Raw genomic sequence first — 72,089 nt, forward strand, 5'->3', positions numbered from 1 at the left:
ACCGTATAGTTCTTTATTCTGCAATGTCTTTGGCTCTTGAATTGGACTCCAAACGCCTCTAATCTAGCCACAAATAATTCGATTCAGTCAATCAAATTTATTGAAATTAATTCCATAAGAAAATATTAATTTTTCATCAAAATCCGAAATTTAGCTCAAAATTCGCTCGTGGGGCCCACGTTTCAGAACCTGAGAAAAGTTACAAAATCCAAAAACTCATTCAACCACGAGTCTAACCATACCAATTTTATCAAAATCCGACCTCAACTCGACCCTCAAATCTTCAAATTAAACCAAGAGGGTTTTCTAAATTTTTCAATTTAATTCACCCATTAAATGATGGATTCAAAGGCATAATCATGGAAATTAACTAAAACTGGATAAGAATCAATTATCCCAAATACCCACGCAAGAATCTCTCGAAAAATCTCATTCTACCGAGCCCCCAATTCGATTTTTATGTTATGAACTCAAAACCCCCGTTTTGGAACTTTTAATTCTGCCAGAAATGCCTTCATCGCGTTCGCGACCATAGCTTTGCGTTCGCGGAGCACAAAAAATGTGCTGCCAAGGTTCCTTCTTCGTGTTTGCGACCTCTTTATCGCGTTTGCGATGCCTTCCTACCTCTGCCCTTCGCATTCGCGATACACGAGGTGCGTTCGTGAAGGCTTAACGCCAGGCAGGCCCCCAGCTCTATTTCCTCTTCGTGTTCGCGTCCGCCCACTCGCGTTTGCGTAGGCTTCCCCAGTCTCTTCTTCGCGTTCGTGTCTCTTTCATCGCGTTCGCGATGGGTAAATCCCAGCAGCCCAAAATCCTTCTTCGCGAACGCGTGAGACCCTTCGTGCTCGTGAAGAACAGTACTAGACACCAGTTCCAGCAGTTGCAAAACAAGGAAAAATGATTTGAAACCATCCCGGAACTCACCCGGGCCCTCGGGACCCCAACCAAATACACCAACAAGTCCTAAAACATCATACGAACTTAGTGGAGTCTTCAAATCACCTCAAACAATGCTAAAACCACGAATCATACCCCATTTCAAGCCTAATGAACTTTGAACTTTCACGTTTCCACCAACGACGGCGGAACCTATCAAATCAAGTCCGATTAACCTCAAATTTTGCACATAAGACATAAATGACATAACGAACCTATTATAATTTTCAGAAACCAATTCCGACCCCGATATAAAAAAGGCAACCCCCCGATCAAACTTCCCACAAATTCGACTTTCGTCATTTCAAGCCTAATTCCACTACGAACCTCCAAATAATTTTTCAGACACACTCCTAAGTCCAAAATCACCATACGGAGCCTATTGGAATCGTCAAAATTCAATTCCGAGGTCGTTTATACATAAGTCAATAACTGATCAACTTTTCTAACTTAAGTTTTCAATTATGAGACTAAGTGTCTCATTTCACTCCGAACTCCTTCCTGACCCTAACCAACTAACCCGGTAAGTCATAAAACAACTGTAAAGCTTAAGTTGAGCAGTAAATGGAGGAACGGGGTTATAATACTTAAAACGACCGGTTGGGTCATTATCTTCTCCCCCTCTTAACAAATGTTCATCCTCGAACGAGTTTAGAATCATACCTGGAGTCTCAAATAGGTGTGGATATTTTCTCCGCATCTCCTGCTCAATCTCCCAAGTAGCTTATCCGACTGGCTGACCTCTCCACTGTACCTTTACTGATGCTATGTTCTTTGATCTCAGCTTTCGAACCTGCTGGTTTAAAATAGCCACCGGCTCCACATCATAAGTCAAAATACCATCCAGCTGCACTGTGCTGAAATCCAAAATATGAGACGGACCGCCGACATACTTTCGGAGCATGGATACACGGAACACTGGATGAACACCTGATAGACTAAGTGGCAAAGCAAGTGCATAAGCCACCTCTCCAATCTTCTTAAGTATCTCAAAAGGCCCAATATATTGTGGGCTCAACTTGCCCTTCTTTCCGAACCTCAACACACCCTTCACGGGTGAAATCTTGAGCAGAACCTTTTCCCCAACCATGTAAGCAACATCATGGACCTTCCGGTCAGCATAACTCTTCTGTCTAGACTGTGGCATGCGAAGCCGCTCCTGAATTAATTTAACCTTAGCCCAAAAACTTTGGAGCCTCATTTCTAACATCCAAAATTATTTTCAAGACCCAAATCTCACATCCACACACTGTATAAGTCCGAACAAACTGTATCAAGCCATAGCCATAACTCACGATGTAATCACATGATATATCACACAACTCGCATACTCGCAACACCATTTACGATCTCAGTAACTACTCCAAACCAACCAAGTACTATATTAAACCCCACATCCCACAAAACCTCGTTCCAAAACTTTCCTACACTGGTGATAATGAAAGAAACATGTGAAATCTCATAACCCCTTATCAGATCAACAAGTCATGGAGTTATCTTGCCCCAACCAGAACCATAATCACTTTCTAAGCCGACTTTCAATGTCATCCTCCCAAATATACCATAATCAAACTTGAGTACCCATTCTAGGTCCAATGATCATATATTATTAAACATAACTACCCCACAAACATGCCCCACCAATCTAATTCAAGTCATAAACTGCGCAATCCGTGTACCCAAAAATGGAAAATGTGTCAAAGAAGAGAACTGTTTCGCAAGTTCAACAAGCACTTCTACAACCGACATGCTATGAGCTAACCATACATGGCAAAACCAAGACACACAAATAAAATAACGGTAACCAGCTCTCCTAGAGCTCACATTAAGATCAACCTGCACGGACAACTCACGTGATATCGTATCAATATCTGAACCCACACGGATAACTCACGTGCCAATAATATCAGTATATGAATCTGCACGGACAACTCGCGCGCCAATAACATAATCCGTATGGCACGGTCACAGGCCTCCGGTCCAAACATATCATATAGGAGCAATCAAATAAGTACACATGTTTATGATAAATGAAATAAATTCACATGCTCCTGGACTGGTATAAATAACATGCCATAGAGTAGGCATGTGCAAAGTGTGTTATCGCAACTCAAATCGGCAAGTGAACGCAGAAATAGTAACTACCCAGTTATTCAGGAAATTAGCCTCTTTGTAACCTCAAGTATAGCCCGAATAATTCTCAACAAAGGTACGAATACGAGAACCGTCAAAACTTTATGCTTAACCATCAACTCTAGGCATATCATAGTCTAAACATTTTCCCGAGTCTGAATACTTGCCCCGATGCCCGTACATGGGCTCAAACCTCACACACACACACACACACACACACACACACACACACACACACACACACACACACACACAGAACACACACACACACACACACATATATATATATATATATATATATATATATATATATATATATATATATATATGCGCACCCGTAGCGCATAGTCATCACCAAGGCAACTAGTGCCTCCACTGAGTTAAAATAAAATACTCACCTCAAACAGGCCACAACCCTGAAACAATATGCTTCTGATAACCCCCAGTCTCCACATTCATAGAACACAGGAATCACCGTGAATGGTCCCAACTCCAGCACTCGAATGACTAACACATCTTTCACGCACAATCATCCCATGAGGAATACTTACACATTTCCTCCCGTGCCACATAGCAATAATTGGAATATCATCAGTCTATTAACCAGGTGAGTATCATAATACCGATGACATCCGAAAGTCAAAACACAATGCCCCTTTTGAAATGCACACCCTTCTCAGAGATTACCGAGTTGTTATAATATCCGTCTAAACATCTGAAATTGACCATTCTGTCTATAATTCATGGTCTTGCTTTCCACAATAAACTGCCACCTTGTATATGTAAGTTTTAATCCCGCATATTACACCACATCTATTATGCCATCATGTGACAAGCACGAGAATCTCCTTATTAACTCTGAGTTACCAGCATATTACATACCCGATCAATTAGAAACCTTCCATTTGCTCTCGTCCATGAGGAATTCAAAATGCACAACATGTGTCCCACACCGGTAGAAAATATCTAGTTCAAACCATGGTAGAAACCATCAAGAACACTTTCAAATCCATTTGCACATAACCAAGCTATCAAAACTGAATTCCTCTAACTCGACCAAGCCACGCAGGTCACTAAACCCAAGAATATTTCCACCAAAACATCTGTAAAGTCTCACCACATCATAATTATCCTAAAAGAACCGAACATACCATTACCATACTGGTCTAGCTACTACCCAGTTGTCCTATTTTCTTCGAGTTTCTTCTGAATTACCCTCAAGTTGAAACTTCTCCTTGTCAGAACACTACGATCCATACCCAAAGCTCACTACAAGACATCCCAACATAAAACTACACTGCCCTAAGTCCCATAAGCCACTGTATTCTTCTTAGGCACCTCCATAAATACCACAACCGAGACACCCACTCTTAAGGACCTTATGTGAATTTAAAATTGTTCCTCTTTCCTTTCTTATATTGAGATATAGAATCCATAGTCAAACAGAATTATCGCACATCCCGATACTATCCAGTGTAAGTAACTGATTCTAGTGATATACAAATTCGAAAAATTTTCAATTGCCACATATACATTTTGAATCCATTAGAACCCTCTCGAGAGTCATCCACTCTGCTCAAATCTACTTTGCTCCGCCCAAATGGGCCGAAAGACACGTGCTTCTTTAGCACAATCAATACTCAAAGAAGTAACCTTGCCTTAACACGAAAAATCAAATTCATACTTCGTGCACACTACATCCTTTAAAATAACAACTTAATCATTCCATAATTTATATATTTTCATAAAGTGCGATGTAAACCGTATCCAGGAATTTCCTTACCCGAGTCATCCTCGATCTCCACCTCTGCAAGTCATAACTAACCCACAAGTATGCCTCAGACCAAAACTAAAATTTAACATATATCCATGAAATTGAATTGCCAATAGCAGGCTCCCCCAATTGGCTTAAAACCATACAACAAAACACTCCATAACTCACAATATCATACTTTATTACTGCCATAATACTACAGTTAGTTCAACGAAAATTCTTCTCAAGCTTACGCAACACTCACCATAAAATACATCAATCATCCGCAAGTTCGCATTTATTCTCGTGACAGTCAAATCAACTTTCTCAACAGGATTCAAATTCAAATCTCAACACATATGCCTAGCTGGTAGAAAAAAAACTCTCCACTCAACATTATAAGGAACACACCTATGTAGATTACTCCGCAGGAGATAACCTACCTACTTAGCCTCAGATTGGCATATTGCTATACCCTTTCATAGCCACAATTACTATGGAATCACTTAATATTTCTGAGTTTGAACTCATTAACACGACATGAAAATCTACTTCGCCCTACAATTAAATAGCATGACAGATCCCTCAATGCACTCACAACTCAAGACTGTACGTCACATCAAAACAGGAATCAAGTACCCAATAGCAAACTCTTGAGTCACAAGTAAATTTTATTTGTCTCATTCAACCCATCTGAACACATCCTGCATTCACATCATACTTATCATATAGTTATTCAACCGCTCATCGAGCCACAAATTCCACTCATAGGAATACTACCTAACGCATAAGTCCAATTACACAGATTCTCACAACCGAAACTTCTGAGCTTAAGTTGCGGTCTAACTCTAGCCTCAAGTCCTCCAGACTGGCCCATCAAAAAATCACAGAATACTCATCTCGAACCTCGTTCATCGAATCACAAGCCAGTGATACACAGCTGATACTGAGCGCTCATATGCGCACACGAATGTGTGGAAGGAATTCAAAGAATTATGTTCCAAGATGAATCAATTATGCACGATAGAATACAAGAAACTGAAATTTTCCTAAAGGTTCGGTAGCCTCTCGAGGATAAGTACAGACGTCTCCATACTGATCCGCAAGACTCTACTAAACCTGCCCATGACTCGTGAGGCCTATGTAACCTAGGCTCTGATACCAACTTGTCACGACCCAAAATCTCACCCGTCGTGATGGCGTCTCGATACTAGGCAAGCCGACAACATCAATAACCCACAATTTATTTTAAATACTGAAAACATAATAATTAATCTAAGGGGAAAACTCCCACCAATACTTAATATAAATTTACTCCCAAAACTCGGTGTCACTTAGTACATGATCATCTATACATTACAAGTCTGGAAAACCCGGTCTATAATAATCTGAGACCAAATACAATAAACAAAAAGATAGGGAAGGAGAGAAAAGATCTGCGAAACATAGCAGCTACCTCTGAATCTCCGAAAAAATCAAGTGTGCGAAAGAATCAACACCCACTGTGTCCGGGATCACCAGGATCTGCATACGAAGTGCAGGGTGTAGTATGAGTACAACCAACTCAGTAAGTAACAATAATAAATAAAGAACTGAAAGTAGTGACGAGCTTCTCAGCTAAGTCCAAATATAGTACTTTCCAACAAAAAAGGATAGGCATGCTCTCAAGTTCAACATTTAAGATTTCACAGAAATTTTATATCAACTTTGACTGAAACAGAAAATAATGTTTTTTCCAAAATTTCCAAAATAGTGAGATATGACAGCTGAAATGTAGCAAATAATGAAATCAATGCATCATCTCAGAGTAGCAGTCACCCAATCCTCCCATTCAATCCAACCTCACAGTCTCTATTTCCTCACAGTCACTTTTTCCTCACAGTCACTCATCACTAGCACTCAGCACTTGCACACAGTAGGTACCTGCGCTCACTAGGATATGTACAGACTCCGGAGGGGCTCCTTCAGCCCAAGCGCTATATCAAGCCAATCATGGCATAAATCAATGAAACATGATACGGCGTGCAGCCCGATCCCATAATATCCTCACAATTAGGCCCTCGGCCTCACTCAGTCATCAACCTCACCAGTCTCTCAGGCTCTTGGAAATCATGATAATCAGCCCAAAATGAGAATATGATGTTTTAATAAATAGAAATAGAGACTGAGATATGATATGAAATGAATAAACATGACTGAGTGTGAAATTACAATTTGAACATATTATTCAACCACAGAAATGACCCCAGTGGGCACCAATAATAACAACATATGTCTAAGCATGTTTTATAATACGAGTCTCATGTCAATTTTCCCTAACACATAGAGAATGTACCTTGTATCAACAAATTATACAACTATAATGTTCCATCAAATTTGAACAAGTCACAATTCCTACGGTGCACGCCCACACGCCCGTCACCTAGCATGTGCGTCACCTCAAAACAAATCACGTAACACATAATCCGGTGTTTCATACCCTCATGACCAAATTTAGAACCGTTACTTACCTCACTTCTTGAATTTGCCTCCAAACGCCTCGAATCTAGCCACAAATAATTCGATTCAGTCAATCAAATTTATTGGAATTAATTCCATAAGAAAATATTAATTTTTCATCAAAAACCGAAATTTAGCTCAAAAGTCGCCCGTGGGGCCCACGTCTCGAAACCCGACAAAAGTTACAAAATCCAAAAACCCATTCAACCAAGAGTCTAACCATACCAATTTTACTAAAATTCGATCTCAACTCGACCCTCATATCTTTAAATTAAACCAAGAGGGTTTTCTAAATTGTTCAACTTAATTCACCCATTAAATGATGGATTCAAAGGCATAATCATGGAAATTAATCAAAACTAGATAAGAATCACTTACCCCAAATACCCATGCAAGAATCTCTCCAACAATCGCCTTCTACCGAGCTCCCAATTCAATTTTTGTGTTATGGACTCAAAACCCCCAGTTTGGAACTTTTAATTCTGCCCAGAAATGCCTTCATCATGTTCGCGACCATAGCTTCGCGTTCGCGAAGCACAAGAAATTTGTTGTCAAGGTTACTTCTTCGTATTCGAGACCTCTTCATCGCATTCGCAATGCCTTCCTACCTCTGCCCTTCGCGGTCGTGATACACGTGGCACATTCGCGAAGGCTTAAAGCCAGGCAGGCCCCCAACTCCATTTCCTCTTTGCGTTTGCGTTTGCGTTCGTGTTCGTGTCTGCCCACTCGCGTTGGCGTAGGCTTCCCCAGTCTCTTCTTCGCATTCGCGTCTCCTTCATAGCGTTCGCGATGGGTAAATCCTAGCAGCCCAGAATCCTTCTTCGCGAGTGCATGAGACCCTTCGCGTTCACAAAGAACAGTACCTGACACCAGTTCCAGTAGTTGCAAAACAAGGAAAAATAATCTCAAACCATCTTGGAACTCACCCGGTGCGCCCGGGACCCCAACCAAATACACCAATAAGTCCTAAAACATCATATAAACTTAGTCGAGTCTTCAAATCACCTCAAACAATGCTAAAATCATGAATCATACCCCAATTCAAGCCTAATGAACTTTGAGATTTCAAGTTTCCATAAACGACGCCGAAACCTATCAAATCAAGTCTGATTGACCTCAAATTTTGCACACAAGTCATAAATGACATAACAGACCTATTAAAATTTTTAAAATTGGATTCCGACCCCAATATCAAAATGTCACCCCCCCCCCCCCCCCGGTCAAACTTTCCAAAAATTTGACTTTCGCCATTTCAAGCCTAATTCCACTACGGACCTCCAAATAATTTTTCGGACACACTCCTAAGTACAAAATCACCATACGGAGCTATTGGAATCATCATAATTCAATTCCGCAGTCGTTTACACATAAGTCAATATCCGGTCAACTTTTCTAACTTAAGTTTTCAATTTTGAGACTAAGTATCTCATTTCACTCTGAACTCCTTCCGGACCTGAACCAACTAACCCGGTAAGTCCTAAAATAACTGTAAAGCTTAACTTGAACAGTAAATGGGGGAACAGTGTTATAATACTCAAAATGATCGATTGGGTCGTTACACAGGTTTAATAGAGTGTTGAACATTTAAATTAGCATTTGACACAGACACAATGTACATGGTGGCACGTGGGTTTGCCGTGTGAAAGCGGTTTGAAAAATAAATATAGGCACGAAGTTCCATACGTGCAAGATTTGAAAGTTGTGACTTATGATTTGAGATTATGAGGAATGGTACCTCGCGTAGTTCTTGTTGTAAATTGTGCATTTGGAATGATTTGATTGATCGAGTTGTCATCCGTCTCTTTAATGTAACGATCAGGCCTGTCGTTTTGAGTATTACAACCTCGTTCCCCCATTTACTGCTAAATTTTGCTTTACAGTTATTATCTGACTTGCCGAGGTGATAGGTTCAGGTTCGGTGAGGTTTTGGAATGAATTGAAACACTTAGTTCCAAGGTTTAAAGCTTAAGTTGAAATAGTGACTGGATATCGACTTATGTGTAAATGACCCCAAAATAGAGTTTTGATGATTTCAGTAGCTCCGTAAGGTAATTTTGGACTTAGGAGCGTGTTCGGTAAATCATTTGAAAGTCCGTAATTAAATTAGGCTTGAAATGGCTAGAATAGAAATTTAAGTTTGGAAGCTTGACTGAGGAGTTGACCTTTGGTATCAGGCTGGAATCCGATTCTGAAAAATTTGAATAGGTTTGTTATGTCATTTATGACTTATGTGCAAACTTTGAGGTCAATCGGACTTGATTTGATAGGTTTCGGCGTTGAATGTAGAAGTTGAAAATTCTAGTTTCATTAGGCTTGAATTGGGTATGATTCGTGGTTTTAGCGTTGTTAGATGTTATTTGAGGTTTCGACTAAGTTCGTATGATGTTTTAGGACGTATTGGAGTATTTGGTTGAGGACCCGGGGGCCTCGGGTGAGTTTCGGATGGTTAATGGATAAAGTTTTGGACTTGGAATACTGCTAGAAGTTTTCTGATGTCTGCACCTGGTTTCCATCTTTACGTTCTCGAGAGGGGTCTCACGTTCATGAAGAGGAATTGGAGGCAGGCGAGGTTGTTCATCGCATTCGCGACTTGGGTCTCGTGTTCGCATAAGGCAAGGAGGTGAGGCTACGCGTTCGCGATTGGGCATCGCGTTCGCGAAGGGGAAACTGGCTGGTGAGGATTTTTAACTTCGCGTTCACGCGATGTAGGCCACGTTCGTGAAGGTTCTCCTGGTAAAGCATCGCGTTCACGAGCTGTGACTCGCGTTCGCGAAGGGAAATTTTTGGACAACACAATTTTGTTCTTCGCGAACGCGGGGCACCGGTCACGTTCGCGAAGAAGAAAGGTCTAGACATAAAGTTTAAATTCTGTCCCATTTTCCATTTTTGACGAATTGGAGGTCAGGAAGAGGCAATATTTGAGAGATTTTCAAGGAAAACAGCGGGGTGAGTGTCCTTAACTCAATATTGGTCAAATTACCAAAATCCATGGTGATTTTTAACATTTAATTGGTCAATTAAGTTAGAAAATTTAGAAAATCCTTTTGGTTTAATTTGAAGATATGAGGGTCGAGTTGAGGTCGGAATTTGGTAAAATTTATATGGCTGGACTCGTGATTGAATGAGCGTTCATATTTTATAACTTTTGTTAGGTTTTGAGATGTGGACCCCACAGATAAAATTTGGGTGCAATTTCGGATTTTTGTTGGAAAATTTATATTTTCATATGGAATTAATTCCTATAATTTGTATTGACTTAATCAAATTATTGGTGGCTAGATTCAAGGTGTTTGGAGGCTGATTCGCGAGGCAAAGGCATTGCAGAACAAAGAATTACACGGTTTGAGGTAAGTAACAATTCTAAATTTGGTCCTGAGGGTATGAAACCCCGGATTTTTTGATGTATGATTGGTTTTGAGGTGACACACTTGCTAGTGATGGGCGTGCACTATAAAAATTATGACTTGGTCAATTCCATGGAACTGTGTAGTTGAATAATCTAATGATATTCGTACATTTTCCGCGTATTAGAGAAATCGAACTATAAATCATGTTTAAACCATGTGTTTACACTGTTGGGACCCACATAGGTCGTGTACATGTTGAATTATCTGCTAAATGTCTGTTTACTTAGTCACAATGTTTACTTGCATATTACATCTCAGTCTCTATTTTCCATTATTGATGCATCATATCATTACTGTTTGGGCTGCTTATCATGATTTTTGAGAGCCCAAAAGACTGGAGAGGTTGATGACTGAGTGACGTCGAGGGCTTAATTGTGAGGATATTTATGGGATCGGGTTGCATGTCGCAATATGTTTCATTGATTTATGCCATGATTGTCTTGTTATAACGCTTGGGCTGCAGGAGTCCCTCCAAAGTCTGTACATACCCCAGTGAGCGCAGGTACCTACTGAGTGAGAGTGCTGAGTGATTGAGAGGAATGAGTGACTATGAGGAAAGAGTGATTGTGAGGTTGCAGTGAATGGGATGATTGAGTGACTGTTGCTCTAAGAGGATCTATTGATTTCATTATTGTTGTACTTCAACTATCATATATCATTATTTTGGAAATTTCAGAAAGACATTATCTTCTGTTTCAGCCGAATTTGATATGAAATTATTGTTTGAGTTTTAAATGTTGAACTTGAAAGCATGCCTACCTTCTTATGTTGGAAGTTACTGTAATTGGACTTAGCTATGAAGCTCTTCACTATCTTCAGCTCTTTATTTAGTATTGTTACTTGCTGAGTTGGTTGTACTCATACTACACCCTGCACCTCGTGTGCAGATCCAGGTACTTTCGGACATGACGATTGCTAGTTTTATGAAACTTTATCCGTTGGAGACTATCGAGGTAGCTGCTTGACGTCCGCAGACCTTGACTCTCTTTCCTTTTAGTTTTTGAAAGACATTATTATCATTTAGATGCTCATGTACTCAGTGACACCCAGTTTTGGGAGTGTTTGTATCAGTATTTACGAGATTTTATTATTGTATTTAAATATTATATTTTCAAACTTAAAGGAAATTGTGATTTATTGAGGTTGTTGGCTTGCCTAGTATTAATATAGGCACCATCACGACAGGTGTGATTTTGGGTCGTGACAAGTTGGTATCAGAGCCTAGGTTACATAGGTCTCATGAGTCATTAGCAGGTTTAGTAGAGTCTTTCAGATCAGTACGGAGACGTATGTACTTATCTTCGAGAGGATGCCGAACCCTTTGGAAAATTTCAGTCTCTTGTATTTTGTTGTGCGAATTTGTTGGTTTCGAAAACTAAATTTCTGTTATTCTATTCTCTCACAGATGGTGAGGACACGTACTATCGGATCGGATGGTCAGCCACTAGTACCATCAGTTAGTGCCACGAGAGTTCGGGGTCAAGGTAGAGGTCGAGGTATAGCTCATACAAAAGTTGGAGCAGCACCTATAGCACCACCAGTTGCTCCAGCTCAGGAGAAGATTCCAGATATAGCTGAGCCGGCATGACCAACTCAGGCACCAGCTGTGCCTATTGTGATTCCAGGCCTTCAAGAGGCTTTAACACAGATATTGACTGTTTGCACTGGCCTTGCTCAGGTGGTTTCAGCTCAGGCCAGGGGAGGTACTCATACCCCTATTACCCATACTCCAGAGCAAGTAGTGCAGGGACTTCAGATACCGGGGGCACTACCAGCCTAGCCGACTGCAGCTGCTCAGGCTCCGGTAGTCCCCGTTATGGTAGATGATGAGCAGAGGAGACTTGAGAGATTTGGGAGGCTTCTACCTCCATCATTTAGCGGTGCTGAGTCAGAGGATGCTCAAAGTTTTCTGGATAAATGCTAGTAGATGCTTCGGACAATGTGTATTCTGGAGACTAGTAGGGTCTCATTCACTACTTTTTAGTTTTCCTGGGCTGCCTTCGGATGGTGGGAGGCTTATGAGAGGTGCAGGCCAGTCGATGCAGTACCACTTACATGGCATAAGTTCAAACCCTTAAAACATTGGGAAAATAATAAAGTTATATGTAAATTAGATATAATAAACCCAGAATATATAATTAAAATAGCCTCAATAGAAGCCACAAACCAAGATCTAGAAGACTTTAAAATCCAAATAAAAGAACTTACGAATTTAGGTGTAATTAGACGATCTATATCTAAATATAGGTCAGCCGCTTTTATGGTAAGAAATCATAGCGAAATAGTAAGAGGAAAAGCAAGAATGGTAATACATTATAAAAGACTTAATGATAATACCAAAACAGATGGATATAAATTACCCGATAAAACAGAACTAATAAATAGAATACAAGGAAAAAAGATATTTAGTAAATTTGATTGTAAATCAAGATATTGGCAAGTAAAAATGCATGAAGAGAGTATAGAATAGACAGCATTCACTTGCCCTGAAGGGCATTTTGAATGGCTAGTAATGCCATTTGGACTAAAGACAGCACCACCTATTTTTCAAAGAAAAATGGATAGTATATTTAGTAGAGTTTGATTTACGGATGATTCAGAGAGATTTGGGATACTTAGTCCCTGAGATGGAAGCTTAAGTCTTAAGATTTTTACCATAGTCGGAACTATGTGAAGACGACTCCGGAATGGAATTTTGATGATGTCAATAGCTCTGTATGGTGATTATGGACTTAGGAGCATGTCCGGAAAATTATTTGGAGGTCCGTAGAGGAATTTGGCTTGAAATGGCGAAAAATGAATTTTTGAAAAGTTTGACCAGGGGTTGACTTTTTGATATCGGGCTCTTTAATCTAAGGTCTGATGGAACCTATTGGAGGATGATTCTCTACTGCGTTTAATATAGATTTGCCTTTGATTTTTCTCTACTTGTTCAACTATATTTTCATTGTTGTTAATTGAAGAGCTCTCAATTAACTATGCCTATTTAGTGTGTATATTGCTCGAGAGAGAGTGCACATTTACGTAGTTGTTGAGCAACACCACTCCTAACGTAGTTGAGAGATCAATACGAAGGGTTTAAAGGCAGGATTAGAGATAATGAAGCCTTGGTGCGATTGTCGTGAGCGGTAAATTAGTGTCAGCTAGCGTAGTTCGAGAGAATATGTCTAGTAAATTATAGTAGTTACTAGAGAGAGAGCTACAACACTTAAAGTACTCACGATCAGTAGAAAATATTTAGGCGAATTTATAGGAAATGTAGCGGGGAAGATTCCGACTTTGATGATTCCTTCCGGTGTTCCTACACCTAAAACAACACAATTTAGCTCAAATATCGCACAATAACTCATTAGACCAACAAAATATAGGGCAAGTAATGTGCTAAAAGTAAAGTATTTTGGCATCACATCACCACCCCACATTTAAACGTTACTCGTCCTCGAGTCAACCGCCAATTCCTAGAGCACTTTTTTTTTCTTTTAGCACATCCGAAGCACACCATACCTATGACTATGGTTGATAGCAACAATTAAACTTTAGCATATGTCTTCGACACACATTTTCCTTTACTTTATTCCATACTTCAAATCTTTATTCAACAAAAGGACAACATGTTTCTAACAATCCTAACCTCACAAATCGACTCAATATTACAATGCATTCATGGCTTGAACACTTAACATCATAGACAAATCTAATAATGTCACCTATCCCTTGCAAAATCATGTGCCCTCATAACAAGAACAAGAGACTAAATTGAATCCACACATTCGAATCAAATGCTCAAATATATTTTAAGGATTCTCATATATCAAAGAAATTCCTCACTCTCACAAAGAAGTCACATGCATGCACAAAGTACCATAGGCTTGCCCATTATGTAAACCTCTACTAATGTAGGCTTGCTTGATTTAGGACTTTTTATGGTTGTAATGTTGGCTTAAGGACGGGTATGATAAATTTAGGAATAATGACTAACCCTCCTTAACACTTTAACAAATCACATAATTAACTTTACGCTCAAATTCTTCAATCCATTTCAATTTCACAAACATTATCACCTCCAAAAATATTTCCTATTTATTTAAGCACCACATTAATTCATAACACTAGCAAGGACAAGATATGTTTATTTTCCTTTGCTACATACTTTTTTTCTTTTTTTTTTTCTTGTCAACAATACATTTTTCTACCCTTCCTGCTAGTGGTGTATTCCTTACAATACAAGTGCACCTTTCTTTCTTTCATTGGTTCCACTCAAAAGCCACCAAAGTTTCATCCTTACTTCTTTTACTGCTCATTTTACAATTAAAGTGCTTTAAGAGGTAAAAGGATCAAAATAATGATAATTAAGAATAAAAGGGTATAGGCTTGTAATGTGATTACCAAATAAAATATTTATAGGCTCAAAAAGGTTGACTAGGGATAATTTTTATTGTGGTAAGCATTAAGCTCAAACAAATCAAAGAAAGACTAATATCATTTTTCAAATCGAGCAAAACCTAAAATTTCGCTTCAACTCACATGCCGGGCAAGTTCTGAACTCTAATGCAGTGACAGAGACTATACAATTTCTCACCACACATGGCACATGACTTACTAAGGATGATTCCATATATATTCTCCAACAATTGTACGTATTCACAGAGCCACAAAATATTAAGCATCAAACACAAAGTGACACAAGCCAAGAAAATGAGATATAGGCGTCAATAAACATGTTATTACTCAACAAGCCATAATAAACATTTTTAAACCATAGGGAAAGTACTACACATGCTAGAGCCTAAATATGCTACTATCAAATTAGTTAAAGGCGCCTAGCATTTCTCATTTTTTTTTCTTTTCTTTTATTCCCTAAATTCTATTCTAATCTAAAGACAAAACAAAAACTACTACCCGGTTCAACTACATCCCGTGGAAAAGAACCGATGCACAAAGAAAAACCACGAGGGATTATTACTATCTATAATAATAAAAGACCTATATATATATTGTTAGACTTAAGTCCCTCAAGAAAACTGCCTAAGAGATCCATCGTCGGGAGAAGTCCAGTCATTTTATTTTATTTTATTTTAATTTTATTTTAAAAAAAATAAAATATGGGGAAATACGAAAATAAAATAAACATTAAACTCACAAACTAATTAGTTCATCTAATTTTTACAAATGTCAGAGAATACCTTCCACCCCACACTTAGAGCATGCATTGTACTCAATGCATATATAAATTCATAAATACAAAAACATGTAAGGTGGTTGGAAAAACTCCCTGATCAGTCATCGTCCTCGCCCTCATCGTCGAAGGCTCCATCTGTACCTGTCCAGTCCTCATCCTCTGCTCCCTCAGCATCATCACCATCATCCTCGTCAGGCTGCTCTAGTTCAGCCTCGGAACATACTGGTGTGTTGACATCCACTTTATCTGGGAGTCGCTGCCCATCGCCAAGCCTAACTAGCTATTGTGCATGAGGATTGAGCGGATAACGCTCCTCCAAGGTGGCCCTCTCCTCAGTAGTGGCCGGCCTTCCCCCAATCCTAAGCTGTAAATCCATCATCCCATATAGATGTGCTATAAAGTTGTCATCTCGAGCATTGCGCTCGACACCTGTCATTGTGGCCATGACATTCTCCTATTTAACCCGTATGCTTGTTATGTTCGTTAGTCTGAGGGGTGGAGGGTTTACTATATCAAAATCTCGCTCCTCCTCTACCTCTTCTTTGCGTAGGTATTGAGTCAACATTTTGGCGTAGCATAATTTGTCAATGCGCTTGCTTGTTCTCACCTGGGACATCTAGTAGCATATTAAGTGGCCCACATTCACTTTATGGCTAGTCACGAGGAAGTACAACACGCATATCCTTTCACGACTTATAAAAGTCTTATGATTGCATGGTAATAGTCGTGTGTTGATCAATTTTAGCCACACATGAGCTTCCGGCTTCATTTTTTTCTTTGGAAATTTCCTATGGCGTTGGGTCTTCTTGTCACGAACCCATGCAGCCACAAAATTGACACCACAGAGAGTGTGTCTCAATGCCAGATATGTAGGACGGGTGATAAAGTTGTCCAAGGGTTGTTGTGGAACATCCGGAGCTCCCACAAAATTGCATATAGTTGTTACCAAAAAATCGATCAACCTACCTATAATAGGCACCAGTTGCTAAGGATCATTTGGATCAAAACCGGCATAAAATTCCCGAACAAGGTTGACATTTATATCCCCGGTGTTTCTGAACACGTAGCTTAAGACAAGGTCGTGAATACCTTTCCAATTTGATTGGTACTTAGCTTGTAGGTTCCGCTCATGAATAACTGACTCAGAATGTATATGTCTCGACCAACAAAGCTTATAAAAAGCCTTGGCAGACTGAGGTATGCTCTTCAGTCCAAATTCTCGTTATCCCTCAGGTTGTGGGCGTGTGGCTGCTATAGATGCAACTGCTTGCAACCCTTCAACTTGGCTTGAAGTGGCCTCCCCACCTTTTCTCTTTTTCTGTGGAGGTCTAGAAGAAGCCCTGGCCTTAGTCGGAACAGTAGCCTTGCCCTTGCCTTTACCATTGTCATTTTTAGGAGGCATACTTGTACCTTAGATACTTAGGAGGATTGGAGTGTTCTTCAATTGATGTCCCAAGTGATTGAAAGACATGATGAGCGAAGGTCTTCAATGAAATTTGTGTGTGAGGGGAAGGGTGTGTTTAGTGAGGTATGTGTGTTTGTGTAGTATTTTAATATAAAGAAGTTGGTAAACAAAGCTTAAAAAAATTAGAAGGGAAAAGAGACAAGGAGTGAGGTGAGATTAATAGAAAAAAGTCAAGTGTTAAGTTACGTGTATGTGTGTTTGTATAGTTGTTTAATAGAAGTAAGTTATAAAACAAAGTTTAAAAAATTATAACACACATTACCTGGCGACGTGAACTCCCAGCGAGAAATTTACCTGGTGAAGCGAGCTAATTAGCGAGCTTACAAGTAGGCGACGCGGGAGCGGAGAAGCAGGCGACGCGAGGGCTGCCGCGAGGTGGACCTCGCTACAACCCATGCGATGCGAAGTTCATAGCGAGCTGGTGGTCTGGCTGGGCGAGGTTCGATGCGTGGTATTAAAAAGCAAAGAAAACTAACCTCACGATAACCCGTGCGATGTGAGGCAAAAGCGAGCTCTATCTCACTGTAATCATTTGTGAGGCGAGGCTTAACACCAGGTTTTGCTCACTGTATCTCTTGCGACACTAGCTTAAACGTGAAGTAATTACCTAGCAACGCAAGCTGGAAAGCACGCTGGGCAGCAGGCGATGCAAGCAGTGCCACGAGATTGACCTCGCTTAATCCCTCGCTGGGAGACCTGGCGACGCATGGTGTTTACCAAGAAAGGGAGTGGTTCGTTGTTCTTAGGCTGGTCAAGCTTCCAAGCGAGCAATGGATAGTAGGTTTACAACAATGGACAATAGGTGATCTCTGAAGCGTGCATGGGGGCTGGCCAACTGAGTTTTTACAACGAAAATGGGAGATGGCTAGGCGAAACCAATAGCGAGCTAAACACATGGCTGGTGAGGATTTCAGCGAGCAAAGGACTATGTGAGGCGAACCTGGCGACGCAAGCTCCCAACGAGAAACTTACCTGGCTAGGCAAGCTGCGAAGTAGGCGGCGTGAGTCATAACGCGAAGTTATTTCCTAGCTATGCGAGGTTTGCTACCAAGTTTTGCTCGCTGTTTCCCTTGCGACGTGAGGCTGCCGCGAGATTGGTTTGGCTATAACCCTTGCTAGGCCAGCTCTATAGCGTGCTGAAGACTGGGTGACGCTAGCTGGAAATCACGAAGGGCAGCAGGCGATGCAAGTTGTGCCACGAGGTGAAATATTTGCAATGCGAGGTTTGCTTCCAGGTGGGTTTTGCATTTAAACTAGGTGACGCGCGGTATGAAGCGTTGTTTGGAGCGTACGCATGTAATTTTGTATTTCGTTTTGTGAACGACACCAAGCGTCATGACTTTCCATCGTGCTCCATTACATGTTCAGACACCAAGATTTAGCTAAAAATTTGTTAGTGCATAAAACAAACGAAAAGTTATAGTTAAGCTAAAATAAACTACAAATTGGGTTTCCTCCCAACGAGGGCCTGATTTAATGTCACGACACGACTCATGCAATCAAACTTCAGGTTCACTCAACAATTGAGGGTCCTTTAAATGAATCACCGATACAACATTTTCCGCATTTATGCCAAGGTAATGTTTCAACCTTTGCCCATTAACTCTAAACCCGTTGGTTCCATCCTCGGATTCAATTTATACAGCTCCACTTGAGAGTACTTGCACCACTCTAAATAGTCCCGACCATCTAGATTTTAGCTTACCCAGAAATAGTTTCAATCTTGAATTATACAACAACACGACATCTCCAGGTTTGAAAATCCTCTCTTGAATATGCTTGTCGTTCATGATCTTCATTCTTTCCTCGTACAACCTGGTTCTTTCAAAAGCATGGTAACGGAACTCATCGAGTTCATGAAGTTATGTGACTCTACTCGTACCAGCGGCCTCCAAGTCAAGATTTAATTGCCTTAATGCCCAAAAAGCTCTATGCTCTAGCTCCATCGGTAAGTGACACGCTTTTCCAAACACCAAATTGTACGGTAACATACCAATTGGAGTTCTGAATGCAGTGCGGTAGGCCCATAGTGCATCATCCAATTTTTTTGCCCAATCAGTCCGAGTAGCATTTACAGTTTTGGTAAAAATACTCTTGATTTCTCTATTTGACACCTCAACCTGACCACCTATTTGTGGGTGATACGGAGTGGAAACCTTATGGCCACGCCATATGTTTCCATCAACTTTGCGAAGGCTCGGTTGCAGAAGTGAGTTACTCCATCACTAATGATCGCTCTTGAAGTTCCAAATCGGGTGAAGATATTTTTTCTTAGAAAACCAATAACTCCCTTTGCATCATTTGTTCGGAGTGTTACAGCTTCTACCCATTTCAAGACATAGTCTACTGCTACTAGTATATATTTGTTGCTGTATGAGCTAACAAATGGTCCCATAAAGTCGATTTCCCATACATCAAATACTTCCACTTCATGGATTGGGTTCATGGGCATCTCATGTCGACGGGAATATTCCTCGTACTTTGACACTCATCACAACTCTTTACCTAAAAGTGTGCATCTTTAAACAACATCGGCCAATAGAAGCCCGACTCCAAAACTTTAGCAGCTGTCCTTACTCCTCCAAAATGATCTCCATAAGGCAAAGCATGACATGCCTGCAAAACAAAAGCTTAGTCTATCTCGGGAATACATCTCTGAATCATGTTATCAATACAAATCCGAAATAAATATGGTTCATCCTAGAAATACATGCGACAATCACGAAAGAACTTTTTTTTCTGCATAGAAGACAATTCATATGGAACAATACCGCTTGCCAGGTAGTTTGCAATGTCGGCATACCATGGCACTTCCTTAAGTCTCATGGCTAACAATTATTCATCTAGGAAAGTCTCCATGATCTCTTTCACATCAACCTTCATTTCAAATCCTTCAAGCCTGGACAAGTGATCGACAACTTGGTTTTCCGTTCCTTTTTGGTCATGAATTTCCAAGTCAAACTCTTGTAGCAGTAGAACCCATCAAACCAGGTGCGACTTTGCTTCCTTTTTATCAATTAGGTACTTGAGAGTAGCATGGTCAGTATAAATAATTACCTTCGAGCCTATCAAGTAGGACCAGAATTTGTCAAATGCGAACACCACTGCTAGAATCTCTTTTTCTGTCACTGTGTAATTTAGTTGGGCGCCATTCAATGTTCTACTATCATAGTAGATTGGATGCACGTTTTGGTCTTTTCTCTGTCCAAGTAGTGCTCCCATGACATCGTCACTTGCATCACACATCAGCTCAAACGGTTGCTCCCAGTCGTGTGCAACTATGATAGGTGCAGACACTAGCCTCTTCTTCAATCCTTCAAAAACTACCCTGCGGTCATCAAAAAACACAAAAGGGTGATTTATTCCAAGCAATTTACACAAAGGGTTAGCAATCTTGGAAACATCTTTTATAAACCGCTTGTAAAAACCGGCGTGACCAAGGAAACTTCTTATTGTCTTGACAGAAGTGAGTGGTGGAAGCTTCTCTATTACATCAATCTTGGTACGGTCCACCTCAATGCCCTTACTTGACACTAGGTGTTCCAAGAATATACCTTCATGTACCATAAAATGGCATTTTTCCCAGTTCAGCACCAGATTAGTCTCCATACATCTTCGCAACACTCTTTTTAGATTTCTAAGACAATCATCAAAAGAATTTCCCACCACTAAGAAATCATCCATGAAAACCTCCATTATATCCCCATATCTGTGAAGGTGGCCATCATGCACCTTTGGAATGTGGCGGGTGCATTGCATAGGCCAAACGACATTCTCCGAAAAGCGCAAATGCCATATGGACAGGTGAATGACGTTTTCTCTCTATCCTCCGGGGCAATAGATATCTGGTTGTACCCCGAGTATCGATCCAAGAAGCAAAAATGGGACCTCCATGCTATCTAGCATCTGATCAATGAACGACAAGGGGAAATGATCTTTTCGGGTGGCCTTGTTCAATCTTCTGTAGTCTATGCAAATTCACCATCCTATGACTATTTTTGTTGAGATTAATTCATTGTTCTCATTTTGCACAACAGGTATCCCACCATTCTTTGGTACCCACTGAACTGGGCTAACCCAGTTGCTATCTGAGATGGAAAAAATAATTCCCGCATCTAACCACTTGATCACTTCTTTACAATTTCCTTCATGTTAGGGTTCAACCTTCTTTGATGTTCTCTAAAAGATTTGTGCCCTTCTTCCAGTAGAATTTTATGCATGCAAAAGGCCAGGATGATACCCTTAATGTCTGCAATAGTCCAACCAACTGCATTATTGCACTCTTTCAACACTTGCAAATGTTGTTCTACCTGCACATCTAACAAACCAGATGAGATAATAACAGGTAAAGTCGAATTAGGTCCCAAGAAAGCATACCTGAGGTGAGATGGTAGCGGTTTCAGCTCCAATTGCGGTGGTGCTTCGATCGATGGCTTGGCTGGAGGGTTCTTTCTTTCTTCCAAGTGTAAAGGCTCAAATTCGTGCTCTCTTTCCCAGTACCCTTGCCCTTGAAGATTTAACACCCATTCCGCCAAGTCCTCACCATTTACTTCTTCTAAGTTCATAAGGCAGGCTGTTAGAGGCTCTTTTGCATTAAGTGTCTCATCATCTTCCTCCATGATTACATCCACCGTGTTTAACAAAGAGCAATTTGGAAACTCACCGGGTTACCGCATAGACTTTTGCACATTAAATGTTATTTCTCCATTATTCAGCCTCATTTTTAGCTCCCCCATTTCACAATCAATCAGAGCTCTCCCTGTGGCAAAGAACGACCTTCCCAAAATTATGGGAATCTCCTCATCAACCTTGCAGTCCAAAATGACAAAATCTGTTGGAAATACGAATTTTCCAACTTGCACAAGTACATCGTCAAGTATACCTGATGGCCTTTTCACCATTCGGTCAGCTAGCTGCAGTAACATGGATATGGGCCTTGCTCTTCCAATGCCTAACTTTTTATAGATAGACAATGGCATCATATTTATACTTGCTCCCAAATCACACTATGCTTTGGCAAATGCATAGCTACCTATGGTGCATGGAATTGTAAAGCTTCCAGGGTCGGATAACTTCTTAGCTATAGGTCTTGATACAACAACACTATAAGTCTGTGTCAACGTGATAGTTGCCAAGTCTTGGAAGTCGAACTTACGAGATATCAAGTCCTTTATCATTTTTTCATAAACGGGCATCTCCCTCAGAGAATCAATTAAAGGAATGTTTACCTAAATTTTCTTAAACATTTCCATAAATGTTTGTACTGTTCACCCTTCTGATATTTGGCCAACCTCTGCGGGAAGGATGCCAGAGGTCGCTTCTTTGCTCTAGCTTGAGTTAGATCCTGCTCAGGCACTTTGTCTAATGCCTTCTCCTACACTTTCTCAGTCTCCTCCGCAACCTCTTTTTCCTTGTTTATTTACTCTTGGGCTGGTTGCACTCTTACTTCTGTTAGTTCAGTTGACTCATCTAACTCAATTGGCACTGTCACATGTGTTTCATATGACCAGCTCTCACGAGCAATTTCTTGCTCTAAATCAAGATCCATTTCTCAAGCTCACCGCCATAAGCTGATTCGGGCCCTGCTCCTTCAGATTGACATGTGTGTATGCAGGTAAAGTCCCTTAGGGATGATTATTCAGAGCCATATTTATATGCCCTAATTGAATCTCAATGCCTTTTATCGCTGACTCATGTGCTTCCACCTTCTCTTGCTTTTTTTCATTAGACCCAATCAGTTGCTGCAACATTCCTTTAATTTCAGAAAACCCATCATCTTGTCTCACTAGTTGTTGTTGCTGAGGTTGTTGATAAGCTAGTTGCTGATTTTGCTGATTGTACCCCTGTTGCCTTTGGTAAGGTACTACTTGACCCTGTGGTCGCATAGCTCCAGTATTGTTAGTGTTATTGTATTGTTGATGTGCTAGTGTATATTGCTGATATTGATGCCTCCAATTCTGACCACCTTGCCTTTGGCCTCCATAGTTGCCCACATAGTTCATGTTCTCTTGATAATTCTGGTTGTCACTTTCACCACTCTACGAATACACGTATGGTTGGTTAATGCATGGTGTACATAATCCCCCATTAGCCGTGTCAACTATGTGTAACTTTTTCTGGTCTGATTCATTAATCTTATTGGTGGGGATACTCATTTGTGTCATCAGAGTAGCCATATTCTCGGCTATGGAGTTGTTCGGGTCCAATGCTACTGAGTGAACTATAGGGGTGATTGTAGAGTCTCTTGTCATCCAGCCTGAGTTTTGAGCCAATTTATCTAGCAAGACTTTACATTCTCTAAATGACTTGCTCAAAAATGCTCCACCTGCTGAAGCATCAACATTGGCCTTGAAATTATAAGCCAATCCCATGTAAAACCGTTGTCTCAACATCTGATCTGGAATGACATGATGTGGACACTTGACCAGCATACCTTTGAATCTCTCCCACGTTTCTTGTAACGTTTCACCTGGTTTCTGCCTGAAGCTCAATATCTCATCAACCTACTTGACAGTCTTATTGGGCGGGTAGAACTTATTCAAAAACTGTTTGACTAATACCTCCCAAGTTTTGATGGAATTTATTGGGAGCAAATTAAGCCAAGTTTGGGCTTCTCCTGTCACTCAGAATGAAAACAACATCAGTCTTATTGCTTCCGGTATCACATTTGGTTGCCTTTGTGTGACACAAATTGACAAAATTCTTTTCAAATGCTGCTGTGGATCTTCAATGTAAGACTCGGAGAATAGTCCCTTGTTTTGCAGCAAATGTAGCATGTTATTTGTGATTTGAAATGATTCCGCTTGTATATGAGGGACTGCAATTGCAGTTGCCAAATATTTAGCAGTGGGTTGTGCCCAATCATACAAAGCTGCTTCTGGCACAAGAGGTGCCACACCCTGATTATTCGGGTCATTCACATTGTTTCGATTGTTTTGATTATCCAAAGCGTCACCCATGTACGGTTCAATTTTCTCTCTTGGGGTGATATTGTTGTTTGTCCTTCTTGTTTGCACGATTTAATTCCTTGAAAGCTTTCTCAGGATCCGGTTATGCTTCAAATAATTCACAAGTTCTTGAAGAGTTTCTAGGCATACACCTATAACACACAAGACCACAAACGTTAGAATTTCAATGTAATGAATAAAAATGGGGAAAATTAACTAAACTAAAAATTCTAGCAATTCTTATAGTTGTAATTAGTATCAATGTTGCTTCCCCGACAACATCACCAAAATTTGATCACGCCCAACTATGCTTTATAAAAAGGACTAACCGGTCGTTGCAAATATAATCCGGTTTACAAGTCCGAAGTCGAATCCTACAGGGAAATGATGTGTTAATTACAACTAATAGTTTTGCACGAATTCAAGCAATCAACCTTCAGAAATATTATATAACAATTCGAGAGTTTACTAACTAAGATCAAGGTATCAAAGGCAAATCTATATTAAACGCAGTAGAGAATCATCCTCCAATAGGTTCCATCAAACCTTAGATTAAAGAGTTTAGCTACTCATAAATACAACCACACTCCACATAATGTTCAAAGACATAAACTACAAAATAAAGAGATAAATTAAGAGAAAGCTCGTTTTGATCCTTGCTTCCAAGTGTTCTGCAACCTTTTTCTTCTCCAAAATAATGTCCAACGCTAGAATAACTCATTTGGAGAGTATTTATGTCAATTCCCCGGTCCAATTTCGGGTTTGGGTCTTTTAACCCACGACTTTTAATTACCATGCTACAAACCTCGCGAAGCTTGGTCTATAGCACGGTCAACCTGGCTATAGACCTCGCGAAGCCTGGTCTATAACGCGGTAGACCTGGCTATAGACCCCGCGAAGCTTGATCTATTGCGCGGTCGACCTGGCTATAGACGTCGCAAAGCCTGGTCTATAGCACGGTCAACCTGGCTATAGACCTTGCAAAGCCTGGTCTGTAGCACGGTTTGGATACTTGATGCTTTTGTGCTCTTTACTTGTATTTTTGTCCTATTTTTGTGCAATTTTCATTTGATGATTCCTTTCGATGTTCCTACACATAAAACAACACAATTTAGCTCAAATATCACATAATAACCCATTAGACCAACAAAATATAGGGCGAGTAATATGCTAAAAGTAAAGCATTTTGGCATCACATCACCTACCATTATATAAATAATATTAAAGATCATATTTGCATATGTTTAGTCAATGGAAATATTTTCTACAAAAGGTAGATCTTAAGCCTATTACAGGTAAGTTTTATCATTTTTACTTTTTTATTATTCAGCTAGGCTACTTGGACTCTATATTTATTCTACTCGAACTTATTTGTAGAATTAAGACCTCGTTTACCATAGGAATGAAGTATTACCTCAGTTTTTAGCATATTCATCTTCCTAATTGATCTCTGATCCGCTCTTCCTCTCAATTGCTGAATGATTTTTCCTTATTTTCTCATAACAATTTATCTTCCTCTCGTAGCATATATCCCGTTAAATTAGTCAAAGTACACCACAGTTATCCAAAAAATAATTCGGGCAAACACACTTGTTTTACACTAATACTAGTATTAGTGTAACAATCCGACAGATCGTTTTGAGATCTAGAGTGTCATTCAGCAGTTTGAGGCCTTGAGTAGGTTCACTTCAGGTATTACGACTTGTACGTGTGGTCGGAATTGAATTTCGAAAGTTCAGAGTTAATTTGGAAAGAAAATTCTCATTTCGAAAGCTTTAAGTTGGAAGAATTGACTAAGGTTAGACTTTTGAGTAAACGATCTCGAAATTGGGATTTGAAAGTTCTAACAGGTTCGTATGATGATTTTGGACCTGGACATATGTCCGGATCGGGTTTTGGATGACCCGGGAGCATTTCAACGCATGTTGTGGAAAGTTGGCATTTAAGGAGGATTCTCATAAATTTGGGTTGAAGTGTATTTTATTGCTATCGATGTCCATTTGGAATTCCGACCCTTGGAATTGTTCCGTATGGTGATTCTGGTCTTATGAGCACATTCGGATGTGGATTTGGAGGTCCGTAGTCATTTTGGGGTCATTTGGCGAAAGTTGGAATTTGAAGATTTTTGGGAAGTTTGATCGAGAGTTGACTTTTTGATATCGGGGTCGGATTCTGATTCTGGAAGTTGGAGTAGGTCCGTAATGTCAAATGTGACTTGCATGCAAAAGTTTAGGTCATTCGGGCGTGTTTTGATAGATTTTGGCATCGAATGTAGAAGCTTGAAGTTCTAAAGTTCATTAAGCTTGAATTAGGGTGTGATTCATGATTTTGACATTGTTTGATGCGATTTGAAGGCTCGAATATGTCCGTATGGTGCTTTAGGACTAGTTGGTAGGTCTGGTTGAGGTCCTAGGGGCTTCGATTGGATTCTGGATGGTTAACGGATCAATTTTTGGACTAAAGGAAAAGCTGGAAAATCTGGTTGCTAGTGTAACTGCTTATGCGGAAGATTCATCATAGAAGCGGCCTCACAGAAAAAAGGAAGTGGACCGCAGAAGCAGCTGGGAGCGAGCTGGTCAGACGCCACATATGTGAAGGATTTCCCGCACCTGCGAGATTGCAGATGCAGCCGTTGGAGTGCGGAAACGGAAAGAGAGGCGCAAGTGAGCGAGCTCATAAGCGCTTGAGGCTCGCAGAAGCGAAAGCACAGGTGCGCTATTTGGGGCGCAGAAGCGGGGACTGTTGGGTTGTGCTGAAGCCGCACCTGCGATGGATTATCCGCAGGTGCAGAGCCACAGAAACGGTTAGTGGACCGTAGGTGCGAGATGTCGTTGGGCAGTGTGGTTTTATAAAAACGGGATTTGGCCCATTTTCTCTCATTTTTCACATGGTTGGGGTGATTTTGGAGATCTTCAAGGGGATATTTCATCAAGCATCACAAGGTAAGTGATTCCCACCAATTACAGGTTACATACATTGTTTGTATAAGGATTTAAACATGGAAATTAGTAGAAATTGTGGGGGTTTTGGTAGAAAACCTAGAATTCGCACGAAATTGGATATGGAATTGGGAATAAATCATATATTTGAGTTCATAGTGTTATGGGTAATGATTATCTTCGAAATTTTTTGGAATCTGGGCATGTGGGCCCGAGGGTGACTTTATCGACTTTTTTGAGCGGAGTTGAAAATTGTTATAAATTGATTTATAATGAGTATTAAAGTATGTATTTATGGATTTGCATAATTATTTACTAGTTTTGGAGCGACGGGCATCGGTTTGAGCCGTTACAGAGGCTTTGGAGCCGGTTATGAAACTTCACAGTGAGGTAAGTCTCTTTTCTAACCTTGTAAGAGGGAATTAACCCCGTAGATGGATCAATTTATTATGTGCTTCTATTTGTGGGGACTGCGTATGCACGAGGTGATGAGAGTACGTACGTAGCTACTAATTATGCTTAAGTCCGGGTAGTCTAGGACCCAAATCATGTTGTTCTCGCGTTGTTTGCACCCTACTTGTTAATTTAATTGCGTAAATCATATTGGAACTTGATAAAAGAATCGTAAAAGGTTAAACATCATTTACTTGAGTTTTGGACGGGTCATTTGACCGATAATGAGAATTGGTATTTCTTTGAATATTAGCCCCTTAATAAATCTTGAGTTGGTTGTTTTAATATATTTTCTCTTCTTGTAGAGCGGGCTGATGAATGGGGATTTTGACTACTTATTAGCATATTTTTTCTTTCATTTTAGTCCAAAAGTGCTTAATTATGTTCCCGAAAATCGATGAAATATGCTTAATTGTAGGAATGGTAGAAAATGAGCCTCAACGATGAAATCCAACGCAAGAAGGAGTAATTTGAACCAAGGACAAAAACAAGCACAAGAGCTCTAAAGTGCGGACAACAGATTTTCATTTGCGGCCGCAGATTGTGAAGAAAAGGCCATCAGAGATCTGTGAGAAGTGTGGTCCGCACATGAAATGTGCGGCCGCAGAAGCAAAGCAAGACCAAAGTTCAGAGAACATGCATATGAGGTTCAATGGAAGTGCGGGCCGCACAATAAGCAGACGATCAGCTATGCGGTCGCAGTTGCATTTGTGCGGTCCGCAGAAGAGTAGCTCCATGCCGGGTACTGCCAAATGAAGGGTATGCAAGTACTATAGTCCCACCCCGTATTAGGGCGGAAAACTTCCAACGTGATGCTCACTTTGCTCGAGCAACAAGGGTTCTTCACCGGTGCACCGAGTCAAAATGCATATAAGCATTTGAAGGGGTTCATTGATATGTGTTGGGGAAGCAATCAAACAAATGTCTTCGAGGTTGCTTTGAGGCTAAGGCTTTTTCCCTTCTCTTTACTGGAGAAAGCTTTAGATTGGTTGGAACGTTTGACAAATCATTCCATTCGTACGTGGGATGAACTTGCGGAGAGATTTATTTCAAAGTACTTCTCTCCCTGGAACATGGCTATTCTTCAGGATGAAATACTACCATTCAAGTAAGAGCCTAATGAACCACTACACGAGATATAGGAAAGATATAGGATAATGGTGAAAGAGTGCCCCAATAATGATATGGAAGAGAACATGATTCAACAAACTTTCTATCAGGGGATCAATACCACCAACCAATGTATAATGAATCAACTTGCCGGTGGAAACTTCATGACTACGCCTTATGCCGAGGCGTGTGATATTTTGGATGAGATGGAGGATACTTCATCGGCGTGGAAATCTAGAGCCAATGTTCCACAAGGTGACCCAAATATGATTCTTCTTCATAAAGAGTTACATGACCATAGGCAAGCCATAGCCAAGTTGACAACCACCATGAACCAATTGGCAAAGGCTCAACTTTAACAAGTGCAAAACCCGAGGCAAGTCAATGCTATGGAGGGAGTCAATATGATGGTAAACAAGAGAAGAACAAGAAGTCCACAAGTGCAACAAAGAGTGGATAATTTTGTGCAAGATGATAGTGGGTATGATCAAGGAGATTCTTATAATGATCAAGATGAAGAGGTCCAATATGTGAACAACTTTCAAGGGCAAAGAAACAATTCCCAAGGCCCCAGTCAACAACAATGGAGACCTTCGAATAATCAAGGCAATTGGAATTCTAGCAACCAAGGAAATTAGAATGGTGGAAACAATCAAGGCAATTGGAGTGAAAGCAACAACCAAGGGAATTGGTAAAATAATAACAATCAAGGCAATTGGGGAGGTAACAACCAAGGCGGGTGGAACAACAACCAAGGAAATTGGGGGTCGGGTTTTCAAAGGCCCCCGATGTACCAACGACCGAGCAACCCACCTTCTTATCCTTCTCATGGTCCTAGTTCCTCCAAAAATGAAATGGGTCGTATTGAGAACATGTTTGAGCAAATGATGGAGAAGAATGCCGATTCTGATGCGCAATTTGCTTCACACAACACATCAATCCGTAACTTAGAAGTGAAAATGGGTCAAATCTCTCAAACTTTTAATTCTCGTCCTAAGGGGCACTACCAAGTGATACGGTGGTGAACACGAAAGGTGGGAACCCAGCGGGGCATGCCATGGCCGACACTACAAAAAGTGGAAAAGGTAGGAATGCACCTACCTCAAGTCAAAGGCAACTTGTGAATGATGAGCAAGTGGTAGAAGAAGAGGAGATTCCGAACAATGTTGTGCAAGCAAATGATGAAGTGCGGATTGATATTGATGACACGGTGGAAGAGACTCAAGAGGATGTGAACCCATCTAGGGATTATGTTATTGACATATCGGAATCGGTGGTTCAAAAAGTTAAGGCACCATTTCCTAATACATCACCTCCCTATCCTCAAAGGCTTGCCAAGGAAAATGGCGATAATCAATTCAAGAAGTTCGTTGACATGATGAAGAGTCTCTCTATAAATGTGCCATTAATTGAAGATTTAGAGCAAATGCCCGGATATGGTAAGTTTATGAAGGACTTGGTGACAAAGAAGAGATCGATGAATTTTGAAACTATCAAAGTCACTCACCAAGTGAGTGCAATTGTGCATTCGATGGCTCCAAAGTTGGAAGATCCTGGTACTTTTACAATTCCTTGTACCATTGGAAGCGCCGAATTTGCAAAAGCACTTTGTGATCTTGGGGAAAGTATCAACTTGATGCCCTATTAGGTTTTTAAGACATTGGGAATTGGGCAACTAAGACCCACATCTATGAGACTATAAATGGCCGATCGTGCAATGAAGTGACCGTAGGGGGTGATTGAGGATGTATTGGTTTGAGTTGACAAGTTCATTCTCCCGACAGATTTTGTGATTCTTGATTGTGAAGTGGACTATGAGGTTCTGATTATTCTTGGTAGACCTTTCCTTGCTACGAGGAAGGCTCTTGTTGATGTGAAAGCCGATGAACTGACTTTCCGGGTGGGTGATGAAAACGTGGTGTTCCACGTGTGCAAATCTATGAGGCAACCGAATAACAATGACGTGTGTTCGTTTGTGGACTTGGTGACCGATGTGATTATTGATGATACTAGTGCCGTGATTAATGTGGGTGACATGTTAGAGGCCGTTTTGCTAAATTTTGATGATGATGAAATGGATGGCTTCATGGAATGTGTCAATTCCTTGCAAGGGATGGGGTCATACAATTATGCACCTCGGAAACTTTCCTTGGATCTCGATAATAGGAAAACTCCTCCTACAAAGCCTTCAATTGAAGAACCTCCTATCTTGGAGTTAAAGCCATTGCCTCCACATATCATGTATGAATTCCTTGGCCCATGTTCTACTTTATAGGGCATTCTTTCCTCTTGTTTGACTAATGTGCATGTTGACTCTACATTGGCGGTGCTCCACAAGAGGAAGAAAGCTATTGGGTGGACTTTGGTAGATATTCGGGGAATAATCCCCGCATTTTGGAGGAAGATGCCAAACCCTCCATTAAATATCAGAGAAGACTCAATGAAGCAATGCAAGATATGGTCAAAGAGGAGATCATAAAGTGGTTGGATGCCGGGGTTCTCTACCCCATTTCTGACAGTTTGTGGACTTCTTCGGTGCAATGTGTTCCGAAGAAGGGGGGCATAATTGTGGTCACCAATGATAAGAACGAGTTGATTCTAACAAGAACGGTGACCAGATGGAGGGTGTGCATGGACTATCGGAAGCTAAACAAAGTCACAAGGAAAGACCATTTCCCACTACCCTTTCTTGACCAAATGCTTGATCGGTTGGCTGACCGGGCATTCTATTGCTTTCTAGATGGATATTCGGGCTACAATCAAATCCTTATTGCCCCGGAAGATCAAGAGAAAACAACTTTCACTTGTCCCTATGGCACTTTCACTTTCAAGCGGATGCCATTTGGCTTATGCAATGCATCGATAACTTTTCAACGGTGAATGATGGCGATCTTTACGGATATGGTAGAGAACTACCTTGAAGTCTTCATGGATGACTTTTCGGTAGTCGGGGATTCCTTTGATGAATGTTTGGAAAATTTGGATAAGGTGTTGGCAATATGTGAAGAAACGAACTTGGTGTTGAATTGGGAGAAATGTCATTTCATGGTCGAGGAGGGTATTGTCCTTTGCCACAAGATTTTGAATAAGGGGATAGAGGTCGACAAGGCAAAAATAGAGGTGATTTCTAAACTTCCACCTCCAATATCCGTGAAGGGCGTGAGAAGTTTCTTGGGTCATGCGGGGTTCTACCGACGTTTCATAAAGGATTTTTCCAAAGTGGTGAACCCCTTGTGCAAGCTTTTGGAGAAATATGCTAAATTTCACTTCAATGATGATTCCATGAGAGCCTTTGAATTGCTCAAGTTCAAGTTGACAACTACTCCCATTATCACCGCCCCGAAGTGGAGCATTCCTTTTGAGCTCATGTGTGATGCTAGTGACGTGGCAGTTAGAGCAGCTTTGGGGAACCGTATCAACAAGATCTTTCATCCGGTCTACTATGCTAGTAAGACCATGAATGATGCCCAAGTCAATTACATTGTAACCGAAAAAGAGCTACTTGCCATTGTGTTTGCTATTGAAGTTCCGCCCTTACTTGATGGGTACAAAGGTGATTGTCCACACGGATCATGTGGCACTTGATTACCTTATGAGCAAGAAAGATTCAAAATCTTGGTTTATGACATGGGTGCTTTTGTTGCAAGAGTTCGATATAGACATTCAAGACCGAAAAGAAAGTGAAAACCAAGTGGCGGACCACTTGTCTCATTTGGAGGAGTAGGGGAGGCCACATGATGGCCTTGAAATCAATGACTCCTTCCCCTATGAGCAAATTTTGGCCATTTCAATGAAAGATGTGCCATGGTTTGCGGATCTATCAAATTTTCTCGGGAGTGGTATCATCCCGGATGAGTTCTCTTCAAACCAAAGGAAGAAGCTCAAACGGGATTGTCTAGACTATTATTAGGATGAAACATACCTTTTTCGGATTTGTACGGATGGAGTGATTAGAAGATGTGTACCGGAGAAGGAACAAGTTAAAATTCTTGGGGCTTACATTCTTCTCCGTATGGTGGTCAACATGGTGGAGCAAGAACGGCGGACAAAGTGCTAAGTTGCAGTTTCTATTGGCCCACACTCTACAAAGATGCAAGTGATCTAGTCAAGTGTTGTGATGAATGTCAAAGGGCTGGTGGAATCTCAAAGAAAAATGAAATGCCTCTCATCACTATTTTGGAAATTGATATTATTGATGTGTGGGGCATTGACTTCATGGGACCTTATGTGAGTTCTTATGGAAACACCTACATCTTGGTAGCTATTGATTATGCGTCAAAATGGGTTGAGACCGTTTCTCTACCCAACAATGAAGCAAGAAGTGTGGTGGCATTTTTGAAGAAGAACATCTTCACAAGGTTTGGTACTCTGTGGGCTATAATAAGCGATGGGGGGTCGCATTTTTGTAACAAAGCATTTGACACCTTGCTTAGCAAGTATGGTGTCACTCATAAAGTTACGACTCCCTATCACCCACAAGCAAGCGGTCAAGTGGAAGTCTCCAACCGGGAGATAAAGAGTATTTTGTCCAAAACAGTGAATGCTAATCGGACGGATTTATCAAAGAAGCTTGATAATGCACTATGGGCTTATTGGTCTGCTTTTAAAACTCCTATCGGGATCTCTCCATACCGGTTTATGTTTGGTAAAGCTTGTCATCTTTCGGTGGAACTTGAGCATAAGGCCATGTGGGCTTTGAAAAAGTTAAATCTTGATTGGGATGCAATTGTCACCTTGCGGGTTGCACATTTGAATGAACTAGATGAATTCTGGTACCACGCATATGCAAGTTCGTCTTTGTACAAAGAAAGAATGAAGTACCTTCATGAAAAATACATCCTAAATAGGGAATTCAAGGTGGGCGATCTTGTTTTATTGTTTAACTCACGATTGATGTTGTTTCCCGGAAAGCTGAAATCCAAATGGAGTGGTCCCTTTGAAATTGTGGGTGTGACACCTTTTGGTGCATTGGACTTGAAGAACAAAAATGATGAGGTATTTCGAGTCAATGGTCACCGGGTGAAGTATTAATTGGGACAAGCTGATGATGGTCATGTGATGGAAGTGATTCATTTGAAGTGATGGTAATATGCGTCGTGTCACGACTTTAAATCAGATGCTTTTATGGGAGGCAACCCATGTTTCTTTTTCTTTTTCTTTTCTTCTTAGATAGGTTTTATTTTGTGCTAACTGGATTAGAAGTGTGTTGCAGGAATGTGTGTGCTTTACAGGAACTGGGCTCAGAAAAATTGGCTAAGTAAAAAAAAGTGTGGACCGCACAATTCTTGGTGCTGCAGTAGAAGGCAACTGCAACTGCACAATTCTTGTGCGGACCGCACAAACTGATTTGTAAAATTGCAAACTCTCTGAAGTTTGTCTGTCAGAGAAATGGCCAAAGTGCGGCTGCACAAGGAAATATGCGATCCGCACATGTAAATCTGCGGACCGCACAAGGAATTCTGCGGCTGCACTCGTCTCTTGAACCCTCAACAAATCTCGTATAGTATAAATAGTAGCCCTAAGGCTAGTGTTAAGACTTTTCATTATCTGAGAAATTAAAACAAGGGACAAAATCTTGCACACTACTGAGTCAATCATCCGCCACTTAATTGAGCATCTTAGATCATTCCTTAACACCACTTCATCACTGGTATGTTCAAATCATTTATGGAATTCTTTAATTTTCTTAGTTAGTTTATAATTTAATTGTTATTTTAGACCATTTGTCAATTTCATATCTATGTGGGATGTAATTTGTGTTAGGTAAACTCTTAGTTGCTATTTGGGGAATGGGTAATTGGTTTATCATGTTTAATTGCTACTACCATGTCCAATTTGTGCATAAAATTGAAACTCTAAAGGACTGTGCTCGATATAATTTTAAAATGTGCAGCCGCACAATTACAAGGAATTGTGCGGTCCACAGAATTTCATGCTCAGGGCATTTGGTTTGGCAAAAGTGCGGACCACGCTTGAAATTGTGCGGTCCGCAGAAATTCAATCGCGGCCGCAGAAAAGTGTGTGCGGTCGCAGATCGGGGCATTCTCTATTTTCAGAGAGTTGCCATTTTTAAGGTATTCACTGTGCGGTCTCACTCAAAAATGTGTGGTCCGCACTTTAGATGTGCGATCGCACTAAATATTGTGCGGACCACAGTTTAATCTCTGCGACCGCACTTTCTAATTGTGCGGTCCGCACAACCCAACCTACGGCCGCACTTGCAATTGTGCGTACCACACTTCCCCAACCTGCAACATGTTATGTTATGCAACTTTCTGCTTATCTGCACTTGAATAAGAACTGACTCATGCTACTGTTTTGTGCAGAATATGGTTAGATCACGTGGTCGTGGTGATACATCAAAGGGTAGGGTGAACCTTCCAGAGGCAGAGGCAAAAGCACTTTACCCTTCGCCCTCCAAAAGGTAGTCAGTAAGAAAACCATAGCAGGCCGAGGTAGACAGTCGGAGCCCTCTGAATCAAGTTCATATGCCCTGTCTAGGGAATCATTAGAGGGCGACTAAGTGTAAAGGCATCATGTTATGCAATCACAACCACAGTTGCCTTAGGACAGATACCAACTGAGAAACGGGCCTACCTCTTCTGAGAACACTTCTGAGGGGTCAGAAGGTAATAGTCAGGCTTTAGAGCCTTCATCTACACATGCCTCTGATGCACTTTCTACCACAATAGATATTGATGATCTCCCAAATGATGGACGAGGGGTGATACCATAACAGCCGGCCTTGAGAGGTCAAAGAAGAAAGAGATGTGGGAAGATAGATTTATGAGTCTGGCTACCTTTACGAGCTTCCAAGAGTGGTGGCCGACAAGATCGCTCACTCTTGAGCTTCAGTTTAATTTGAAAGAACTTGATAAGTATAACCCAGAAGTATTGAGACAGTTTAGAAAGAGAAAGGGGTGGATGTGGTTCACCTAGAGTGTGAAAGATGCCAAGGAATACCTGGTCCGGGAGTTTTACGCCAATGTGGCGCATATAAAGAAAGAGGCCAAGATAACAAAAGTGAGAAACCTAAATGTGAGATTTGATCAGACCACCTCGAACACATATTTAAGGTTTGAGGATGTGGAGCCTGTGCAATACCTAGATAAGTTAGCAATAGGAGATGCAGTTCAACTATGGCTAGCTGAGATTCTTGCAGCTCCGAGGCCGCCTCCAGCATAGATCATAGCAGGGGTTCTAATTCAGCAGAACACCCTAAATTTTGAGGCAAAGGGATGGAAAACATTCGTGTGTAGCAGACTAGACCCATGCCGAAATGAAATAAACCTTCAAATTCAGCGGGCAGTGCTAGTCGGCTCTATCATTGTCGTGATGTCGGCAAACATATCTATGGTCATCAGGAAAGGTGACACCTCCTACTCGTATCCCAACACTATCACTGAGTACCTTACATATGCGGGGGTGGAACCAAGGGATTTTGACATCAAGGTGAGGGCGAAGATGCCTTTCTCATGGTATTCTTTGATGGATGGTGGACATGCCATCTACTACTGCAGGCTAGTCTGACGAGCCTGCGGGGGTAGCTGCTAGGACAGTTGACATGCCATCTACTTCAGCAGATCCTTCTGATAGTGCAGCAGCTATGCCTCTACCTCTTTCTTCAGGTCCTTCACCATTAGTGCCTTCCATATCAGTTTTGAAGTAGGTGCCCATGTCCACTCATATACTATCTACGCTGCGAGTCTCCCAAGCACTGGCGAGCCTCAACAACTAGATGCAAATAGCCACTACAAAGATGACTGACATAGCTAGTGTTGTTGCAGCACAGTAATCCATCCCGGCACCCCAGATACCTTCGATAGTGGAGGACACATTGAAGAAGATCTTGGAGAACCAGAACACTATCATGAACACCCTGGTAGCACATGGAATAGTGATTGAGGAGCTTGGGAAGTAGGTATAGAAAATGAAGAAATCCCAAGCGTCCAAGAAATCAGTTAACAGACTGATGATTGAGGTGACCAAGATAGCAGCAGCTGGTGACCTTCCATTTGATATGCTGTTGGGGACAGATCTAGCAACACCAGTAGATCCAGCCATACCATCAGCACCAGTGGCACCAGTCTGAGGATCCAGACATGTCTACCTACACTGCTGAGGCAGTGCGATAGATGTTCACTAACCCAGCTACTCCCAAAGCGGAGGATGATGAGATCCAGTTAGAGGAGGCTGAGGGTGGTGACGCTGCTATGTACACATAGATGTCCAAGGCCACATAGGGAGTCCTCTTTCTTACCTTTCCTTATTCTTATTTTGTTAAGCATTGGGGACAATGTTTATTTTTATTCGGGTAGATCTATTTGATATTTGGATAATTTGACATTTGGTTTGTAATAACTGATAACATTTCCCTTTTTCTTTTTATTATGTATATAGTCTTCTCTCTCTCTCTCTCTCTCTATTGATGTATATATTTTGTCTTTTCCTCTCTCATTATGTATCTTCATTTATGCTTTCAGTAGCTCGCTTTGTAGCTTCTTTATTTTATTTTCTTATTAGTAAATGTTTAATTCAGTAGCTTCTTGTTTAGTATAATAGCTTCTTTTTAATCTAGTAGTTTCTTTTTATGTTTAAGTGGTCAATAAGCCTTTGATTTTCATAATGCCACGGTTCTTTCCAAAGGTAGTTTCTGTGTGAATCGGGTGTCTTCCCAACGATAGATGGCGTGACAACCTTCTTAAAGGATTGAGTCTGTTTTTTGTGTTTAGGAAAGAATAGTAGTAGTAGTAGTAGTAGTAGTGAATAAAAAGACCTAATTGAGTTAAGCTCGAAGAGTCAAACATGCTTTACTTGGTACCAACACACTTAACTATGTGCTTGTGGTTAAAAACAAGGTTTTTGAAAAGAAATAGCTCTAGTTAGTGACCTTTTGACTCTTGTGTTGACTTAGGCAATCATCCAATGGTTTAGTCGAGCCATTGTGATTTTCAATATTGAATATGGTCGTTGTGGCCCCTCGACTCTATCCTTTTTAACTATCCAGCTGCGTGAGAGGTGAGATATTTTTGTTGCAAGTCCAAGTACCCGTGCAAATGGTCTAGAACTTGCCCCGAATATGTTTCTAGATGAAATTTTAAGTTTTGCTTGGCTTGAGAAGTGATTTTAGGCTCTCTTTCACCCACTTGAAATTTTCCATGCCCCACCAATGTTGTTATCCCTAGTCAACCCATTTGAGCATAAAACGTTTCTCATTTGATCACCATGTTACAAGCCTTTACCCATTCTGTCGTGACCCTCTCTAGGCACCCTGAGCTTTCCTTAACACTCTTGTGAAACAATTGGCTAAAAACGTATGTTTGGGGGATGAGGAGTTTGAAAAAGGTATCAAAGCACAAAAAGAGAAAAGAAATAAAGAGAAGGAAAGACAAGAAAAATAAAGAAGAACAAAGAGAAAAATACAAAATGAAAGTGAATAAGTTGAAAGGTTGAAGGGATTTCAAAGAATAGTAGTGATGCAAGTCATGGAGAAAACAAAGAAGGAGGAAATGAATATCATGACCAAGAAAGAGTAATGCTAAGTCTCTCTAATCCCCCTATGGAAAAGAAAATTCCTCAAAAAGTGGCAAAGTATGAGTCGATAAGAGAAAATGGAGTGCTTAAGATAAGATGAACCCGCTCTATCATAGCATATCCAACCTTAGTCCAAAAGACTTCATTGCATTCCAAAAAATACCTACGTGATTTTAAACCGAGTGAGCTTACATTAGTGGTGATTTACATGAGAGGCCAGCCTATGATACTTAAAGTTGTACTTGTGACATTCTTTTGAAAGAGATGAGCGAACCTTTCACAAATCTTTGAATTGAGTGTTACATTCTTAAGTGAGATATGCAAACGGAGAATAGAGGAGGAAGAGTTTGGGATCCACAATGACCTACATGAAAGAGCGAGCTTCCTTGATGAATAAAATCAACTCTTGATGCTCAAGTGTCACATTAGACCTATTTTTGCTTAAAAGCTCAACCCAATGCCTTGTTAATAATTCATAAGTGTCTGGGTAATTGTTGGTCCCAATTGATGTGTGATTGATTCATTTTTGATTAGCTGAAATATCTCTTAACTTGTAGAGGTGAGAATTACTGTATATGCTTGAGGACAAGCAAAAGCTTAAGTTTGGGGGAGTTGATGAGTGGGGATTTTGACTACTTATTAGAACCTTTTTGCTTTTGTTTTAGTCCAAAAGCGTTTAATTGTGTTCCCGAAAATTGATGAAATATGCTTAATTGCAAGAATGGTAGAAAATGAGCCTCAACAATGAAATCCAACTCAAGAAGGCCATCAGAGATATGTGAGAAGTGCGGTCCGCACATGAAATGTGCGGCCGCAGAAGCAAGGCAAGACCAAAGTTTAGAGAACATACATATGAGGTTCAACGGAAGTGCGGGCCGCACAATTATTATGCGGCCACAGAAAATCAGCTATGCAGTTGCAATTGAATTGTGCGGTCCGCAGAAGAGCCATATGCGGCCGCACTCAGAAATGTGCGGACCGCAGAAAGAGAGAGATGTGGTCGTGGTTCAGTATTATGCGGCCGCAAGATTCCAATCATGTCAACCTGAAGAAAAGTGCGAATCGCACATGGAATTGTGCGGCCGCAGAACCTCCAAAAGGGCAATTTTGTCCGAAAATTCCAGCACTGCATAAATAGAAGAGTTTCATTTTTTTAGGTCAACTTTTGTAACTTTTGACATCAACAGCCGTTTACTTTACTCCTTTTAGTAGTTTTTTCTATTTTAAGTTTTTTGAATATTACTTTTATCATCTTAATCATTAATATGGGTTTAATTATTACTTCTACTTCCTTATTTTCTAATTTAAGCATGAGTAGCTAGGTTTTCACTAGGGTTGTGACCCAACCCTAGTGTGTAAACTTAATGGGTGTTTGATTGATTGCTTGTTTATGGTTGGGTGTTGATTATCTAGCCTTGTTCTTGCTTTTATTTGAAGATATAATGGCTATTAACATTATTTCATGCCTAATTGACTTGGCATCTACTTGAGATAGAGATACTTAGTCAAGAAAACCTTGACTAGCAAAGAATTGGGTCAATTGAGAGATTGATAAGCCCAATTAAAGGGTTGAACCTAGAGATAGTAAAACCCGACTTGAGCTTACTATCAACTGCTTTGTTCAATACCCGTTTGGACTTGAGAAAGTCAAATTGGGAAAAATCGCTCTCTGACCGAGAGGTATTGAGTGGGTACTTGAGTGTTGATAGCTATAATAAACTCTGACCACTAAAACAATCCTTATGGCTTACAACCCATTAAGCGAACACCTAGGTGACGGTCATAGCCCTAGGCCTTTTATCATTTGAAAAACAAACAAAAACAATTTCCTAGTTTCAATTCTTAGTTGTTATTATTAGTTTAAAATAGACTTAGATCAAATCAAGATTTTGAAAGTGCAATTTGAGATAATTCAAGCTCATTCACTATAGTATATACTCCTAAATCCCATTCAAAGCTCCCTGTGAAACATCGACCCTGACTCCTTGTTGGGTACTACTATTGCATCGACTGTTTCATAACCTCAAATAGAGGTGTAATTAGACGAGATCACGGACCGAACTCCTCGTTAACAAATAGATATATCTATGGTTCATGTCGTTCGACCCTCGGCAGCGCACAATTTATATTTATATGTTGGATCGGGCCGTACAACCTCGGCATAACTCGTGCGCAAAATTCATGAAGTCCAATTATATTCTATATTGTTTCATTGGCTTGAAAGATTTAATCTGTTAAATGATGGGAATTAATTTGATATTTACTACCAGTGAAAGAATTGTTTATTTATTTCTTGTTCTTGAGCTTTCGGCTATTTTTACATAATCCATGCTTAACTATAACATCGGTATTTTATTGTTAGCCTATAGTAAGTGTCGGAGTCGACCCCTCGTCACTACTTCTTCGAGGTTAGACTGGATTACTGGGTATGCATTGATTTATGTACTCATACTACACTTGCTGCATATTTTGTGCGGGCACATATATGTCCAGTGGTCATGTGGGCGCAGAGGTGCGGTTATTTCTCGTGTTACGAGTCCGCAACACTCGAAGTCTCCCTCAGAGTTATTTATATTTTTTCTGTCTAATTTATATTCTAGACAGATGTATTTTATCATATTTCCTAGTTAATGCTCATCACTTGTGACACCAGGTTTTGGGAGTTTCTACAGGTTATCAACATTGTAGTTCGTGTAAATATCATCATTCATTTTGTAAATTCCAGTTTTATACTATATAATTAATTAAAATCATGATTTTAAATTATTAAAAGGAATAAGTAAGTTGACAGAACACCGTTGGCTTGCCTGGCGACGGTATTAGGCGCCATCACGACCTTTAGCGGATTTCGGGTCGTGACAGCTTGGTATCAGAGCATTAGGTTCACTTAGGTCTCATGAGTCATGTACAAGTCTAGTAGAGTCTTGCGGATCGGTACAGAGATGTCTGTACCTATCTTCTAGAGGCTACAAGCTATTAGGAGCACTTCCCTTCTTGATTTCTCCTTGTGCGATTTGATCCCTTCGAGGCCTATGCCTTTATTTCCTTCCTATTCATTCTCGTACGGTGTTGAGCACTCGTGTCAATTGTGCATCGAGGAGTTTCAGTGGTACTATCGACGTGGAGCAGGATGTTTCTCCCTGCGCATCCGAGCAAGTTATTATCGTCTTCTTGCGGAAGGATGTTCTACCATTTCAGCTCAGTAGCAGTATTTTTTATAGGATCGAGGCTACGCGGAGATCGCTATAATATTCAGATGTTGTATCGTACAATGTTGGTGTAATGGTGGGGTGTTTGTTTATGTGTCAAGGCAGTTAATGACTTTAAAGGAGGATTTCTCAGCACTTGATTTGAAGGTTCAGCATTTATTTAAAGCAAAGTAAAGGCAATCGGGCTATGAATGTTCAGGTTTGGGTTGGTGGAGTAATGAGACTTGATATTTTCGAGCGTGGCGGAATTTTCATCTGCGATGTAGTGTCGTTGTCCTTGTTGATTGTATTAAGTTCGCCAGTGTTATGGTCATCTTCAATTCGCCTTTGGGGCAGAGTATTGTGAAAGGACACCAGTAAAACAGTCTTCTGAGAATAGCGGTGTGCAGCGGTTCAGAATCGAATCGGTGTTTCTAATATTGATGGCTCGAGAAGGATGATCTTCTAGGAGGCTGAGAGTTGATAACAAATCACTGGTTCCGTTGCTACAGGTATGGATTTGAGTTGAGGCAACATTTGGGTGGCGAAGAATGAGGAAGGGCATGGAGGGAGGTGTCTCGCGATGGTTGAATTACTAACAGGTCAAGTATGAAAATTAGAGGTCGAGCGGTTACTTAAAGAAGACGGTTTAGCCAAAGTGGGAGTGACAGAGTCTACGTTAGGATAGCCATATGACTTGAGAAAAGTTTGGAGTGACTTGGGATTCATGGTGGACAGTGACTAGGTCTACAGACTTAATTCGGAATGTTGGCTACTATACTGAGGAAGATTGGATACGACAGAGAGGAGTTTGCTTGATACGAAGGGGAATTCAACATGACTTCGGATTGGAATGTATTGTCGCACCTTGGGTTAATGTCAATGGGGAGTGGACGGACTTGTACAGCTGGTGAACGAGCACAGGCTCATGAGGGTTTACTGATGGCGTAGTAATGGAATCCAGTGAAGCGTCATTGGAAGATATCAGCATGGAATTTCCATAGGTAGGTTATCTCCTATGATTAGGTTAGCGGTTGTGTGGTGTTGATGAAGATTCTACTAAGGATTCTATTGGATATCCGATAAGAGGTCGAATGTGAATGTGGCTAGTAATTCAGAATATTTATAAAATGTTTAACAGAAATATTTCGAGAGGCTTGGAGAGTTGATCGTGCAAGATCATGGTAATTGGGAAGGAGGAATCTTGATGGGTTCTAGGGTTAAGAAATTGTATCTTCAAGCTAAGAGGGGGAGACCCACCGTCTACAGTTGGATTGTGTGGTCATCTGCTTGTGCGGTTTCTAGTCAACGATGTATTGGTGGGCCATTATGACTAAGGAAAGAAAAACATCAGTGGTAATTCGAGCAAATAATTTGAGGAATGTGTACTATATTTGGGCCTTATTGATTCATGTTCAAGTTTTGGGAAGACTCAGAGTTTATGCTTTGTGTGGATGTGATGATGTACAAGGAAAGAAATTTAGCCGGTTGCTCCTTTGAGAGGGTGTTCATGTGCTAGCAGGGTCTTGGAGTTTGATGATATTTGGGAACGATTTAGAGTGGGTAACTCTCAATAACAGTCCTAGTGAGTTCAAAATTTAAGTGTGGTGCCTAAAGACTTCGAGTCTGTGGTATGGATAAATATCGAGCTTTTGCAGTGGATTATGAAAATGGGGCTTGGAGTGTTCTATGTTATCTTCGGTCTATGGTGTAGCATTTGACTAATGGAAGAAAATAACTTCGGATTCATAGAGGAATTTTCAGAATGGGTGTACCAGTTGAAGATGTGAATGCGCGCACAAGGAAGTTATGAGATGGTTCGTGGGTTTTGAGACAATGTGGTCTCGTGAAGTGGGGTCACTCAGGATGAGAGCAGATAGAGTTTGTTATATTTTGAACGGAGCTATTGCTATTTCTAAGGAAAGTCCAAGGTAAATTAGAAGAAGTTGGTTCAGTTAGCAATGGTTGAATCAACATGATTGTGGTAGTGATCAGTTCTTTCAGCGTGTTAAGTTATATATGTGATTTGTAGCGGTATGTGCGAGTCTTGACGGCCGCCGTAATTTGATCTATTTGGAGGTATTTGATTATAATGACCTATTATGTGTAGATGGATCCAAGAAGAGTTATGGTGGTTTAGACCACTACTTGAGGTTTGTATTTTTCTGCGGTTTGAGAATTCAGTTGCGTTGGTTCTTCTGAAATGAGTTGAGTGAGGATTTTTCTAGACAAGGAAGTGCTTATTTTACTAGTAGTTCCGGAGTTATGATCAGTTATGGTAATCTAGTATAGCAGCATGATAGGTGCAATGAGCGGCATGGGAACTGGGAATTTAAGGTCGAGATTATGGTTCAGTGTTGATGGAATACTACTAGCTCGCACCTGAGGATGGTGTCCTGTGGAAGAGGCTTTGTGTATTGACTTGCGGATTTTGATTCACTTTACAGAATTAGAACGGTTGGTGGTATAGATGTGCGAACTTTGCTACCTAAGCGGAATGGTCGTGGGAGTGTGCCCCACTGGGAGATTTTTATAAGTGTGGTATATCAGTCACTTGATTGTTAAATATTGAAACCAAATATGGAGGTTAAGGTAATATCGCAAGTGCGAGTGTTTATGCTTGAGAGGCATTCTATTTACTTGGATTGTGGATCGTGTGAGTTTGTTCCGGATTTGACGGTTGTTCTTATATGTCATGAATAGGTCATTGTGAGTCCTTGAGAGGTTATTTGCCCAAGCATGGTATGATCAGAATCGACTTGAGGTCCATTGATGGGTCCAAATGTGGATGTGTACTCTACACCATACTGGGTGTGTTCATTCGGCATAGCATTCCTTATGGGGGAGTATTCGTGCATTGGATGTTATTTTCGTCGTCAGCTATTTCATGTGATACTCTATTGTGCCATGTAGGTTGTGAGATGGCTTGATTATTCGCACATGAGTTGAGGTCCTGCGTAGCAGTGGTGTTATGTGAGCAGGATGGCTCTCGAGATACAGATCATATGTCGCACCTTAGTTGTGCTTGAGTTTCATAGCTTATGGCGCTACCCGTCTTCCCAGGATTTGTATTATGCACTTGGGTGCTTATGGTTGAAATTCGGGCATTTCGTGAGTATAAGCGTTACGACTTGATGTGTGTTTTCTTTAGATTATTATGTGTAGATCGGGCAGGTGGCACGCTGCCACGGGTATGTTGTTTGGATCGGATGCTACCACAAGTATCATGGTTGGATTGGGTTGCACGCCGCAACGGTGTCGTGTGTGGATCGGGTTGCACGCCGCAACAGTAGGATGTGGAGTACGATTCCCTATATTTATTCTTGTGTGTTTTGTCCTTCATTTTCTAAGGAAGGTTCATTACATCTTTTCAGTTGTTTAATTAGTTACGTAGGTTGAGTAGTTCCTTCCAGGGTTCGTTTTCCTTAATACTGGGGTTGTAATCAAAGCTGTCTTGAGCTTCTGAAAGCTCTCTGCACACTCATCCGACCACCTGAATGGAGCACCCTTTTGGGTAAATTTAATCAAAAGCGATGCAATAGATGAGAAACCCTCCATAAAGCGACGATAATAACCGGCCAAGCCGAGAAAACTCTGAATCTCAGTAGCTGAAGATGGCTTGGGCCAACTCTGAATTGTCTCTATCTTCTGCATATCCACCTTAATTCCTTCACTAGACACTATGTGTCCATAGAATGACACCAAACTAAGCCAGAACTCACACTTCGAGAATTTGGCATACAGTCTCTCCTCTCTCAGCCTCTGTAATACAATACCCAAGTGTTGTGCATGCTCCTCCTGGCTACGTGAGTACACCAAGATATCATTAATAAATACTACGACAAATGAATCAAGATATGATTGGAATACACTATTCATCAAGTGCATAAATGTTGCTGGAGCGTTGGTCAACCCAAAAGACATCACGAGAAATTCATAGTGACCATAACGAGTCCTCAATGTCATCTTTAGAATATCTGAATCCCGAATTTTCAACTGGTGATACCCGGATCTCAAATTAATTTTGGAGAATACCCTCGCTTCCTGGAGCTGGTCAAATAAATCATCAATACGCGGCAAACGATATTTGTTCTTGATTGTAACTTGCTTTTAACTGCTTGTAGTCGATGCACATCCGTATAGTACCGTCTTTCTTTTTAACAAACAGAACTGGTGCACCCCAAGGCGACACACTAGGCCTAATAAACCCTTTTATCAAGAAGTTCTTGAAGTTGCTCTTTTAATTCTTTCAACTCAGCTGGTGCCATACGATACGGAGGAATAGAAATGGGTTGTGTGCCCGACACCAAGTCAATACCAAAATCAATATCGCCTGTCGGGTGACATACCCGGTAGGTCTGCAGGAAATACATCCGAAAAATCTCACACTACTGGTACTGAATCAATAGTCGGAGTATCTGCATCAACATCTCTCACAAAGGCCGAATATGACAAACATCCCTTCGCAACCATATGTTGGGCCTTCAAATAAGAAATTACCATGCTGGGAACATAATCTAGAGAACCCCTCCATTCGACCTTTGGCAACCCCGACATCGCCATGACAGTCCAAAATAGCATAACATGGAGACAACCAATCCATACCCAATATTACATCGAAATCAATCATACTGAGCAATAAGAGATTAACTCTAGTCTTCAGTCCCCCAATAATCACCACACACGACCGATACATACGGTCTACAATAATAGTATCACCCACCAGCGTAGATACACGAACATGTGAAACTAAGGACTCACGGGGTATATCCAGATAATGAGCAAAATACGATGATACATATGAATAAGCGGAACCAGGGTCAAATAATATAGAAGCTTCCTTGTGGCATACTGAGACAATACATGTGATCACTGCATCTGAAGCAACGGCATCTGGCCTGAGAGGAAAAGCATAGAATAGGGTCAGACCACCACCTGATCATCCTTCCCCTCTTGGGCGACCCCTAGATGACTGACCCCCACCCCAAGCTGGCTAGATGGGTGTCGAAGTAAATGGTGCTGAAGTCGTAGTCTGATTCCTCTATTGCACTAGACCTCCCGGGCGATGAGGACACTGCCTCCACATATGCCCAAACTCCCCGTAATCAAAGCAACTCCCCGGTACTGGTGGTGGTGAGGACTGAATCGGGCCCTAAGAACCGGAATAACTGCTAGAAGCACCCGGTGCAAATGAACCCCGAACTGAAGGAGCGCGGGTCGAACTGTGAGCTGGAAGGGCACTGAGAGATGACTGACCCTGATGAGAACTGTATGAACCATGGCTGGATGATGCACCACGGTGTACTGGACAACCCGTCTGAGAGTGTTTGTAAGGACGACCCCTGCCGTGGTAAAACTGACCCCCTGAAGGAATACCGCTGAAACCATTCGATCCATGAGGCTTCTTGGTCTACCTCTCTCCTCGCTCCTGGTTACGGACCATCTCTATCTGCCGAGCAATGTCAACTACCTCATCAAAAGTAGCACAAGACACCCTTTCCCGAGTCATAAGTAATCGCAGCTGATGTGTGAGGCCATCAATGAACCTCCTAATCCTCTCTCTATCAGTGGGAACCAACCAAACTGCATGACGAGACAACTCAGAAAACCTCATCGCGTACTGGGTCACAGATATGCCATCCTGCCGAAGATGCTCAAACTGTCTACGCAGCTCCTCCCTATGAGACTGCGGCACGAACTTCTCCAAAAAGATAGCAAATAGGGGAAATCATAACCTTAGACTTCTTCAAATCTTGTCTACAATATTTGCCTTGTTAGTTATAAATTACTACATTTTTAATTACTTTGATCTTAGTTAGTAAACTCTCAAATTGTTATATAATATTTCTGAAGGTTGATTACTTGAATTCGTGCAAAATTATTAGTTGTAATTAACACGTCATTTCTCTGTGGGATTCGACTCCGGACTTGTAAACCGAATTATATTTGCAACAACCGCTTAGTCCTTTTTATAAGGCATAGTTGGGCGTGATCACTAGGTAATCCACAGTCTATGCAATTTGTTTGGCGGATCTAATAAATTATATATCATCTAATTGTCGATTGCAATAAATGTTAAGGCACGATAAAAGTTTACAAAATTTGTCTGGAGTTTGATTGCACAAGAAATATGACATTTTATCTGATTGAATTTTGACTTGTCAAAGCCGAATTTGAGCTTCATACATCTTTGCATAACCTCCTATTTGAGCACATGAAAAATGGAAAATTCACTTCACTCATCTCAATTTGCACTATAAATACTTCCACCATACAAGCAATAAATCTCACAAGTTTAATTATACAATTTCCAGAAAACCCATTAGAGAGTGAAACAAACAATGGTTACTTCTTCTATCAGCTGTTGTCACTTGGGAAATATTCAATCAATGGTTTGGGGTTGTTCTCATAATTTTCTCCCCAAAAAGAACTCAAAACTCACAGTAAAACATAGATCATATGCCAGTTCTATAGGAAGAGAGAAAAATATGAGTCATTTGAAAATGAGTGCAGCATTGGTTGATAATACTCTCAGCAGTAGTAGTAGTACTACTACTAGTACTGAACGTCCTTTGGCAAATTTCCACTCAACTGTCTGGGGAGAATATTTCCTCTCCTACACTCATCAACTCACAGTATGACATTACATACTCATATATATATATATATGCATGCTTTATAATCTTTATGTGAAACTATAATATTATGGGAAATTTTATGTTGAGGTTATTAATTTTTGAATCTTTCCAACCAACGAACCCTTTAACGTAATAAATACAATCAAGTCTCTTTATAACAGCCGGATTTTTTGGCTGTTATAGCAAAGTGTTATTATAGAGAACATATATTATAACATAGCATGAAAATTGATTCCATAAAAAACTTAGGTTTTATAGAGAATGACTATTATATAGCGATGCTGTTTTACGAGAGACCAAAATGATTGAAAAGTTAAATATGAAGGTGGTCAAAAAATAAAGCTTAAATATTGGTGCAGGAAATTAGTAGCCAAGAAAGAGTTGCATTTGAAGAACTGAAAGAAAAAGTCAGGCAAATGCTAGTTGAAACACCTGATAATAATTTGGATTTGCTTTTGAAATTTGCAAAATTGGATTTTAACATTGTGCAAAAGGTGCATCAAAGAGAGCTTGGCGAGCTTACAAGGTACATACACTATTATTATATCCTCTTCATTCACATGTATATGGTATAAGTCATAATAGGTCAAAGTAACGATAACAGAAATATATATTTTTAGCCACTCTAAAAAATAATAACCATAAATTATATATTTTTTGTATACATGTTTGCAAAAAAAAATATACATATTATATTTATATTTTGACTAGCAAATAACAAATGCAATTAGTTTCGACTGACCAACTAATTTTATATTTTGCCCAATTGATAAACATGTCATGATCAAACGCTTTTTGGGCCAAAATGGGTCGAATAAATGGTCATAACTTACCCCCAAAGCCCACCCCACCCCACCCCACCCAAAAAAAAAAACATCCAAACCGATCTCCTCCTTTCTATTTGTTTATTTTGAAGGGAAAAAAAACGTGAAAGCTAATGTATTTTTCTAGTAGTAGCTTAGATTGATCTTCCAAATTTACATAATTCTCAATCTTCAAACTTGATTTTGTATGTTTGATTTGTGTTATATTTTGGCCAGTCGATTAACATTATCTTACCCATTTTGTTCAGTAATTTAATGGGTCATTCTGAGTTCAATTCATTAAATCAAGTCAATAAATGAGTCATGAATCAAGTCGTTTAACTGGTCAAGTTGCTATAAAATGGATTCACTATATCACCTCTAGCTAGTATGCATATACTTCGAGTAATGCAATAGAAATATAACTAATTAACCAATACTTTTGTAATATAGGTGGTGGAAAGATCTGAATTTTGCAGAGCAATTTCCATATGCAAGAGGTAGATTGGTGGAGTGTCACTTTTATACAGTAGGAATCTACTTTGAGCCTCAATATAGTCGCGCAAGAGAAATGATGACAAAATTACTCACTATATACACCGTTATTGATGACACTTATGATGCTTATGCGACTTATGATGAACTTATACCTTTTACTGATGCAATGATAGATGCAAGTAAGTTTTTACCATTTAAATATAATTAATCTTTTAATTCTCTCATTGATGAGTAAGAAAAAAATTATATGTCAATTAAGTACATGTTACTTTCTTACGAGATGATTTGTATAAAAATATAAAAATTAGCTTGTAACTTTGGTTCAAATTCTTAACGTACAGATGTGAGATTAGTGCCATCGGTTCAGTACCGCCCAGTCTGAGACCTACTTATCAAGCCCTTGTAGACCTTTATGCTCAAATAGGAGAAAAATTTATCAGAGGGGGTAAATTAGATCGTCTCTACTTTGCAAAATATGAGGTAAGCTCCCTTAGCTTCATTTCGTTTGAATCAAACCTTACCATAGCTTCATTAATTAGTTTAATTAACTAAGTTATAGTGAAGAAATGATAAGAGTAGAGAGGAAGGAAACATCCAAAATCTAAAAGAAGACATGGTATTGCCAAGATTATAATTGTATGACTCTTTCGTCTAAAAGCTTAAAGCCTTAAACTATACTTAGACAAAACACATATTTTACTTAATTATGTCTTCAACAAGCCTCTTTTATGTGTGAGCCTTATAATTCTTTTTCATGTGCCAAGCACGCAAAAATTATTCTTAATACGGATATAGGAGCTTTGTAACGTAGAATTGTGTGAACGTCTATCTAAAAGCTTAAAATATTAGAGAGACCACACTTGTAATTATTCACTTAATTATATTTTCAACATTATATAGTTCTACAGTTTTGTTTTATTCTCCTTCTTAGATGAAAAAGTTGGCTAGAGCATTTTTTATGGAAGCAGAATGGTTAAATGCTGGCTATATTCCAAAATGTGACGAGTATATGAAGAATGCAAATATAACTACTACTTGTATGATGGTTGCAACAACATCCATGAGTTTTATGGAGGAATCTATAGCCAAAGAGACTTTTGAATGGATGATAAATGAGCCTTTAATTTGATTCTACGAGCTTCCAACAGATTAAAGGGCGATTGTATTGGACATAATGTAAGTATTACGCTATATTTAATTTTCAGTTTGCATCTTTTTTCCGGAATGAGAACCATGGCGTAATTGATAAAGTCACTGTCATGTGACCAAGAGGTCACGGGAGCCATGGAAATAACCTCTTGCAGAAATGTAGGGTAAGATTGCGTACAATAAACTATAGACCCTTATGGTCCGGCCCTTCCCCCGACTCCGCGCATAGCGGGAGAGCTTAGTGCACCGAATTGCCTTTTTTATCGCATCTTTTTTCCTCCAATAAATAAATAAATTGTACGACCATCTCATCTAAGAGCTTATTGAGTGTAGTTGGAACAACAAAGGAAGCATATAGCTTCATTTATTGAATGCTACATGAATGAATATGGAGGTTCAAAGCAAGAGGCATATGTTGAGGCACAGAAGAAAATCACTAATGCAGGGAAAGACATGAACAAGGACTTCCTATGTTCTACTCATGACGAAGTACCAACGTTTGTCCTCGAATTAGTTATAAATATTGCGCGTTTGGCATATATTTTTGAAGAAAATGATTTTGCAAGTGCCCAAAGCGAATTTAAAGATATGATTACCATGTTGTTTGTTGAGCCTGTCAATGTTTGAGGATAATTTGGAGCAAAATGTAGTTTGAGAACATAGGAATAATAGTAGTACTTCTATTACTGAGTAATGGTGAAAACTGAGATACTAGTAATGTTTGAGAATAAATTATCTTCAGTTTTATCGAGGAAGAGAGTGCCTGTGTTGTCTTCACGCTTATATTTAACATGTTTCAATTAAGTACAGCAATGAAGTCTCGTATTAATGAAGCCTGTTTTCCTTTCTTTTATTTCAATGTTTGCTATATTACTTTCAAGCTTTGAACGACTTGAAGTAGTCAAGCCAGTAAACGTGGTTATGTTCAAATGAGAGGCTATAAATTAAATACTACAATTCGTTCTCTGTAATTATTCTTATTTAGCACATAGGGTATTCAATTTAGGGAAAATATTAGTTATGTCAATTTATAAGCAGCTTATTAAAAAAATTGATCAGTTCATAAAATATTATTAATATTAGCCAAATATTATCAATGTTAACCAATTAGCTATTTGTAGCCAAAAATATCATTTTTTTTCTTTTTCTTTGAGTGAGTGTTATTAAAATAGATTGAGTACATCTTAAAGAGTTTGAATCTCAGTTTTGGAATGATTTAGTGGTGTTTTGAGGTGGTTTGAATTGAAAATTCCAAGTAGAAGATGAACATGAAAAAAATAATGGGTGTATCACGTGTGTGTCACTTATGTAGCACATATGTATCAAATGTGTATCTCATATATATATATATATATATATCCATGTATACCTGCATGTGAGATATATGCGTGATACATGTGTCGTAGAAGAATTTTTTGAATTCGATTTTAACTACAAATTTTGATACCAAATCACCTTCAATCTTCCTCAAATTTTGCATATTGACTTATCTATATGTTTTCAATGAATCCCAACCATACCCATTGAAAAAAATCTTTCTTTGCTTGGATTTTTGGAATCTTGTATATCTGTTTTGTATTCATCACCTTATTTGCTACATCATCCATGAAATTTCATTTCCGTCTTACATCTAATATTGCTAATCACGCTTAAAATATGGAAGAAGATCTTTGTGTGTGATTCTTGGAGAGAAAGAACCTTATTTCTTTTGGGTTTTCAATTTTTATATGTGTTTGACTAATTTTGGTAAATCTATGATTAATGGCTAAAGGCGATAAATTTAAACTTTTTTGGAACATTTATGTAAGATTCCCTATTTTTTGCTTACAAAGTTTTATTTAACTTGTGGAAACCGCTTCTACTGCATTATTTTAATCATTATATTTGAGCTTTGATTCTCAACTAAACTCGACTTTTATCTTTTGTGTTGTTTTTATTTTTTTCGCATATTGTGTGCAGATTATTATTTTAGATTTCTAATATTAATGATATAGAGTTTTTAACTGAAAGATTTGTGATTGTTTAAAATATCATGACCATATGTAATATAATATGTTGACAGGAATTCAAAAAACTTTTGGTGAACTTTTTCATTTTGATATAAAATCTGCAGGTCAATTAATTTAAAAGTTAGGTATTCATGTTTTTTTAATGAAATTAAATAATATGGGAATTACCCGATAAAGTATTTGAGGATTTTTGTCCGGTAAGATTTCTTCCTTTATTGTTTCAAGATTTAATTTTTTTTTCTTTAATTTTTACTTTACAATGGGAATTGAATTTTTCCCTCTAATTTTAATTTTACAATACAAATACATTCTTTAATAATATTATCTAAGTTTTAAGAAGTTTACATTCATGGATAGAGGCGTACAAGCAAATCATGTACCTTAAGACTAGATTGACTTAATAAATTATTATTAAAATTAAAATCGTCAATTTAATAAATTCTTTTTCTAATATTTAAAATTTTAAAATTAATATAATTTTTAACTATTAAGTCTTTCCTTATTTGAATTATGTAAAAGTTAAAGTACAATTATATTTTCGTTTCTATTTACATTAGGAATATTTCCTTGAAGTCAACTCTTCCCGAAAGATTTAAATCCTCTTGGGAACCAACCAACCACAATTTATAAGTAGAGTTCAGTTAGACCATCACTGTCTAACCTACTTGATCTTTTTAACAATGTAATTATAAATCTCTTCTTTTTTTTTCTATCTCCTTGGAGTATCTTCTCTGCTTTGATTTCTCATTCAATTTTATGGTTATAATTTTTTAAAGTTTACTATTATTAGTTGAATTGATAGTCATTTTTCCACTTTTGAAGATTGACTATTAATATGGAATTCAATATTTCGATCTTAAGTTTTAATTGATTTTAAATTCATAAATATAAAAAAAAATGTTAATCAATATTCCGTTTTGAGGAATCATGCTTTTATAATAGTTCATATATATTTTTTATTGATTAAAAAATATAGCATGAATTTTGTTTGCAAAAAAGAAAAATAATATCTTTTGTCGATTAATTGACCTTGATTGTATCTTAATTTTAGAATGAACTTGAAAATAGTTTTTTAATCTTTTTTTTAAAGAAAAGCTCTTAAATCTTCAAAAGCTATGTATTCTTACTGAAAGTGAAAAGCTGAAAATGTAGAACTAGAGATGAGTTTAAGTTGGACATATTGAATAATAATTGAGGACTTTTATGATCGATGTTCTTTTTATTTATTGAGTTAGCTATATATAGGATAAATATTTATTAATTTTCAAAGTTTAAATTTTTTATTTTATACTTAAACATAGTTTTTATATTATCAAGAGTAAATATCCTAAAACTCGACTGAACTATCACAATTTTGTCAGTTTCCTACCTAAACTATCGTCTGTCCCCAAAAAACCCTAAACTATATCCTCCTTCGTATTAAAACCCCTTCGTTACTTATGCGGTGTATTGTGTGTAGCAACTCGTGAAAGAGCGCGTGAAGGCTAGAAAAATCCATCAAAATATCTCATATGACATTGTCTAACTGCTAGTTAGCCTTTATTTTTTCTAAAATTTTGTATTTTTTAAATTTTTTTCTCATTTTCTTTATATTTCATTTTTCTTCTTCGTCCTTTCACCGTTCTTCTCCATTCTTTTTTACCTTTCTCCTATGTTTCTCCATCTGATTTAATCTGAAATTCTCCTTCTCTTGTTATTGAATTTCTCTTCAAGCTTTTGAAAATATTTGCAGAAGAACAAGATAAATGAAAACAATGAAGTTTTCAGAATGTAAGGGAAATAATCCGCATAAAATTCTATTATATATTTAAAAAGTACACTCGCATATTTTCTTCGTGCAACTCTTTCTTCTGTCCTCAAGTGAAAAGGAGTGGATGAAGTTGGTGACTGTAATTTGTTTCAGTGGGATGTGGAAGACTTGGAACTGACATGGAATACCAACAATAAGAGAGATCGAATGGCAAATAATAATGGGCCAATTTTATACTAAACAATCCAAATTGAATACTTTGCAGAAAGAAGACAATCACTGTCTTAACGGAAATAACCCAATAACCCAAATCGAGGGTTATAGGAAAAAATGAAAGCCATAACAAAGCTTAATAGAGAAAATTGCTAGCGAGAAAAACAAAAGTCATTATGAAAAGATTGGAGAGAGAATTGGATTTAAGTACTTAATGTTTTTTGCCCTAGATCTCTTATATGTTTTAATTGGGTGAACAATATTTACTCATTTAATAGATTGAGATTAATATTTAAAATACATAATTAAATTATTTTTTATTAGGCTAATTAATATCCATGCACATTTCTTATAAATTTATGAGAGTATATCACACAAACTATTAAAAATGTGACGGCGTGTTTTAATACGAAGGAATATATAGTTAACGAGGTTTTGGGGCGGGTTTTCGGTATTTACTCTATTATTAATTGATAGCGGGATAATGAGACTTAGTCTTAATAAAAAATCAAAAACAAATGAAGCGTTAGTCACATTAGGGTTCTCAATTTCTCACTTCTCATTTCTCCCTCCTCGACGAGACGACGACTCTGAGCTTGCGATTGTGAGCAAGAATTCAAGTTTTCAACACTGAACAGGTTCTCATTCCTCAATCTTCATCATTTTGGTAGATTCTGACTCTAGCTCTAGGTTTTTTCCCTCTCTGTTTTTTGCTGCATTTGAAACATATCAAGCGCCCAGTAGGCAAATCCAAGATCACTCTTGCAAGTATTTGTTACTTTATATTTTATGATTTTGAATCCAATTATGAAATCGAATGGTTTGTTCAAATAAAGGTAATGTGATTTTGCATTATTGTAGGCAAAATGAGGCTTTTCTTCAAATGGACTGCGAATGCTTGCTTATCTCGTTCCTCTCATCAGTATCCTCAAGTTTTCAGGACCTTTTCTGCACTTCCGAATTTTGGTAGGTATATTTATTTCAATTCTCTATCAAAATTGCCATTTTTATAGCTGAAAAATGTGTAAGTTTTAGTTTTTTTTGAATTCTATTATCGTTGTTCAGCAATTTTTTATTTCACCTAATTAAGCTTAAAGTTTCTGCCTTCAGTTAGATACTAAATTTTTTGGGTTTTTATGTTCTGTTTTGATACTTGTTTAATTTTTTTAAGCAAAAAGATTTAAACCTTTGATTAAATGTTCGAAATGAGGTATGTGCTTGCTAGTCTACAAAGCTATAGGACACTGTTTTTGATGATTGAATATCGTCTACAAAGCTATAGGACACTGTTTTTGATGATTGAATATCACTTGAAGAGTGAAAGCTTCTACAACTTGACCGACCTTTTTTTTTGCCAAGTTTTCTGATAATTTGAGAAGTGGAGATAGCCAGCTTTTAGACAGTATTTATGTCTTTCTATTCACAAAGAATTATATCACTTGCGTAGCTTGAGGAGTATCCAAGAAGCATGTAATTTTTGTAAATAAGGAGTAGATCACAATTTAATGTAGAATAAGGGGTAGATCACACAATATAATGTAGAATATTAGACTATCTGCATCCAAGGGTTTTGCCTAGTGATCATTTTGGATCTATCCTTTAAACTTTTTGAAGGCTATAGTGTTGGAATTTGACCTGCCCCCCTTTGTACGACCATGGTATTCTTGCCCTGGTTGCTTTTGGCTTAAAAAGGATGCGCTGAGAGTGAGAATCGCTTTGAAACTCTGGGAGAACGGACGTTAAGGGCGAGATCTATAAAAGCACTTCCTTAGTGCTTTACTGAATACAAATTTTACTATTTCTCAACCCCTCCCCCCTCCCCCCCAAAAAAGAGCTTTGAGGTCAAGTACTAATGCTATGACATTAAAAGCGGAAGATCTTCCCTTGTCCGAATGAATCTCTTGGATGAAGAGTGTTCATAAATAAGGGTCTATTACAAGACTCACCTTTGGCTGTCATCTCATTTAAGTGTATTATTATGCATCTTCCCTAGAGAAACACTTGAAAAAATTGTTGAGTTGTAAACATCTGAACACATTGGAGACACAATGAAAATGTGCATCCTGCGATTGAACAGCAGAAAGAATTCTAACATGGTCAAGCATCTTTTGGATACATGAAGTTTGACTGGCCACACTTTTCTTTCGGGAATTGTCTGCCTTTCATATTGTACGAACTAAATTGACATTATGAGTCTTTATTCTGGAAGTCATAATGTGTTTCTTCAACATTGGTCGCCATCAACTTTTTCATGTATGTTCATTTTCTCTTTCTTTTTTTTCTTGTCTACATCCCTGGTAATGAACAACTTTTCTTGTCCCTGCACAGCCCCTGATGATAAGCAAAACACCAACTCATTTGAGTCTACTGAAGACTTTGAAAGACGAATTTTTGGTGATAGTACCGGAAACAGGCCAAGTCCAAACTCATTTTTCAGAAAGCTTGATAGGGCTGAAAAGTCTTACGATAGATCTGGTCCAGGCTCCACATTCAGTACTGGAAACAGATCTAGTTTCCTCGATGGTCTGGATGAGAGTTTTGATTCATTATCAGATGGGATGGATGGTAAACTGAAGGAAGCAGCCACATATTTTAAGTTTGATCCTGATGAAATAGATAAGGATGATTATGCTTACAGAGCAGATATGACCTTTTGGCCCGGGAACACTTATGATATCAAGGTACAATTAAGAGGTAGCATATCTTACATGCATTTAGCATCTTGAGTGTCATATTTTAATATGAGGATTCTCTGTGTGTTTTGTGTATATCTTGCACCCGCTTTTGCATGTAAACAGCTTCCATGAAACATTAAAATGTTTGAGCTGTGCTAGAATTGTAATCTAAACGTTTATTCCTAGTACACCTTGTTTTCATACGTCGTTCTCTGTGGCGCGAGCAGAACTATGGATGGCACTAATTTGTTGCTATAATTCAACCAGCTCTCTTTTGCATTGTTAGAATCTATGGTGCTCTCATGTCTATCTCTAAGCTTTTCATTATTATCTGCAGGATCTTGATCTTAGAAAACCAGGAGTTCGCAAGCCCATGAAAAGGGATGAATTTGAAACTACGACAGAGGAAGTTTTACGCAAAGCTGATTTCAGGGTTAGTATTATTGGTTCTACATCTTTTTGACCATATATGTCTTTAACATGTAACTGTGTATGCACCCAACTATCTGCATGTGGAAACACCATCAAATATGTATATTGCTTATTTGATATTCTTAGCCTAATTTACCCCGCTGGTTAGTTCATTGTTACTGAGTTCCCAAGTACTGGGATGTTGTCGTGAACTTTATGACTCCTTATCTGATTTATACGTTTAAATAATTTGCAAATTCAGAATGTGAGGTTCCTAGCTAACTTCATCACGGAGGCTGGAATTATTATCAAGAGGAGCAAGGTTCGTAATCAAATCCATCAACTAGTTGATTTAGGGACCAAATACGTGATATGTTTCTTATTGTTTTCTTTTTGGTCATGTATTAGACTAAAATTAGTGCTAAGGCTCAAAGAAAGATTGCCAGGGAGATCAAAACTGCCCGAGCTTTTGGTCTGATGCCTTTCACCACTATGGGAACAAAGCAGTTTGTATTTGGCAGAACAATGGAGAACCTTGATGCAGATTATGAATATGAGCTGTACGATCCCAATTTTGTCGAAACAGACACTGGTCGGGAGCCTCTTTAATCCTGGAAAATACTATTACTAGTTCTTTGCTTTATCCAAGGTGGACGTTATCCCTGAGTATTCTCAGCTGTGGCGATGAAATGCCTGTAAACGATGCTCTCTCTATTAGCTGAGATTTTGTTTCAAATTAGATAGCGTTTAGTACAGAATACACATGGGTGTCATTTGGACTAATTTCAGATTGTAGGAGACTGCGGCTTAAGGGAATGCAGAAATTTAACAGTGTTGACAGTGTGTTCATCCAGTCTTGTTATTTACATTACTGAAAATTTATGAAATTCATGAAACAGCATAATCATCAATAAGAATTTACAGTCTTTTCAGGTTGTTTCCTGTCATAGTAGCTGAGTTAACAGTAGTGTATCAAATTGATGCTGCTGCCCATTTTTGTTTGGTCATTCGATTTATTTCTAACTCACTGAATGAAGAGTTGCATAGAAGATTCTTTTGATAGTTCTAGCACACATCGTCCTTTTTTGCTGTTTTAGACTTTTTCCACATGTGGTGATTTTTAGTACAAATTAATTGCCCTTTCCAGTTATGCTTGTTCATAGTGAGGGACGAAGTCTGAAGCCTCGATACAGGTTTGACTGAACCTAGTAGCTTTAGCTCAAACAACTGAATTTGCATGTATTAAATTTGAAACTCTTATTAGCACTAGAAATCGTCGTTCTAAAATCAGAATCCATAAAGTTGAAATTATGGCTTCACCTTTGTTTGTAGTTAGCTTCATGTGCTTGATCTTGTTTCTTCTGAACTTCTTTGAGATGCTGAATTGTTTCCATTTCTTTACCCAGTACACGCGCAGAGTGTATGATATTAGTTGGAAAGACGTATTGCTGGGATTGGCAATGCAGGTTTTCGCTTATATGGTTAACGCGGAATTGTTTGTTAGTCAAGACATTGAGCTTATGCTTTGGTTTTAAGTTTCTATAGATACATCACATATTCTGCTCATGTATTACCTCCTCAACCCAAATTGGAGTTGGCGTAGTTGTCTTATTGATTCGAAGGTGTTAGTAAAGCCTTTTATGTAACTCGCTAGTATAGTTATGAGTCATTGTTGAGGCCTTACCGAGGACATGACCCACGATAAGAAGGTGTAGAGGCCGAGGATTAAGGTGGTAGGTTGATGCGTAGTTGTGAGTTTCTCCTAGGCTTACCGGTAGTACTAGTACTATTCTGGTATTCTCTTAGTGCTATTATGAAATCGCGAGAGTACTTCTGACAATAGCAAGCAAAGCAATACGGTCCTTCTGAAGATCTAGCTTAATCAATTGAAGAACAGGTAGATGAAGCTGCTCGAGTTGTTTAGTTGTTAGGTTGAGTCTGTTGTTCTGATTTGTAACTATATGTTTTCATAAAAGTTTTGTAATAGGTTATCATTAAGACTTTATTTCTGTTAGCTTTCTAGGCTAGAGTTAGTCCGGAAAGGGGTTGCTACAATTGGGTTGATTGTAGGGGTTAGGGTACTAGAGTTAGTTCCGTTGGTTATTGAGTTGTAACCTCAAGGCTGCTCTTTGAAGTTAGTGAAGATTTGAGGAAAATCCTACTGGGTAGGTCGTGGTTTTTACTCCCTCGATCAAGGAGGTTTTCCACGTAAAGATCTTTGTATTGATTACTTTTCCGCAATTATTCTTATTTGAGTCTGCTTAACTAGTTCAAAGAACCAGGTTCTCTGGAAACACGGAAATCAAGCAAGACACAATTCAAACCCCTTGTGTCTAAGTGTAGTCCAAATTAACAATAATTCACAACGAAATACTCAAATCATTCATAAAATCCTCAAGAGCTATAGCATAAATAATATTATTCTAACACATTTGCCAGATGACGACATCATGGTCAGTAAAAGAAATTTGCAGTCTTCCAATGGATATCTTCAATGTGCAGGCTGCAGCACAAGTCTGTATGTTGACTAAGAATATAGAAGTTTTTAGGTGCATACTATGGCTTAATAAAAAAAAAAATTACTTCATGCAAAATCTCCAAAATTACAGCACAATAAGAACTAAAAAATATGGTAATGGATAAAAAGTACTTGTAGCTTCAAAATTTCAAAATAAGAGCAGAAACTTGATCTCTCAACCACACATATTTCCTTTCAATTAGTTCAATTTCATTAGTTTTCTTTCTTCAGAACATAACCACATCTACTGGTCTGACTATTTCAAGTAGTTCAAGGCTTGAAGGTAATGTAGCAAACATTGAAATAAAAAAGTGGAAACAAATAGGCGTCAATACGACTTAATAAAAGCAAATTAGAAAATCATTTCTATTTTGATCATTTCTTAGATTATGCTGAATATATCAAATACATTTTTTCTTTACTTTATTAAGTTTAACACATTTGATTCTGTAATATACGGCCGTTATCTAGAGGTTTGAGAAAGAAAATTGAGACATTCAGAAAGAGAGCCGTCACCGACTTGATAAACTGAAGATAATTTATTAATTCTCAAGCTACATTTTGCTCCAAATTATCCTCAAACATTGACAGGCTCAACAAACAACAGGGTAATCTTGTCTTTAAATTCGCTTTGGGCACTTGCAAAATCATTTTCTTTGAAAATATATGCCAGACGCGCAATATTTATAACTAGTTCGAGGACAAACGTTAGTACTTTGTCATGAGTTGAACAAAGAAAGTCTGTATTCATGTTTTTCCATGCATTAGTGATTTTCTTCTGAGCCTCAGCATATGCATCTTGCTTTGAACCTCCAAATTCTTTCATGTAGCATTCTATGAATGAAGCTATATGCTTTCTTTGTTGTTCCAACTGCACTCAATTGATTTCAATACTCAATACAAATATTATATGTTTAGGGCATGTTGAGAATATAACTAAGTAAATCAAAAGCGAACTTCTCACTCTGGCAACTTAAGTTTTTAGATGAGATGATTATACAATTTATTTTTATAGGGAAAAAAGTTGCGAACTGGAAATTAAATATAGTGTAGTACTTACATTATGTCCAATACAATCGCCCTTTAATCTATTGATTGTTGATGAAGCTCGAAGAATCAAAGGCTCATTTATCATCCATTCAAAAGTCTCTTTGGCTATAGATTCCTCCATAAAAACCAAGGAAGCTGTTGCAATCATCAAACAGGTAGTAGTTATATTTGCATTCTTCATATACTCGTCACATTTTGGAATATAGCCAACATTTAACCATTCCGCTTCCTTGAAATACGCTCTAGCCACCTTTTTCATCTAAGAAGGAGAATAAAACAAAAATGCAGAACTATATAATGTTGAAGATATAATTAAGTAAATAATTAAAAGTGTGTCCTCTCTAATACTTTAAGCTTTTAAATGAGACGGTCACACAATTATACATGATAAAGCTGATATCCGTTATCAAGAACAATTATTGTGTTCTTGGCACAAGAAAAAGAATAAGGCCCACACGTAAGAGGGAGTGTTGAAGACATGATTAAGTAAAATATGTGTTTTCTCTTAGTATAGTCTAAGCTTTTAAACGAGAGGGTCACACCATTCTTCGCAAGTATATATACCATGTGTTCTTTTAGATTTTGGATGTTTCCTTCCCGCTACTCTTTTCATTTCTTCACTGTAACTTAGTTAATTAAACTAATTAATGAAAGCTATGGTAAGGTTTGATTCAAAAGAAATGAAGCTAAGCGAGCTTACCTCATATTTTGCATAGTAGAGACGGTCCAATTTACCTTCTTTGATAAATTTTTCTTCTATTTGAGTATAAAGGTCTGCAAGGGCTTGATAAGTAGGTTTCAGACTAGGTGGTACTGAACCGATGGCACTAATGTCACATCTGCACGTTAAGAGTTTGAATCAAAGTCACAAGCTAATTTTTAAATTTTTATACCAATCATCTCGTAAGAAAGTAACGTGTACTTAATTGACATATCATGTTTTCTTACTCATCAAATAGAGAATTAAATGATCAATTATGTTTAAACGATAAAAACTTACCCGCATCTATCGATTGCATCGGTAAAAGGCACAAGTTCATCATAAGTTGCATAAGCATCATAAGTGTCATCAATAACGGTGTATATGGTTAGTACTTTTGACATCATTTCTCTCGCACGACTATATTGAGGCTCAAAGTAGATTTCTACTGTATAAAAGTGACAGTCCACCAATCTGTGTCTTGCATATGGAAATTGCTCTACAAGATCTTTCCACCACCTATAGTACAAAAGTATTGGTTAATTAGTTACATTTCTATCGCATTATTCGTAGTATATGCATACTAGCTAGAGGTGATATTGTCAATCCATTTTTTTAACAACCCACCCAAGTTAAACGACTTGGGTCATGACTTATTTGTTGGCTCGATTCAATGGATTGAACTCAAAATGACCCATTTATTTAGTCAATGGGTAAAAGATGTGTTAATCGACATGTCAAAATATAACACAAATCAAACGTATAAAATCATGTTTGAAGATTGAGAATTATGTAAATTTAAAAGATCAACTTAAGCTACTACTTTCCGAAAAATAGATTATCTTTCACGTTCTTTTTATTTTTAAAATAAAAAATAGAAAGGAGGAGATCATTTTGGATGTGTTTGGGGTGTGTGTGTGTGTGTTTTTGGGGGGGGGGGGGAGGGGTCTAAGTTATGACCATTTATTTGACCCATTTTGGCCAAAAAAAACTTTGTATCATGACATGTTTATCAATTGGGCAAAATATAAAATTAGCTGGTCGGCCCAAACTAATATATTCGCTAGCCAAAAATATATAAAATATGTATATTCTTATAGATAATACACATATATACAGAAATATATAATTGTCGACTATTATTATTAGGAACGACTAAAAATATATTTTTTTGTTATTATTAATTTGACCCATTATAACTTATTCAATCCGTCCATTTGTTACTACTATATACCATATTCATGTGAATGAAGAGCATATAATAATAGTGTATGTACCTTGTAAGATCGCCAAGCTCTCTTTGGTGCAACTTTTGCACAATGTTAAAATCCAATTTTGCAAATTTCAAAAGCAAATCATTATGTGATTCCTTATTCTCATACATACACAAGTATTTCTTTGCTCCCAACCTTGGTAGATTTGTATAAATGGGCTGGCTTAATGCTTCACTAACTTGGGCCTTAAGTGATGAATTGCTGAATTTAGGGCCCATTGACTCCAAATTAGTGAGTGTAAAACTCAGAGCTTGTTCTAGAATTTCTTCCCCATGTACTCTTAAATGTGCTGCTTCATATATACTTAATAATCCTTGTACATCTTTGGTAAGAGTTTCCTTGAACTTTCCATCTTTGTTGGTGAATTTCTTGAACACATCTGATTTAATATCATGGTAATTAATTAATATCCGAGATATATTAAACTAGTTATAACAGGAGCGGAGCTAGAAGGTTACGTACCAGAAGACATGTAATTCCTTTGTTCTCTCAGTTGACGAAAACTAAGAGCGACAACATAAAGGTTGTCATCTTCATTTTCACTTTGTTGTGACGCATCAAAGATATTCTGAATGGATGTTTGAATCTCATTTTCGAAATGATATGCAACTCCCAATCGTTGGATTGTATCAACCAATTCAAGTTTTTGGAGGGCAGAAAAAAGAAATACTTACGGAATCCATGATTATATAGAAACCTGATCTTGCTCCAGAGAGATACAACAACTTCAGAGAATTTACCCATCTTCTTATTAGTAATATTTCAACTGCAATTGGCCCTTAAGCAAGCAAACCTAAAGAGACAACAAAAATATTGAGAAGTAACATATGTCACGTTCCAAGTTATTTGGGAGACGTGACCTAAATATCTTTGGGAATCTTATAAAAATGTCACAAATAAGCTCCAACTTACCGACCTTTATCCATTAACCATACACTTACCAAACAAGCCAAACACATATAAAAATAAAAATTATGAATAAATAAGGTTCTTTCTCTCCAAGAATCACAGACAAAGATGATCTTCCATATCTTTAAGCGTGATCAGCAACATTAGATGCAAGACGGAAAGAAAATTTCATGGATGAGGTAGCAAAAAAGGTGATGAAATACAAAAAAAAAAAATATATATATATACATACAAGATTCCAAAAATCTAAGCAAAAATAACCTTTTTCAATGGGTATGGTTGAAATTCATTGAAAATATATAGATGAGTCAATATACAAAATTTGAGGAAGATTGAAAGTGATTTGGACTGATTTGGTATCAAAATTCGTAGTTAAAATCGAGTTCAAAAAATTCTTCTGCGACACATATATCAAACATGTATCATGGCGCATGTATCTCACACACAGGTATACATGTGATACACATTTGATACAGATGTGATACATATGTGATACACAAATGATACACAGTGTAAATGTGTGATACACTGTTAAGAACTTGAAACAACCAATTCACACACAAGTAAACTCACTTGTAGTATTGCCCTTACTAAATAATTACAATGAAAAGCGATGGAAATAACATAGAAGAACTCATAAGAAGAAGGATGTTAGAAGCAGAGACGTACAGAAGGAGATGAGGAAATCAGAGATATAGAGCAGAGATGAGAGAGAATATATTCAACATCACAATTCGCATAATTCTTCTTACTAACCCCTAGTCCTCTTTTAACCATTTGCTAAATGGGCCTGGATCCCAAATAAAACTCTCCAACATTTTACTCAGCCCAATAACCCCAATTGACTTAGCCTCATTCACCTCCTCTAGCCCATAGGCCCTTATGGAGTCAGCTTGGTTCACAACAATACTCTCACCCTCAAAAAGAACCTTGTCCTCAAGGTTCGAGTCAAGAACAGTGTTAGCAGCGCACTCTTCGCCAAATATCTCTAGACAAAGGTGTTCGGGGAAATAGGAGGAGAATATGTGAGCTATGACAATTTTGTCAACGTGACATGAGATGGTGGCCGCTGCAACATTGACAAACTTTGGTCCAACGTCAACACAAATCTTAAGGCAGCAAGTTAGAATCTTAGCAGGGAGAGAGTCACACTTGACTTGAGCTTCCCAGACAATTCTCTCCAAACCAACAGCAAGAGCAGTGATGACTTTAAGAAGAATGATGATCTTGGGGTGCTTTAACATGTCTCTTTGTCCAGCTAGGATCATAGTAACTTTCAGTAACATCAAGGAGAGATTAGAGGCCAAGAACTTATTTGGCAGTACCTTCAAATAGATTTGTGGATCATTCCTTCCTCCAAATAAAACAGAGTTACATATACAGCCTGATAGAAGGAGAACAACCTGGTGTATACTTGACATATAACAACATCCAAGAACAGATGCACATATTACACTCATTTTCCAAAGATTTGAACACAATAGTGATGCTGTAGTTGTTGACTTATTCTCCAACATGGAGGGGAATGAGGCTATCTTGGGTGAACAGAGAAGAAAATTTTGGTTTATGTCAACATACTAAGAGCTGCCAGGTAAAGCAATGGTCAGAAGTGCTTGAGACCTCACACAAATCCAATCGGCAATGTAGAAGTGAGTTAAACTTGGTAAACTAGTAGTAACTGATATTGCCAAAGGAGATTGCAAATTGTATGACTTCACGAACCATGGTTGTCCGGGATCCCACTCTTGTCTTAGAGTTAGAATATGCAAAGACGCACAACCTGCCAGTACATTCCAACAATATTAAGACAGCCACGTACTCTGTAGAATCTGTTAGAGCCAAGAACTCAGAACTTATTCCAGGATCCTGTACACTAGGGGTCGGCACAGTTGTGTGAATGGTTACTATAAAGAAATTAACACCAGGAACAAATGGAAATTGACTCAAACTATGTTTATCATTGGATCCCCCAGTAGAACTTTCATTCACATCTTCAAGAATTACTTTAACATAATGTCTTGCACTAGTTCATAAAAAATTCAGCAAGATACATGTCTTCAAAGGTCGTCAATTCAATTATCCATGTAGGAGGGCTATTATCAACAGAGGAGGCATCTATATACCTCGTTGGCATATCACGGTCCAGTTATTCATGCGACACTACATAAATTTGTGTACCTCTTGAAGCTAGCTTGGCATCCAGAGAATACCCCTCTATTTTTCAAGCTCTTATGTGTTGCGACATTCCGAAAATCATCAAGCACCAAGGACACAAATGGTCGATCTAATAAGCAAGGAGAAAACTCTGCAATCTCACCGTCTAAATCTATTTTGGCGATAAATGGAACAAATCCCTCAATTTGTTTTAAATCTGCAGATTCAATAGATAAATGCACACATGAATCATCCTTAAAACCTTGCCCTGTGTCAAACCAATAGTCCATGCAATTAAAAAATGGGATAGTCCTTATGATTGATTCAGACGCATAGTAGAGATATGTGCAAGCCCTCGTATGGCAGCAAAGACAAGTATCAAGCATATGACCATCATCTAAAAGTGTCACTGACAGGAACAACAAGTATTCGACTAATATGAAACTTATCACCTGGGACCAAGCTAGCAAAAGGAGTTATGAGTTGTTCGGCGGTAGCTCGTTGAGGACTTTTAGCAAACATCTGGTTCACATAGATTGCGGTGTCTTCCTTTAAAGGAGGTTCAACCTCAGGGAACAAGACATGTGCATTTAGTTGTTCAACACTGGATGGAAGCAAGGGTGAGACAGCAGAATGAATTGGAAACGGAACATCATCTGCAGATTGGTACCACAAACCAGTGTCAATTCCTTGTGAAATTTGGTCAAACACTTTGTCTTCATTATTTGATAAAGTAGTACGGGCACTATCAGCATAGTCTACGGGGTCAATTTCAATAGAGTCCGGACCAACCTGAATTTCAATAGCAGGAACTGATGATGTCGATTCAAGAGAATCGCACTCGGCTGCTTTGGTGAAAATTCCAGGAGACATTTCATCGAACACAGGCTTGGCCTCGGGGTTACCAACTTTGGATGCATATTCTAACTCATAGAAGTTGAAATTATGGCGCAAATCAGCTAAGGGTGATAACTGAGCCGCAGACGAATCCAAAGTAGAGTAACTAATGCAGCTATGATAAGCCATTGAAGAATTAGCCAAACTCCTCTTTGAATTTGCGACAGGCCGTTTTCGAAATCGCAAAATGAATTTCTCCTTGAAATGGTTGCAATCATATAATTGTTTGTTGCGAAATAGCCAATCAAACCAAGCAAGAGCATCACCTTCAAGTAGAAATAAGGAAGAGATAACCAGTCTTCCTCGGAATTTCCAAGGAAGTTGAAGTACCGCTCTGCCCGATAAACCCAGCCCTCTGGGTTGCCATTGCTGAATTTATCCAGTATCACTGCTGCCATTGGAGTCCGAATCGATAAAAGCACCAATGTTAAGAACTTGAAATAACCAATTCACACACAACTAAACTCACTTGCGGTATTGCCCTTGCTAAACAATTACAATGAAAAGTGATGGAAATAACATAGAAGAACTCATAAGAAGATGGATGTTAGAAGCACACACGTACAGAAGGAGATGTGGAAATCAGACATATAGAGCGTAGACGAGAGAGAACATATTCAACATCACAATTCACATAATTCTTCTTACTAACCCCTAATTCCCTTTTTGCGGCCTAGATCCAATAATCTCAATTGACTTAGCCTCATTCATCTCCTCTGACCCATATGCCCTTTGGAATCAGCTTGGTTCACAAACATACACATATCATTTTTTTTATGTTCGTATTCTACTTTGAATTTTCAATTCAAACCACCTCAAAACTCTACAAAATCATTCCAAAACTGATATTCAAGCGTACCCAATCTATTCTAATAACACTCACTCAAATAAAGCAAAAATTTGACCTTTTTTGGCTACATAACTAATTGGCAAATATTAGTAATATTTTATGAATTGATCAATTTTTGTAATAAGCTACTTATAAATTGACATAACTGTTAGTTTCCTAATATCTTTTTAAAAATATTTCGCACCAAAATAGGGTCAACAGTTGGAGAGAATCGTGAGTAGGAAGGAAATAAAGAAGATACAATTGTATTTTGATGGTCAGTAGTATTATTGGGAATTTCTTTTAGAACGTAAAATGCGGACAAAAAAAGTATAATTCCAAGTATTTACGTGAAAAAAGCTTTAGATCTTATAATCTACAATTTTTTCGTTAAGGATTATAGTCAATATCTTCGTAGTTTTGGATTTTTTTTAAAATTGGATTTAGTTGAAAATGTACGAAACTAAAGCTTTTTATGAAACAAATTAAATATGAGCGTGATCATATTTAAATTGCCACATATTTATGAAACTCTTGCACCAGCATAATCAACAATAAACATTTACATAGTAGTGTATGTATCAAGTTGATGATGCTGCCCATTTTCTTTGAAGTTCTTTTATAAAATAAATTTTTAGTCCAATCGCAAATCTATTTCTAACTCACTTATGAAGAGTTGCATAGAAGATTTTTTTTGGATAGTTGTAGCACACATCTCCTTTTTCCTGTTTAGACTTTTTTCACAAGTGGTGATTTTTAGTACAAATTGCCCTCTCCAATTATGCTTGTACATAGTTAGGGCCGCGCGGAGGTAGAAGTCCATAGGAATTCGGTCGAATCAAGTAGTTTTTGCTCAAATAGTATGTTTGTTTTAAAAGATTTCTTCTTACTTGAGTGGGTAAGATTTTTCCAAAAAAAAAAAAAAATCAAGAACGCATTAGAAGAGTTGTGGAGGAAATTATAAATTTTCAACTTAGTGGGCGTTTGGACATAAGAATTATAAAATTTCGGAAAAAAGTAAAAAAAAAATATAAGTAAAAATGGTATTTGAAAATTAGAGTTGTGTTTGGATATGAATATAATTTTGGGCTGTTTTTGAATTTTTGTGAGTGATCTATAGTAAAAAAATTTGAAAAATAGTTTTTTGGAGTTTTAAAAATTTTTGAAAAATTTCAAAATTCATCTTTAAATAAAAATTGAAAAATTTATGGCCAAACACTAATTTCAAAAAATATATTTTTTTTTTATGGCCAAACGGGCCTCTACTACATGTTTAGATGTCTTCTTCTTCTTTTCCCAAGGTATATAAATAAACTCACTAAATTAATTCTAGAGTCAAAACTTCAATATGACGTTCAATTCTCTCGTTAAAATAGGATAAAAGGGACCTTTCAAAAAGTGAATTTTTTTCTAAATAGTGCCCTTAGTAAGGAAATAGGAAAAAGGAAATTGAGTTGCCACTTGATGACAAATATATAAATCCTATGAAGCTGTGATCATTAGTATAAATTCTTTATAAAAAAGAAAGAGGAAACAAAATAAAACTATAAGAACAATGTTTGCAAATAATTACAAACGCTCAAATCGACCACCAAGGGTGATTATCAAGTCTTAATGTCTTAATTATCTTATTCTTCCTAATATGTCTTAATTATTATTCATGAAAAACTATTTTTATGAAAGTTCGCTTGTATAATAAACGTGAATTTAACACTCACTATCTTTTTCTCCTTTCTTGAAGGATATGAGGAAATGATATAACTCATTCTTTATACTTAGCTAAAGGTTTCGAGAATATGGTAACCAAGTTCTTTCTATAGAGAGGCGAATTCACACATGCACGGATCTAGCATTGTAAATGTATGTTGTTCATTTGAACATATAATTTTAACTTAGACCTGAATTATTTGTGTAAAACTCACTGGAGTTGCTGTAATTATTGAACTATAAACTTAGAACTCAAATAAAGTATTCATAGAATTAAAATTTTGAATATGCTTCTAAATTCGAGATTTGAAAATAAAGTCCTCTTAACAAAGAGACTAAAATTAACGATGACAATTCAAATTAATTGGTACACTGAATACTCAAAGAAGACAAAAGAACAAACACCCAAACTGTCTTCTCTCTTCACCCAAATATTTAAATGAAAAACCAGGAAGTCCTTTTCATGAACTCCCACATCTCCCTTCTTTTGAAAAAAAAAAAAAAAAATTCGATACACAAAGCATTTTGTATTCGCGGGTTCGGAGAAAGGGTCCCACCCAAAAAGGTATAATGTAGGCAGCTTACCCTGATTCAAGCATTTTTTATTCTGTATTCACGTATGATTTCGGGAAAGGTCGCACCCAAAAATATATAATGTAGGCAGTCTAATTGATGCAAGCATCTTCTATTCCGTATTCACGCGGGAGGCAGGAAAGGTTTGTCCCAAAAAGGTATAATATAAGCATCCTAATCTTGCGCAAGTATATTCTGTTCCGTATTCGCACATAGATTCCGAGAAGGGTCACCCAAAAAGTATAAGGCATGTTCTTGATGCTCGAACATATCTTCCTTCTTGTTGACCGAAAAACCAAACACATTATTCAAGTAACAAAACACCTAACCAACATGAAACCCCTTACCCCTGCCCCACCCCACAACCCCACATCTCCATTCTTCCTCTATTTATACACCCACCACCCTAACATCCCAACCCCTAACCATCAATGGCTTTCCACCACCACTTCCTCCTTCTCCACCTCCTCCTACTGTTAACTTCCCTTACCTTCACTTTCTCAGATGATGCTTCTGTTATGTCAAAACTTCTTACATCTCTTTCTCCACCACCTTCTGGTTGGTCAACTTCTCAGCCTTTCTGTTCTTGGAAAAATGTCAACTGTGACAAATTTTCTACTACTGTAACTTCCATTAATCTTGATTCTCAATCAGTTTCTGGTTCTTTACCTCCTGAACTTAACCAACTTTCCAATCTTAAAACACTTTCTGTTCAAAACAACAAACTTTCTGGTCCTTTACCTTCTTTTTCAAACATGTCAAACTTAGCTGACATTTCCTTGGACAATAACCAATTCACTTCTGTTCCTCAAGATTTCCTTTTGGGGGTTCCAAATTTATTAACTTTAAGTATTAGTGAAAATGGAAAGCTCTCTCCTTGGCAAATTCCTATGTACTTAACTGAAAGTACAAATTTGGGGTCTTTTTATGCTAGTAATGCTAGTATTATTGGTGTTATTCCTGATTTTTTTGATTCTTTTCCTAATTTACTGAACTTGAGGTTGTCTTATAATAATCTTACTGGTTCTTTGCCTGCTTCTTTTAGGGGTTCTGAAATTAGGAATCTTTGGTTGAATAATCAGCTTAAAGGGTTATCAGGTACTATTAATGTGATTGAAAATATGACACAATTGTCTCAAGTTTGGTTACATGCTAATTATTTTACTGGTAGTATACCTGATTTGTCAAATTGTGAGAGTATATTTGATTTGCAATTAAGGGATAATCAGTTTACTGGTGTTGTTCCTGAGTCTGTTATGACTCTTCCCAAATTGTTAAATATTACTTTGCAGAATAATAAGTTGCAGGGTCCAATGCCTCAGTTTAAAGATGGGGTTAAGGTTAATCTTGGAACTACTAATAGTTTTTGTAAGGATAGTCCTGGACCTTGTGATCCACAGGTTACTGCTCTTCTTGATGTAGCTAGTGGTTTTGGATATCCGGTCTCGTTGGCCGAGTCTTGGAAAGGGAATGATGCTTGTAAAGATTGGAGTTTTATAAGTTGTGATACAACAAGGAAGAATGTGACTGTTGCTAACTTAGGTAAGCGGGGGGTTTCGGGTACTATTTCGCCTGCTTTTGTAAAATTGACTTCTTTGAGGAACTTGTTTTTGAATGACAATAATCTTACTGGTACAATTCCGGAGAGCTTGACAACTTTGCCTGATTTACAAGTTCTTGATGTGTCTAATAACAATTTGTCTGGACCTATACTTTTGTTTCCGGCTAGTGTGAAATTTACTCATACCGGTAACTTATTGCTTGGGAAGAATATAAGTACTGGTGGTGG

The 72,089-nt window shown here is 38.4% G+C and overlaps 4 protein-coding genes, 1 non-coding gene and 1 pseudogene across 7 annotated transcripts in view; 4 read left to right on the forward strand and 2 right to left on the reverse strand.

Annotated features, from left to right (window-relative positions):
• Window positions 1–22,039: 22,039 nt before the first annotated feature.
• On the reverse strand, window positions 22,040–22,354 carry LOC138898338 (uncharacterized). Its single transcript, XM_070184397.1, has one exon. The coding sequence runs from the start codon at window positions 22,352–22,354 to the stop codon at window positions 22,040–22,042; it is 315 nt and encodes a 104-aa protein (XP_070040498.1).
• Window positions 22,355–23,774: 1,420 nt separating this feature from the next.
• Window positions 23,775–23,877, forward strand: LOC117273408 (small nucleolar RNA R71). The gene has a single exon (XR_004503418.1). It is a non-coding gene; the product is annotated as a small nucleolar RNA R71 (small nucleolar RNA).
• A 25,852-nt stretch (window positions 23,878–49,729) lies between these two features.
• LOC104120239 (sesquiterpene synthase 14-like) lies at window positions 49,730–51,325 on the forward strand (annotated as a pseudogene).
• Window positions 51,326–55,085: 3,760 nt separating this feature from the next.
• On the forward strand, window positions 55,086–58,624 carry LOC104120227 (uncharacterized). Its single transcript, XM_009631962.4, has 6 exons — window positions 55,086–55,241; window positions 55,465–55,569; window positions 56,932–57,284; window positions 57,616–57,711; window positions 57,952–58,011; window positions 58,098–58,624. The coding sequence occupies exons 2-6, from the start codon at window positions 55,470–55,472 to the stop codon at window positions 58,296–58,298; spliced, it is 810 nt and encodes a 269-aa protein (XP_009630257.1). The 5' UTR covers window positions 55,086–55,241; window positions 55,465–55,469; the 3' UTR covers window positions 58,299–58,624.
• A 1,377-nt stretch (window positions 58,625–60,001) lies between these two features.
• On the reverse strand, window positions 60,002–64,897 carry LOC104120197 (sesquiterpene synthase 14-like). 3 transcript variants are annotated; one of them, XM_009631931.3, is made up of 8 exons: window positions 64,810–64,897; window positions 63,906–64,024; window positions 63,694–63,799; window positions 63,235–63,610; window positions 62,258–62,476; window positions 61,958–62,096; window positions 61,268–61,516; window positions 60,732–61,078 (listed from the first exon to the last, which is right to left on the reverse strand). In XM_009631931.3, exons 2-8 carry the CDS (start codon window positions 63,912–63,914, stop codon window positions 60,785–60,787), a joined length of 1,392 nt encoding a protein of 463 aa, XP_009630226.1. In that variant the 5' UTR covers window positions 63,915–64,024; window positions 64,810–64,897; the 3' UTR covers window positions 60,732–60,784. The 3 variants fall into 3 exon arrangements, with proteins under 3 accessions (XP_009630234.1, XP_009630226.1, XP_070041663.1); XM_009631939.3 differs by lacking the exons at window positions 60,732–61,078; window positions 64,810–64,897 and adding an exon at window positions 60,002–60,216 and having other exon boundaries at window positions 63,906–64,563; XM_070185562.1 differs by lacking the exon at window positions 64,810–64,897 and having other exon boundaries at window positions 63,906–64,563.
• Window positions 64,898–70,612: 5,715 nt separating this feature from the next.
• The window catches only part of LOC104120189 (receptor-like kinase TMK4), a 3,667-nt gene continuing 2,190 nt past the window's right edge, over window positions 70,613–72,089 (forward strand). Inside the window, exon 1 of the mRNA XM_070185693.1 lies at window positions 70,613–72,089. This exon is cut by the window's right edge and continues 920 nt beyond it. Coding sequence (XP_070041794.1) covers window positions 70,732–72,089 — 1,358 coding nt within the window. The 5' untranslated portion in view covers window positions 70,613–70,731.

The sequence above is a fragment of the Nicotiana tomentosiformis genome, chromosome 9 (assembly GCF_000390325.3).
Source record: "Nicotiana tomentosiformis chromosome 9, ASM39032v3, whole genome shotgun sequence".
Lineage (NCBI taxonomy): Eukaryota > Viridiplantae > Streptophyta > Magnoliopsida > Solanales > Solanaceae > Nicotiana > Nicotiana tomentosiformis.

What these genes read in the sequence shown, in the direction of transcription:
- LOC138898338 (XM_070184397.1), bottom strand. Translation starts at nt 22,354, where the DNA reads ATGATGCCATTGTCTATCTATAAAAAGTTAGGCATTGGAAGAGCAAGG.
- LOC104120227 (XM_009631962.4), top strand. Translation starts at nt 55,470, where the DNA reads ATGAGGCTTTTCTTCAAATGGACTGCGAATGCTTGCTTATCTCGTTCC. An exon ending in GGAACACTTATGATATCAAG is followed by an intron (nt 57,285 to 57,615) that starts GTACAATTAAGA and finishes TATTATCTGCAG; the next exon opens with GATCTTGATCTTAGAAAACC. An exon ending in TACGCAAAGCTGATTTCAGG is followed by an intron (nt 57,712 to 57,951) that starts GTTAGTATTATT and finishes TTGCAAATTCAG; the next exon opens with AATGTGAGGTTCCTAGCTAA.
- LOC104120197 (XM_009631931.3), bottom strand. An exon ending in GAGCTTGGCGATCTTACAAG is followed by an intron (nt 62,477 to 63,234) that starts GTACATACACTA and finishes TTTGTACTATAG; the next exon opens with GTGGTGGAAAGATCTTGTAG. An exon ending in GATGCAATCGATAGATGCGG is followed by an intron (nt 62,097 to 62,257) that starts GTAAGTTTTTAT and finishes CTTAACGTGCAG; the next exon opens with ATGTGACATTAGTGCCATCG.